This window comes from Amphiura filiformis, chromosome 2 (genome assembly GCF_039555335.1).
Source record: "Amphiura filiformis chromosome 2, Afil_fr2py, whole genome shotgun sequence".
NCBI lineage: Eukaryota > Metazoa > Echinodermata > Ophiuroidea > Amphilepidida > Amphiuridae > Amphiura > Amphiura filiformis.
This window is the reverse complement of record NC_092629.1, coordinates 47,162,306-47,234,394: the sequence shown is the minus strand read 5'-3', so window position 1 is coordinate 47,234,394 and position 72,089 is coordinate 47,162,306. Positions and strand designations below refer to the sequence as shown.

The 72,089-nt window shown below is 36.9% G+C and overlaps 2 protein-coding genes across 3 annotated transcripts; both read right to left on the bottom strand.

Annotated features, from left to right (window-relative positions):
* Positions 1-14,602: 14,602 nt before the first annotated feature.
* On the bottom strand, positions 14,603-34,766 carry LOC140146296 (uncharacterized). Of its 2 annotated transcripts, none has more exons than XM_072168091.1 (4): positions 34,510-34,766; positions 31,548-31,730; positions 28,246-28,493; positions 14,603-14,750 (listed from the first exon to the last, which is right to left on the bottom strand). In XM_072168091.1, exons 1-4 carry the CDS (start codon positions 34,676-34,678, stop codon positions 14,697-14,699), a joined length of 654 nt encoding a protein of 217 aa, XP_072024192.1. In that variant the 5' UTR covers positions 34,679-34,766; the 3' UTR covers positions 14,603-14,696. The 2 variants fall into 2 exon arrangements, with proteins under 2 accessions (XP_072024192.1, XP_072024193.1); XM_072168092.1 differs by lacking the exon at positions 14,603-14,750 and adding an exon at positions 26,899-27,369 and having other exon boundaries at positions 34,510-34,765.
* An 8,038-nt stretch (positions 34,767-42,804) lies between these two features.
* LOC140146297 (uncharacterized) lies at positions 42,805-49,206 on the bottom strand. Its single transcript, XM_072168094.1, has 4 exons — positions 49,062-49,206; positions 47,388-47,570; positions 46,252-46,499; positions 42,805-43,284 (listed from the first exon to the last, which is right to left on the bottom strand). Exons 2-4 carry the CDS (start codon positions 47,467-47,469, stop codon positions 43,261-43,263), a joined length of 354 nt encoding a protein of 117 aa, XP_072024195.1. The 5' UTR covers positions 47,470-47,570; positions 49,062-49,206; the 3' UTR covers positions 42,805-43,260.
* Between the last annotated feature and the right edge of the window lie 22,883 nt (positions 49,207-72,089).

Genomic DNA, 72,089 nt, shown 5'->3' with positions numbered 1-72,089 from the left:
TCGAGTTGAAATTTTCGAGTATCGAGTTGAAATTTTCGAGTATCGAGTTGAAATTTTCGAGTATCGAGTTGAAATTTTCGAGTATCGAGTTGCAATTTTCGAGTATCGAGTTGAAATTTTCGAGTATCGAGTTGAAATTTTCGAGTATCGAGTTGAAATTTTCGAGTATCGAGTTGAAATTTTCGAGTATCGAGTTGAAATTTTCGAGTATCGAGTTGAAATTTTCGAGTATCGAGTTGAAATTTTCGAGTATCGAGTTGCAATTTTCGAGTATCGAGTTGAAATTTTCGAGTATCGAGTTGAAATTTTCGAGTATCGAGTTGAAATTTTCGAGTATCGAGTTGAAATTTTCGAGTATCGAGTTGAAATTTTCGAGTATCGAGTTGCAATTTTCGAGTATCGAGTTGCAATTTTCGAGTATCGAGTTGAAATTTTCGAGTATCGAGTTGAAATTTTCGAGTATCGAGTTGAAATTTTCGAGTATCGAGTTGAAATTTTCGAGTATCGAGTTGAAATTTTCGAGTATCGAGTTGCAATTTTCGAGTATCGAGTTGAAATTTTCGAGTATCGAGTTGCAATTTTCGAGTATCGAGTTGAAATTTTCGAGTATCGAGTTGAAATTTTCGAGTATCGAGTTGAAATTTTCGAGTATCGAGTTGCAATTTTCGAGTATCGAGTTGAAATTTTCAGGTATCGAGTTGCAATTTTCGAGTATCGAGTTGAAATTTTCGAGTATCGAGTTGAAATTTTCGAGTATCGAGTTGAAATTTTCGAGTATCGAGTTGAAATTTTCGAGTATCGAGTTGAAATTTTCGAGTATCGAGTTGCAATCGTCGAGTATCGAGTTGAAATCTTCGAGTATCGAGTTGCAATTTTCGAGTATCGAGTTGAAATTTTCGAGTATCGAGTTGAAATTTTCGAGTATCGAGTTGCAATTTTAATTTTCAATCTGCTTTTGAAGTAGGCTATAGGATGTCCCTCTCCGACATGAAGAGAAAGCACAAATGTTTAACCCTTCTCTATCCAATTTGTTATTACGTTCTCCACGGAATTCGTAAAAGCCCCGGTAAAAGCACACTAGTTGTTCATAAAAAGGGTAGGCCTACTAGTGGATAGGTATTAACCTCGGGGGTATTACCCTCCCGAGTAGGCCTACATTGATACCAGAATGACTAAAATTAGACTAGGGTTAACTTATATATATACCGGGATATATACACGTTACCATTATATTAAGGGCTCGTGGATAACGAGAAAAAAGGAAAATCTGCATCAGAAAATTCAAACTAGAAAATCGTTCATTTTAGCATACTTCAAGTTTCAAACTCGAAAACCTGCAAAATGAGCCTACTTCGAGTTTTATACTCGAAAATCTGTAAAATGTTTAATTTTAGAGTTTCATTTATACCTATTATAATGAAAAGCAAACTACTTCACATCATATTAGATTAACCCTACTCTAACGCAGGGGGTGCATGGTACCGTGGTATCCAACTCCCCTTACGGATGACTTTAACGTAACCCTAAAACGCTTTTATTTAGTTTTAGCACCCTCTACTTTTTATATAGCTCGAAAATCGTTCATTTTGGCATACGTCGAGTTTCAAACTCGATAACCTTTAACATGAGCCTACTTCGAGTTTTAAATTCGAGAATCTGCAAAATTTTAAATGTTCGAGTTTCATTCATACCTCATAATGTAAGGTAAACTAAATTTACTTCAGATCATTAGATTAACCATATAGTCCAACGAAGGGGTGGTATCGTGGTATCCAGCCCGGGATCCAACACCCAACAGATAAGTTTACCGTAACCCAAAACGCTTTTATTTAAGCTTTAGCACACATTTCTTTTGTGCATGCGCATGTGCGAAAAATGTATCATTTGTAACAGGAAAGTTTAACTCGAACTTCGTTCATTTGAGCGCATTTCGAGTTTGTAACCTGCAAAATGAGCGTTCTTCGAGTTAAAAATTCGAAAACCTGCAAAATGATTAATATTCGAGTCTCGTCCATATTTACTATATATGAAAGGCAAAATACTTCAGATCAATCTAGATTAACATTTGGCCTAATAATGTGTGTTTACCACTTTGATTAAGGGCCGCATGTGCGACAAATGCATCATTTGCAACAGAAACGTTTAACTCGAACTTCGTTCATTTGAGCGCATTTCGAGTAACAAACTCGAAAACCTGCAAAATGAGCGTACTTCGAGTTCAAAACTCCAAAACCTACAAAATAACCAATATTCGAGTGAAATCCATATTTACTATATATGAAAGGCAAAATACTTCAGATCAATCTAGATCAACCTTTGGCCTAATAAAATGTGTTTACCACTTTGATTAAGGGTCGCATGTGCGACAAATGCATCATTTGCAACAGAAAAGTTTAACTCGAACTTCGTTCATTTGAGCGCATTTCGAGTAACAAACTCGAAAACCTGCAAAAGAGCGTACTTCGAGTTAGAAACTCGAAAACCTACAAAATGATCAATATTCGAGTGAAATCCATATTTACTATATATGAAAGGCAAAATACTTCAGATCAATCTAGATTAACCTTTGGCCTAATAATATGTGTTTACCACTTTGATTAAGGGCCGCATGTGCGACAAATGCATCATTTGCAACAGAAAAGTTTAACTCGAACTTCGTTCATTTGAGCGCATTTCGAGTAACAAACTCGAAAACCTGCATATGAAAATCCATATTTACTATATATGAAAGGCAAAATACTTCAGATCAATCTAGATCAACCTTTGGCCTAATAAAATGTGTTTACCACTTTGATTAAGGGTCGCATGTGCGACAAATGCATCATTTGCAACAGAAAAGTTTAACTCGAACTTCGTTCATTTGAGCGCATTTCGAGTAACAAACTCGAAAACCTGCAAAATGAGCGTACTTCGAGTTCAAAACTCCAAAACCTACAAAATAACCAATATTCGAGTGAAATCCATATTTACTATATATGAAAGGCAAAATACTTCAGATCAATCTAGATCAACCTTTGGCCTAATAAAATGTGTTTACCACTTTGATTAAGGGTCGCATGTGCGACAAATGCATCATTTGCAACAGAAAAGTTTAACTCGAACTTCGTTCATTTGAGCGCATTTCGAGTAACAAACTCGAAAACCTGCAAAAGAGCGTACTTCGAGTTAGAAACTCGAAAACCTACAATGATCAATATTCGAGTGAAATCCATATTTACTATATATGAAAGGCAAAATACTTCAGATCAATCTAGATTAACCTTTGGCCTAATAATATGTGTTTACCACTTTGATTAAGGGCCGCATGTGCGACAAATGCATCATTTGCAACAGAAAAGTTTAACTCGAACTTCGTTCATTTGAGCGCATTTCGAGTAACAAACTCGAAAACCTGCAAAATGATCAATATTCGAGTGAAATCCATATTTACTATATATGAAAGGCAAAATACTTCAGATCAATCTAGATCAACCTTTGGCCTAATAAAATGTGTTTACCACTTTGATTAAGGGTCGCATGTGCGACAAATGCATCATTTGCAACAGAAAAGTTTAACTCGAACTTCGTTCATTTGAGCGCATTTCGAGTAACAAACTCGAAAACCTGCAAAATGAGCGTACTTCGAGTTCAAAACTCCAAAACCTACAAAATAACCAATATTCGAGTGAAATCCATATTTACTGTATATGAAAGGCAAAATACTTCAGATCAATCTAGATTAACCTTTGGCCTAATAATATGTGTTTACCACTTTAATTAAGGGTCGCATGTGCGACTAATGTATCATTTGCAACAGGAAAGTTTAACTCGAACTTCGTTCATTTGAGCGCATTTCGAGTAACAAACTCGAAAACCTGCAAAAGAGCGTAGATCGAGTTAAAAACTCGAAAACCTACAAAATGATCAATATTCGAGTGAAATCCATATTTACTATATATGAAAGGCAAAATACTTCAGATCAATTTAGATTAACCTTTGGCCTAAATAATATGTGTTTACCACTTTGATTAAGGGCCGCATGTGCGACAAATGCATCATTTGCAACAGAAACGTTTAACTCGAACTTCGTTCATTTGAGCGCATTTCGAGTAACAAACTCGAAAACCTGCACAATGAGCGTATTGCGAAGTAAAACTAAAAAACCTGCAAAATATCCAATATTCGAGTGAAATCCATATTTACTGTATATGAAAGGCAAAATACTTCGCAAGTGTGGGGTGCTTTATAACGAATTCCCGAGGGGGATGGTAACCACCCCCCCTGTTAAGATACGTAGTAAAAAAGGCTTGGTAGGACGAGGGTTAATAAGGGCCGCATGCCTAAAAATGTATCATTTGCAACAGGAAAGTTTAACTCGAATTTCGTTCATTTGAGCGCATTTCGAGTAACAAACTCGAAAACCTACGAAATAAGCGCTGATATGAGCCTACTCGAGTTTCAAACTGAAACATGCAAAATGATTAATATTCGAGTCTCATCCATATTTACTATATATGAAAGGCAACATAGGCCTACTTCAGATCAATTTAGATTAATTTGCCTAAATATGCGCGACAAATGTACTATTCCGAAAACATATATAGGCCTACTTAGACACTAACAACACAACCATGATCATATCATCGTATTCTAAATTTAGTACTTGTATACAGTTCCTATATTTTGGAGTCATTTGTCGAATTTTTTTCTCGTCAAGCATTTTTATTTTGATATCGTCAAGCAGGCGGCTGCCGTAATCTTTTTACTTTTTTTCGACGACTGGGATTTAGACTACAGTACTTCGCGATCTGATCGTTGAAAACGTATAGTCTGGTGCGAAAATGGAAAAATCGTTCAGCTAGACGCAAATTCGCGTAAAGGCTGGCAACCACCTTTATTTTGTCCTTTTGGGTATAGAGTTTCCGAATCTATTGTCTGCCAAAATGTTTCTTTCCCACATGACCTTGATATAAGGGGGTAAAGTTTGTACACGGGTAAATAGGGTGAAAAATTAAAAGAGTCAAAATGTCAGTATGCAGCATATCAAATTACTTCGGGTACTCCAAGGTTTTCAGAAATGCATTTCTTTTCTCAATGCGACCTATGGTTCTCAAGATAGGGTCCTCAGAGGTCTTGTACAGGGGTCAGAAATTAAAGTTGCTCGGATTTTCTTCAAAATGGTCGCAAAATGTTCGTCTTGTCATTTGGTATAAGAAAAAGAATAGTTTGGGACACCTTGGATGCTTGACGAGAAAAAATTCGACAAATGACTCCAAAATATAGGAACTGTATACAAGTACAACCTTTAGAAAACAATGATATGGGCATAGCGGCGTTGAGAGAGAGAAAGTAGGCCTAGATAGGTGTCGGGACAAGTACATATGTCGCGCATATTTAGGCAAATTAATCTAAATTGATCTGAAGTAGGCCTATGTTGCCTTTCATATATAGTAAATATGGATGAGACTCGAATATTAATCATTTTGCATGTTTCAGTTTGAAACTCGAGAAGGCTCATATCAGCGCTTATTTCGTAGGTTTTCGAGTTTGTTACTCGAAATGCGCTCAAATGAACGAAATTCGAGTTAAACTTTCCTGTTGCAAATGATACATTTTTAGGCATGCGGCCCTTATTAACCCTCGTCCTACCAAGCCTTTTTACTACGTATCTTAACAAGGGGGTGGTTACCCCCCTCGGGAATTCGTTATAAAGCACCCCACACTTGCGAAGTATTTTGCCTTTCATATACAGTAAATATGGATTTCACTCGAATATTGGATATTTTGCAGGTTTTGAGTTTTTAACTCGAAGTACGCTCATTGTGCAGGTTTTCGAGTTTGTTACTCGAAATGCGCTCAAATGAACGAAGTTCGAGTTTAACTTTCCTGTTACAAATGATACACTTTTCGCACATGCGGCCCTTAATCAAAGTGGTAAACACATATTATTAGGCCAAATGTTAATCTAGATTGATCTGAAGTATTTTGCCTTTCATATACTGTATACAGTAAATATGGATTTCACTCGAATATTGATCATTTTGCAGGTTTTCGAGTTTTTAACTCGATGTACGCTCATTTTGCAGGTTTTCGAGTTTGTTACTCGAAATGCGTTCAAATGAACGAAGTTCGAGTTTAACTTTCCTGTTGCAAATGATACATTTTTTCGCACACGCGGCCCTTAATCAAAGTGGTAAACACATATTATTAGGCCAAAGGTTAATCTAGATTGATCTGAAGTATTTTGCCTTTCATATACTGTATATAGTAAATATGGATTTCACTCGAATATTGATCATTTTGCAGGTTTTCGAGTTTTTAATTCGAAGTACGCTCATTTTGCAAGTTTTCGAGTTTGTTACTCGAAATGCGCTCAAATGAACGAAGTTCGAGTTAAACGTTTCTGTTGCAAATGATGCATTTGTCGCACATGCGACCCTTAATCAAAGTGGTAAACATATTTTATTAGGCCAAAGGTTGATCTAGATTGATCTGAAGTATTTTGCCTTTCATATATAGTAAATATGGATTTCACTCGAATATTGGTTATTTTGTAGGTTTTGGACTCGAAGTACGCTCATTTTGCAGGTTTTCGAGTTTGTTACTCGAAATGCGCTCAAATGAACGAAGTTCGAGTTAAACGTTTCTGTTGCAAATGATGCATTTGTCGCACATGCGGCCCTTAATCAAAGTGGTAAACACACATTATTAGGCCAAATGTTAATCTAGATTGATCTGAAGTATTTTGCCTTTCATATATAGTAAATATGGACGAGACTCGAATATTAATCATTTTGCAGGTTTTCGAATTTTTAACTCGAAGAACGCTCATTTTGCAGGTTACAAACTCGAAATGCGCTCAAATGAACGAAGTTCGAGTTAAACTTTCCTGTTACAAATGATACATTTTTCGCACATGCGCATACACAAAAGAAATGTGTGCTAAAAAAGCTTAAATAAAAGCGTTTTGGGTTACGGTAAACTTATCTGTTGGGGTGTTGGATCCCGGGCTGGATACCACGATACCACCCCTTCGTTGGACTATATGGTTAATCTAATGATCTGAAGTAAATTTAGTTTACCTTACATTATGAGGTATGAATGAAACTCGAACATTTAAAATTTTGCAGATTCTCGAATTTAAAACACGAAGTAGGCTCATGTTAAAGGTTTTCGAGTTTGAAACTCGACGTATGCCAAAATGAACGATTTTCGAGCTATATAAAAAGTAGAGGGTGCTAAAACTAAATAAAAGCGTTTTAGGGTTACGTTAAAGTCATCCGTAAGGGGAGTTGGATACCACGGTACCATGCACCCCCTGCGTTAGAGTAGGGTTAATCTAATATGATGTGAAGTAGTTTGCTTTTCATTATAATAGGTATAAATGAAACTCTAAAATTAAACATTTTACAGATTTTCGAGTATAAAACTCGAAGTAGGCTCATTTTGCAGGTTTTCGAGTTTGAAACTTGAAGTATGCTAAAATGAACGATTTTCTAGTTTGAATTTTCTGATGCAGATTTTCCTTTTTCTCGTTATCCACGAGCCCTTAATATAATGGTAACGTGTATATATCCCGGTATATATATAAGTTAACCCTAGTCTAATTTTAGTCATTCTGGTATCAATGTAGGCCTACTCGGGAGGGTAATACCCCCGAGGTTAATACCTATCCACTAGTAGGCCTACCCCTTTTATGAACAACTAGTGTGCTTTTACCGGGGCTTTTACGAATTCCGTGGAGAACGTAATATTGGATAGAGAAGGGTTAAACATTTGTGCTTTCTCTTCATGTCGGAGAGGGGACATCCTATAGCCTACTTCAAAAGCAGATTGAAAATTAAAATTGCAACTCGATACTCGAAAATTGAACTCGATACTCGAAGATTTCAACTCGATACTCGAAAATTGCAACTCGATACTCGAAGATTTCAACTCGATACTCGACAATTGCAACTCGATACTCGAAAATTTCAACTCGATACTCGAAAATTTCAACTCGATACTCGAAAATTTCAACTCGATACTCGAAAATTTCAACTCGATACTCGAAAATTGCAACTCGATACTCGAAGATTTCAACTCGATACTCGACAATTGCAACTCGATACTCGAAAATTTCAACTCGATACTCGAAAATTTCAACTCGATACTCGAAAATTTCAACTCGATACTCGAAAATTTCAACTCGATACTCGAAAATTTCAACTCGATACTCGAAAATTTCAACTCGATACTCGAAAATTGCAACTCGATACTCGAAAATTGCAACTCGATACTCGACAATTGCAACTCGATACTCGAAGATTTCAACTCGATACTCGACAATTGCAACTCGATACTCGAAAATTTCAACTCGATACTCGAAAATTTCAACTCGATACTCGAAAATTTCAACTCGATACTCGAAAATTGCAACTCGATACTCGAAAATTTCAACTCGATACTCGAAAATTGCAACTCGATACTCGAAAATTGCAACTCGATACTCGAAGATTTCAACTCGATACTCGACAATTGCAACTCGATACTCGAAAATTTCAACTCGATACTCGAAAATTTCAACTCGATACTCGAAAATTTCAACTCGATACTCGAAAATTTCAACTCGATACTCGAAAATTTCAACTCGATACTCGAAAATTTCAACTCGATACTCGAAAATTTCAACTCGATACTCGAAAATTTCAACTCGATACTCGAAAATTTCAACTCGATACTCGAAAATTTCAACTCGATACTCGAAAATTTCAACTCGATACTCGAAAATTTCAACTCGATACTCGAAAATTTCAACTCGATACTCGAAAATTTCAACTCGATACTCGAAAATTTCAACTCGATACTCGAAAATTTCAACTCGATACTCGAAAATTTCAACTCGATACCTGAAAATTGCAACTCGATACTCGAAAATTGCAACTCGAAACTCGATACTCGAACTCGAAACTCGATACTCGAAGATTAGCAACACACTCATTTCAGGTGCTGGGTCAATAATAGCCTTGATCAAGTCTTTCTCCTTAATTTTCCTCCATGGTCGACGTATACTGGACTCCCTCAGATTTTTAGTCACGTCAGAATTTGTGTGTAGGACAACATGAGCTAGGGAGGAAGTATACCTTGTGCAGGCATGGTGTGCATTTTGCCCAAACACTACCCCTGCAGTGCACAGTATGCCTGGGGTAAAGTATGATAAGAAAGTCCAATATCTGGCAATTCAAATGTCAAATAGATTTTCACAAAGTGATGATGGTAAATAATTATTTTGAAAGAATAGATAACTAAAACTTTGGAAAGAAATATACATTTTGGAAGATGTTCTTCCATGAATTTTACATTCACTAACTATGGACGCCAAAGGACTTGAAACAAGTCTAGGTCAATAATCAATAGACTAAACACAATTACTACTTCACAAGGTCACATTCAGGCCTATGGTCAAACATGCCCTGAATGTGAATATGGGTTTAAGGGTATACGAGGTATTGTTGGTCGAAGCAGATTTTCATTTATCTGAATCAATATATTATTGAAAAATAACACTTTGGTGTTTTGCAGAAGTTCATTATACAAATCATATACTTTGGAAAACTTGCTTAATTTATTGTTTATGAGTTATGTACGTTTTACAAAAGTGTTGTTGTTTCAGCCCTCTCTACAACATAACTCAAGAACCACAGGACCTACAAAAGTATATCTGTGATATTTGAATTATTCTACACGCTCGCTATGAATAAGCCCAATCGCCATAACTTTCAGGTTTTTTGGGACACTTTGACGTCTGACATATCTGGAAAATTGCTGTAATCATTAATTTATTATTGTAATAATGTTATCATTATAAATAATAAAATAATTAATTTATACAATAATCAAATTTTTGGGTTTGTTTTTATTCCAGTAACACGTTTTAAATTATATTTTGTACGCTCAAAACCCCAATTTTTCTGAATTTTCCTGATAGGTCAAAGGACAAAGTGTCCCAAAGCTGCAAAATGTGTCCCACAATGCATTGCAAACTTCCAATGCCGATTGGGCTTATTGAGCAATGCAATTTTTGCTAAAGCTCACTACCATTTGCAAGGTGCTGTGAACTAATTTCTGCTTCGACCAACAATACATCGTATACCCTTAATTGTCCATCAGACAGACAAAGTCTGAACAGGGAAGTGCTGAGGGTAACATTAGGGAGCACTCGTTCGAATGAAGTCAGGAAAATTGGATGTGTGTGCAAAATGTTATTTTATTTGTTTTAAATAATTTCATTTACCATGAAAGTGTTGTAGCTTTTAAGTTTCAAGTTTTTATTTGGAAATTGCTTTTACATCAGTGGCACTCGATCTGATGGTGCATCCAAGACATTAAATATACAAACAAAACTGTATTAAACAAAACAAAATCAAAGGATACTCGACAAGCAAAAGGTACAAATAAATAATCTAAAGTGAGAAAGAAATAACAACCATGTACCCTTAAAAATGTTGTTTATCTATTAACAAGTCCCAGAGAAAAGCTTGCTAATTATCACCCAGCATGACTGTCTATGATTATGGTGTAAAACACTAGGATCCAAAACATTCTCATCTATTAATGCACAGTTCTTTAACTCCAATACATTTGTACATTCATTGAATAACCTTTGAAAATTGGGGTACAAAAACCTCATACTTTGCAACTTGAGGTCAAATTTTGCACTATGATTGTTTAGTTAATGTTATTGGACTATGGCATTGGGATACGGATATCAAATATCACAGGGCTCACTGTAAAAGCTGGTCAGAAAAGGTAGTCAGAAAAGGTAGTCAGAAAAGGTGGTCAGGTTATGGAAACACCCATCACACCTTTATATCCTAAACAAAGACAGATATGTCATAACTGGAACCAGCAGTCAATATCTGTATCTTTTAGCTTGGATTTAAGACCGCGTTCGTTGAAATCGTTTGAGAAATAAAGACGCGACGATCCAGAAACCCAAGGAAGATGCAAATTGAAAAGTTGCAGTTTGCTCCATTGCATGCCCAATTGATTTGTACACAAAGCGATCTCGAACAAGATACTAGTAACTACATGTATAGTGCCGTGCTTCCCATTGATAAGCACATTCAAACTAGCGTCGTGCTTTTATTGATTAGGACATACATGACATAAAAGTGCAACATTTGATTTCGTTGTCAACCAATTTCAACAAATGAGGTCTTAAACCAGAGCTAAAGAATACAGGTACTTGCTGCTTTGTTTTTTTTAATGTTGTCATTATGTCTTTGTTTAGAGGGCGAACATAACTGGTACATTATTCTTTTGCACACTGTAGATAGCTATGGACAAAACTGTGGACAGAATGGAAGCCGATCGCGAGAACAATTTCATTAAATATGAGGAACAAACAAGAAGGATGGCTGAAAAATGGATTAGTGCCACACTCGACCGGACCAATGGCACCAACTTGTTAAGAGCCCTTCGCCATCCGGGAAGGGGGGGGGGGCACTTGTTAGTATTGATATTATTTTAACCCCATTAGAAGCAAGCAAGTCAGTCATTTTCTCGACCTTAAACAGGGAAAACACAAACTCAAAGGTTCATAGCTTTTAATCTTTATTCAGTGCTACATTTGTGAAAGGACCCAAAACACTGATTTATTGTGCAATTATACCCGTTTTCCTAAAATGCCCTTTTTCATAAAGTTCCTTGATTTAGATACAATATCAAGTTCACGTACATTTCCTGATCATGAGAAAAAAAACCCTTTTATGTGAATCTTTGTTATTAATGCAGTGGCGGTGCCAGAATTTTTTTTTCGAGGGGGGGGCAGAGCCTCCGACTGGGGGGGGGCATTTTCACCTAATTTTACCTCAAAAGTGGCTTTTCACCCCTTTTTCAATTTTTCTCGGGGGAGGGACATTTGGGGCCAGAGCTTCTGTCAGGGGGCATTTGTCCCCCCCCCGCCGCCATTGTATGAATGATCATGATGATACCCCTTGGTAAATACAGTGGCGATGCCGACGACTGAGATGAGAGAGATAGACACGTGAGTATAGGATAATGATGAAAGTTATTTAAATATTGTTCAAAACGTTTCAGATGTTCACTGGTTTGTTATTTTGGCAGAGATATCACGGATTTATAGGGTATTTTTTATAGAGTAAATTTTCTTTTTTGCATTTCAGCATTTTCATGACCATATTTCAGTAGAACATGATAAATAAAAATTCCTTTAAAAGGAATAGGGCGAGCAAATTAATTGTCAAGATAAAGGTGTAGTTCCATATTGATATTGCAGTATTACTTCGATTTTCACTTGTCATCATTAGCAGAGGAGTGAAATTTTGATTGAAAGAATTAAACTAGGAAGGTTGGTGTTGAAAGTTATCTAAATGACGAAGAGACCAAGGAGAGCAATCAAATTTAGGACAACAAAATAAACACATCGGACTGTACGGTAAAACATGTACCAGCAGTCACCCCACCTTTGTAGGACTACACAACAAAAAGGCCCTCCACCATAGGACTTTACGGTAAAATATTTAGAGGACTATGCCAATTAAACATTGAATCCAAAACCATTATGTAAATAAGATAATGGCCATTAAAATGGGCTCACAGACATGGGTTCATTATTATGTAAATGAGATGTTCAATGTTTGCATGCGATCTCAATAAAAATTCACTTTAAAAGAGAAAGCCAGCTTCAATGCAGAAGAGGTCTTGTAATTAGTTTGGGTGGAAGGCATTTTCAGGATCACGCTTTTTTAGGATCCATCATGTTTCATGACAGTCCACCAAACCATCAATGATGAGAACATGCACACAGAAAAAGCAAACCAAACATTAACTCCTATAACTTCATGTCAACTCTTTAATTCATTACTCCAAATTGTTCTGTCTTTTGTGCTTTTCTGCCTTTTAGGCTACCCTTAGCACATTATTAATATTAAGAAATACACTGCAGTTTGTAGCTAATTGGCTAAAAACTGCCACTTGCCTTATACATGACATTAATTTTATATTAATTCGCAATGTATACTTACTATAGCACATTATAAAATTATAAAGACTGCTCACTCCAATCATGGAAGTAAGAATGTCTCTTATTTCCATGCTCCAAACTTCGGCGAAGCTATGAATTCTATAGTCTGCATTGTGTGTTTTCTCTTCAATCATTTTGTTGAATGCCATAATAATTATTTAATAATCAACATGATCAAATAAGAAAAGGTGGATTCACTTAAGTCATTTTATTTATAATTGATAGACTAATACAATAATTCATTTGTTTACCTACCTATTTTTAATACATGTCAAATGGGGGTATATTGTTCAATAGGCCTACATGTATAAATTATGCCCATATCATAGATAGGCCCTGAAATTGCATCGAATTTTTCCCGTTGAAAAAACAAAACTGAAGTTTAAGAAATCAATTATTTTATTAATGACATTTTGAGTCATTTTTATCCATAAAACGATACAGGATATAGTTACTTTGACTTTTACGTCCATAAAGGTTTTAATCATAGACCCTGGAAATAGGGTCTATGTTTTAATCATGTAATATCAATACACTCGCATCTCATGCTGTGCTGGTCTCCAGGAGGTCTGCAAATGTATGAACGCCTGATTATAACCATAGATTTTATTCGTTAATATGCTGTGGAAACAATTATAGGCCTGGCATATAACTTTTAATGTCATATTTTCTTCAAACCATAACTTTTGAAATTCTCACTCGTTTTCATTCGTTGAAACGGCCAAACATACTCTCGTTTTCTTACAAATCGAATATATTTTCACCGTAAAAAGTTCCGCAAAGTAATTCAAACCAATGCTAGTACCCAGTTATCTCTTTAGTAAACAAAGACGATCTCCGAATTAGATAGCCAGCTCTTATCTGGACATGTTGACATAAATTAATTGACTCAGTGAGGTTGACAAATAAATCCGGTGTGTGAATAGCTGATTCGGTGACCGACTATCAGTAGGCGCGGTAAATTAATCTGTTTACGCCCTAGTGGTACCTTGCGCCCAATGTTACGTAAAAACTGGCAATCATGCTTGACAAACAAAGAAATGAAAATAATCTGTTGCAACTTTCGGATTTGCATAAAAGTAATTCTAGTTCTACAACAACATGTTTTATTATTTCTTTTAATACAAACACATTGCTGCCTAAAATGACTTTATAGCACTGATTAGATATCAAAATGAAGTAATAATTACAAATTTTCATGAACACTCTCGTCTCTGTAATTTCCCGAGTATATAGACAGCACGAATATTTTCTGCAACGCTGTGACCAATATGTATGTCAAAACCCAGCGCAAAGGGCGAGAAATGCTCCGCATTTCTCGCCCAAAAACATCCACAGTCCAAATTTGGTTGGAATCGGATCATGAGGGCCCGAGATATGGCCGCATGAATACCTAATTAGCCCCATTGAAATCAGTGTAAATTGGCCTGGTAAACTGTTTGGAACCAGGCCAATTTACCGCTGCTTTCAATAGCTTTCAATGGGGCTAATTAGGTATTCATGCGGCCATATCTCGGGCCCTCATGATCCGATTCCCACCAAATTTTGACTGTAGATGTTTTTCATCATGCTCCACCGATACATGGTATTCATAACGCTAAAATGCAAAAAAAAGTCTTATGTGACGTCATCACTTCGGTACTCTATTTGGCAGTCATCTTTTCAAGGTAGAAGAGTACATATCTGCTACTTAGATTGGTTCCGGTACCGCCATCGGCGGCATTCCAGCATCATGCTGCCTTTTCTGTAAAAATAATTAAAAAAAAAGGTGCAACAACTTAGTAACAAGATGCGGAGTATGTTGATGAAGACTATTGGACTGTTCCGTGCCAGATGTGGGTAAGTGCAATAGCTTAAAACCCAATAAACCTTAACCCTGACCAAAACCTGGCCTATACTATTTAAATAAAGGCAAACATATGATTTTAGATGATTTTCTATATATAGTGTCATAAACGTGCAACCTGTAAAGTTAGTGTAAAATAATGAACAGTGCCATTTTTACACTTTTGGAGGCCCTGGGCCAGGCCAAAATTTTGAGGCTCTCTACCTCGCCTTGAGGTGATGTTAAAGCCTGAAGGCGAGATGTGAAGCATGCTGCGCGAATGGGGTACAGGGGCCCGCCGAAGTACCTCTGGTGGGGTCGAGGGGGCGAAGCCCCCGAAAGATGTTGGCATTTACAGAAGCTGAGATGCAGTTATGATGCCAAAATTTGATTCATACTGTGATGGAAATAACAATTTTTAAAATATACCAAAAATATCAACCAAAAATATCAAATTTGGGAATTCATGAGGACGGACAAAATTTCCACCAAAAGAGGTCAAGTTTGACAATTTTCTATATGGCCTTACGTATTGGATAAACATTCAGATGTTCCTATGAAACCATGCAGACTAAACGCAAAGATTTGAGTCCCTCGGACCTTAGACCACCAGCAAAGAGACAAGAATTGTGCATAATTCATGCACCCAATATCAAGGAAGGAGCTTTTACATTCTTTGGTGATATGCAGATCCCGATGGAAGGCTTAAATTCCTTTACAATGTGCGGAATCGCCGTTTGGAAGAACCTGACAGTGACACATCACGATATATGCAGAATGGCAGACATCTGCCATGGCATCCCTGATCAACTTGGCTGTTACCAACGGTTTACAAGTTATCTGAGTAGGTTAACCAAGCATGGTGATGATTATCATATTATGCGCCGTTTAGTACCAGTGATACCAGTCGCCCAAAGCGCAAACAAAGTATAGAACGGTAATCTTGAACACTGGAGAAGTTGCAAGAAGTGGCAAGATGCCGGACATCTTGAATATCTCGAGGACCCTAAAAGGCATCTAAAAAGTTAGGATGGTCAAGTACTTGGGGGGGTGCACGGACGGTAAATCTTACATGACCTTTCTTGTTTTATTTTCAACATGATAAACACATTCTCATTTTGAAGTAATAAGAGGATAAGGCTACGCATCTATCTTTTCATAACATGATCTATTTAGAAAATATAGTAAGTTAGTCAAGAATACGTACTTTGTATAGCTTTTTGAGGATTTATTAGAAATAATTAATTTTCTTAAACTATCATATAAACGTCAATTTTAAGATTGTACCTCATTTGAAATTCACACTCCCTGGGGTGTATGGACTCTAAACTGGAATAACCCATTGCAAAATGTACTTACCCTCAAGATAATTTTGTTTGGAAGCCTGCAATGAACTGAGACCACATGAAAAGGGGGAGTTTCGGTCTGCTTTCAAGATCATTGTCTTTTTCAACAGATCCGCTGGTCCCCTAAATACTTTCTTGATTCGGATCTCGTAATCGTCACCATTATTAGCATCCCCAAGCACCTTTACCCTGAGGACTGAAAGGAAAATAAAATATACATTGAGAAGTTAACGCAAGAAGGCTCTGTTGTAATTAACTGTTGCCCTTTACAAATGAACAATGCGACACTTAGCAGCTATTGCAGATTATCAGGACTTTGTTCGAGATAGGCCGAGCGACTAAGGCTAAGCATGTAACAGTGCAGAATGTTAATGGGGGATCCATACTTTTTGTAGGATATTCTTGTTTGGGAAATCCAGATAAACTGCCGAGTCATCCCGGACGATTTTTATTATCAAAAGAAATTTGTTTATGAATAGGGAGACGGCAATATAAGTCAGGTGCGGGAGAAATCAGTGTCCGGCAAGGCCCGCAGAGCTGGCATAGTATTTGCCCGTTCTAGCACTTCCTCGGCTGACTCAGCCTGGTGTGGCTCTGAAGAGATACCGTTTGGTTTTTTACCACGTCTGCAAAGAAATAAATTTGGATTCATCGTACGAGTATACACATACAGCGAGAGACATACAAAGTGGCATAAAGAAGATAGGAAATAACTAAGATGCAGTGAACCATACAACGTTTTGTGACTGAATGAAGATATACAGGTGCAATTTGACAAAGGAGTGAGTACTGGCGCAAATAACCACAGTAATTGAAAGCGCCATACGAATCTGCAAAAACAAAAACAAAATCTTTCTCTCACTCACGATATCACCGAACGAACACGACATGGGTTCGCTCTACATTGCTGTATGATTTTGATGTCTATGTATTTACAGTATGAAGAAATAAATAATACTACCAAACCAAGTTCCTGTTTGTCAGAACTTGTATTAAAACCAGTAGAATAACTACCAGTGGCCTACCGCATTCAACCCACCCTTGCAAAGGTGGTATTCGTCCACGCTATATCACTTGAATGATATGAGATACCGCAGCGTTTCTATTCATACACGATTTTAAGATCTGCGCATGCTCAGTACCCCATATGACGTTGCTATTACGAGAAAATTCAGTTTGTTGTTAGGTAAAACTCAGGTTTTTTTTCAATACACTAACTGCAGGTTCAATACACTCAGCTGCGATTGTCGTTTTCTTTCAACACAAATATTTTACTGCATTTTCACCGAAATGTTTTTCAATCGTACGATAATAATGTGATGTATTCAACTGTTTGAGAATTATAATCATATGAAAAGGTCAAGCATAGCACATTCAGCTCCGATCCACGTGATATAGAATATTAAATCACAAGTCTATAATACAACGCACCAGAGTAAGACACTATACAAATTTTTTTATCTGCGTCAATATTAAATATATAGAATATTGATGTAAATGGAATTGTTTGTTTGTGGAGACACGCTTGGGTCCTGATGGGACCAGGTTCAAACAAAATGCTTAAGCCAGGCTAAAAAGCCTATATAAGCATGCTGGCCTGTATGGAAAGAGAAGTGAGAAACAGATTTGAAGACAAAGAACAAGGAAAAGAAGGCCACTCCCAACAATCAAGTTAACAGTTTTACTGTCAGCCTTTGGGTCAAGAGAAAGAAAGTGCTTAATCCAATCTCAACTGCCATTGAATTGAATCACAGATATTGTGTTCCAATATCTGTGATTGAATACATCTCTACAATCTACGTACAGCACTGAGCGATCTAGCGATCGGTTTCTAGCCAATCAGATAGGACTTCTTTTCTTGCGTTCGGAAAAGTGAGCTACACCTTATTGGTGAAATACCAATCACCAACGGAGTATTAGAACGTGATTTTTTGCAGGGAAAAATATTTATTTACAGGCTGTGCCTCACTGGCTATTTTGGCCGCTTAACACGGAGTTCTATTATGATTTTATGTCAAAATTGCTCTGTTGAGCTACAAAAGCAACAAATTTGGCTGATTCCCTTTAGGTGTAAGTTAGGACATGTGCAACGTTACAAATAAGCCACAAAAAAAAATCAGGTTAAAAATGAACCAATTTTACATTATAAGATCGTACATTGTTACTTTCTCGATTGTTCTGATGTCTTTTTATACCGTAAAAGCTCGATAGTTAGCATTATGTGCTTACTATCGAACGCTTTTAAAACATGCAAATATGAAGAGCCCGTCCACAAAAGTGTAAAGGGTTTTGAGCAAATAATCGATACACATAGTTATATACGAACAAGTAAAAATGTGTGTCTCAACCCTAGCACAGTTGGTAAAGCGCCGGACTTTGGTACAATTTCATGTTTTCACAAGTGCTCGATGGTAAGTCGATGCTAATCAATCAACTAATGGCTCAATCCAGAGTTCATCGGAAAAGTTTATGGAACCCGACGTTCTACAAATTTGTACAAGAACATGGCAGGAAACATCCAAATTTGTAAAGAATTGAGTGTTTATCATCAAATTTGTCAAGTGGTACTTGAAAATTTGTTGGGTCTGACCATATTTATGTATTTAGCAACATTTAATTCATTATTTTTCACATTTTATTGCTACCTTGTCAAATACTGAATTAAACAATATCTAAGCTAATTGAACAGACAGTAGTGCATCTATAGTATAGGGCAGCACATTTTCCACCTTTTACTCTGACAGTTACATTTTAATTTCTCATTTTTAATGATATCCTTTGAACCAGGTCTGATTGATGGTCGATTTCAATGAAGTGTTACTAATTACTATACTTTGATCAGCTCGTAATCAAATGGACACGCAGTTGTTTTCAGGTGTTTATATTTATGATACTCACTTGCCATGCTTGCGTCACTGCTTCGGCATACAAAAGCTTCAAAAACACTTTGATCCCGGACTTTGATCCACAAACGTACCATCTGGAAGCAGTTCTCCATGTCGAAGAGGTGCTCCACACGAACACCCAAAAACTGCAGACGGTAAGACCACTACTGCTAATATAACGCACAGACTCAATGCTGAATTCATCTTCAATACCAAAATCTGTCTCCAGTTGCAACGAAAGGCTGAATCGAGCTCCGGTCGGTTTAATACGTGTCAAATTCTGAATATTGATGGTGTTCCTTTTATAGGTTTTCAGCCGAAAATGTTTTCAATATGATTTATTACTTTAAGTAATAGATACCTCACTATGTTATATTACAACAGATGCGCGATACAGGCTTCATGTTTTTATTAGGCTCGCTGGTAATTAGCCCGCGAACAAAATGATAGTCATTAATGAGCACTGAATGAGCTCATAATTGGATACATGAATACAAAACCCACCCAAGTCCATACTTGGGCCAAATTGAGTTAAGAATGGGACACATTAGCTTATACATATAGGACCTAGTCATATGTATAAAAGTTGAACCCAAATCCATCCATCCATGTGATTTATGTGAAATCCTGCATGTATGTATACCCAGCATGACGATGCACACTTGTTGTTTAGTTTTCTCAAAATTACTTTCCATGGAAATGAGTGAGTTTTGTATTCAGGTATTCAATTATTGGTTAAAGTAATAGTCCATATTATATGTCAGGAATTGGTATTAGAAATACGAAAGTACAAGATGTTTTTGGCCATTTGTCTTGCTAGATATATGCATCAAGTTCATTCACTAATTGCAAAGAAACAATAAGGTGAGTTATGTGACCAGTTCTGTTTTTATTTTGACACTTTATTTACAATAAAACTCAGCGTTACTTATAGTTGCAATATTTTTGGAATAAGAGGATGAGAAATTGCTCTCATTCTGCAACATACTAATTAATTTTAATAAGCCCATATACAGTTGCTCAACACGAAACGAATTGGAATTTAGCGCACTACCCTCTCTCCCTTCAAAGATATTCTTGTAAGATAGTAGCATAGTAGTTTGGGACACCCGCGTATAAAACAATCAGCGTGCACCTTATGCAAAGCGATTTCGCGATCTCCGAGTTTCAACCAATCAGAGCACGCTTCGTGGTCGCCAAATGACTTCACTGTGAGCGCCACTAGAAATCTGCCTTTTGGATTTTCCACGCAGATTGGTTGATTGATTGATTGATTGATTGATTGATTGATTGATTGATCAATGGTTCATTGATCGATTGATTAATTGACGGTGAGAGTGCATGAGGCCCGGGAGGAGGGGGGGGGGTATTGATGTTGTTATGTAGGCTGTAAGTTGTGTCAAACAAAGTACCCATTTGTGAAAACTTCATATGATTTGAAGCATCCATGGTATTCTTGCAAACGGCTGGTTTGTGTCAACATTAGGAAAAGAGGGGAGATAAAGCATGCACTTACTCTCAGGCGCTTAGCAAGGCGGATAAAACCGGTGCGCCCAAAAATAATAATAACTCAACCTAAATCTGGAATTTGTAGGTTTATAATTAAATAAAATGGTCATTTTTGACCCTTGTTTTCTCCACGGTTTCTGTGCCGAATGGAACATGTTTTGCGTAAAAAATATATAGCATGCATCTGGCGCTGTGTGGCCAATTGAGATCGATGATTTTACTGGGCGGAGACTTCTCGTCATGCAATTATCTCTGAATTTCTAGAAAACTTGTTTTAAATCTGAAATCTGGTGGGGCACAATTCAAGAAAAAGCAATTTTTGAGTTATGTTTTTGCCAATTTTTGTGCCGATTTGATGAAGTTTGTGTATATGGGCGGATGGGGGGGGGCCTCTGTTGAAACTTCCTGGATCCGCCCCTGGTGTACGAAACGTACCTGGTGTACGAAACGTGCAAACATCTAGGCCACTGTGTGGCCGATTGCGACGAGTTAAAGTTGTGGTTCAAACTTACGTTGTTGATAATCAAAATTTCAAGGAATTTTTATCATAATTTGATTGCTTTTTAATTTAATACAGTCCCCAAAATGTGTTGTTTACCGCACTGTCAGCGTCAGTGCTGTCAGTTACGCAATCCAATGAAAATGTGCTCAACGACAGGCCTTCGGAACCGGCAGACTGAATGGGCCTTCAATACGCCAATGTTTTTATGCCGCAGTTTAGGTTGCTTATGCTCCAGGTATTAGAGAATAAATTACATTCTTTTAAAATTTTATTTGAGTAGCTATACCGTAAATATTCGCCTAATGGCGCACTTGGGCTCCTTTGCTTTGGGTGTAAATCATGTGCAAATAGAGAGCTTTCTCCTCTGAAATACGAACAAGAGGTTCCGTGCCCTTATTTATTGGTGGGAATTTTACGGGAGGGCACGTTTGGGTTGTGCCTAAGTTACAAAAGTGTTAAGTAAGCCCATAGTACCATTAGTCGAACCTTCACGGTATATCTAAGGACCCGGTGCTTAATCTCGCCGATTACCTCTGCGTCGTCTCGCAGCATTTCGATGGCTCTACTGCGTCTTGCAGTTTCAAGCCGCAGCACGCCGATGAATTAATATAGTGTAGCCATATACCTGGTTGCGAATTCGCGAGCAGTTATGGGCATCGAGGTCGCAACATCTTGCCATCTTCTTGCTCTGCGGTTTGCCATTCATTACTCAAAACCTTTATATTAATGTTTATTGTAGTACGTACTTGAGTTTACTCACCGTGAGCAATTTGCGGATCAGTGATATAATCCGGCAAAGAATCAACGCACTCAAGGACACTAATTTGTAAGGGTATTGCTGTCAAGTGTTATAAGCCGGTTGCGAGAAATGTAGGAGTTGGGTCGATCAAGCCGATGAACGGGTGACTGAACATGGCTTTTCATCGAGCAGACACACATTTTGTTAGTGCATATCGCAACAATATTTTATTTCTCAGCATAGGCGCATCGGCTTGGGTCTGCGTCTTGGGTTGCGGGCACGCCGCAGACTTTATCGGCGAGATTAAGCACCCAGACCTAAAGTAGCAGTTGCCAACGATGCGCTAAGTTCCGACTATGCTGGCAATGTGTTGGCTTACATATTATGAACATGTTACGATATAGATTGTAAGCCCTATTGATTTTGAAACTCATTAACTGCACCACGTGCCCATTTGTCCATTTGATACACTGGGCCTGATCCCGGGGCCTGATGTCTATTTCGCAGATACGGTATATTAGATTGGGTAGCGTGACTGAAGTTACTGAACTCATCAGCTCATGAAGCTGTCATCCAGAAACTAATACCGAAATTCAATCATCGATGGTTCTATTATACCAAAGGACCCTACCTAGACCAACCATATGACATCGGGCAGATATAAAGGACCCAACAGACTTTTTAGTGGATGTAACATATTCGATGTAACATATCTACTTTATAACGTATTTTTTAGTAATATTTAAGGGAACAAACCAAAAGATCGATGACGTCCTATAAACGTAACTAATTTCGTTTCTCGACCGGTCCCCTCCCTCCCTGCTAGAAACCTAATAATGAAATGCGGAAAATTATGGGTCGTTTTTTTAAAGGTAACGGGATAACAAATGGGACATGATAGGGCTAGCCCTAGTATAACAATGTCGTGGATGGATAAATAAAGCCGATGTGTTCACAAAACTTGTGACACAAGCTTTAGGCTACACCTAATGATTTCTTAACACTTTCTCAAACGTGATAACCCCTAGAACATCACTGAACAGAAATAAAAAAAAATAAAAGACCATACTAGGCTAATGATGATGTCTTGAAAACTGGGACCTAAAATACATACAATACGGGCACGGTATTGCTATTAGGGGATTTGCGGCTCCCATTTCGGTCCTGTTTTGGATGTCCCCGTTTTGAATGCCCCCCTATAGGGCTTAAAAACGGGGACCCCAATTCATCCGCTATACATATAGAATGTTCTTTTAGGTCCTGGTTTTCAAGATTACCCTAGAAAACGGTAGCCCTCACACGGGAAAAAGGGACCCTATAAACTACCGCCTCGAACCCCTAATATACGTATAATTTCTTATTTATCCCTAACACATCGCTCATCGCACATCCAATCGTTGCCAAATTCTGACGGCAGTCTGTATGATAACTGACCTCATACCCAGCAAACACAAAAACGTTTTTAAAAACGTTTTAAATAAGTTATATTTTGGCTTTTGGTTTAGGTAAATACGTTTTAATAACATTAAAATGTCGGGTTATATAAAGGTCATGATAACGTTTTAAAACGTTTTGTATGAAAACACACTAGAACAATATTTTTAAATGTTTTCAAAAAATGTTATTGTAAGCTTTTTTTGCAAACATTTTTGCCAAATATTGTGTCAATACTTAAATAACATTATGTTAAAATATTTGAACCCAGCAAACACAGAAATGTTCTTAAAATAATTTGTTTTTCAAAACCATTTAATAACATTTAAAAGTCGGGTTATATAAAGGTCATGAAAACGTTTATAAAACGTTATTGAAAATATTTTGGGCAAACATTTTTCGCAAAATATTTTTTCAACCCCAAAATAATATTCTGTTTAGAATGTTTTGTATCAAGTTTTTAAGAATGTTTTTGGAATGTTATTAAATCGTTTTTATACCCTTTATATAACCCGACATTTAAACGTTTTCTGTAAAACATTTTTGTTTGCTGAGCAGTAGATTATCAAAAAAATGTTTTTTAAGGCTATGAAAACGTTTTTTACTCTTAATATACCCTTTATATAACCCGACATTTAAACGTTTTCTGACAACCTTTTATAACCTTTTGCAAATGATGTCGAAAACGTTTTGTGTTTGCTGGGATAGCACATGAATGCACAATTGTGCACATGGTGTTTCTTTCATAATCTGTAAAACATTTTTGTTTGCTGAGCAGTAGATTATCAAAAAATGTTTTTAAGGCTATGAAAACGTTTTTTACTCTTAATATACCCTTTATATAACCCGACATGTAAACGTTTTCTGACAACCTTTTATAACCTTTTGTGAATGATGTCGAAAACGTTTTGTGTTTGCTGGGTAGCAAGGGCTAGTCTATTTATCTGTTTATTTAAAATGACACAAAGAGGTACGGGCAACCTACTTCGTTTCAAACTCTTTGCAATTGCATCAGCAGATAGGCGAGGAGATTTGCTTGTTTCCCGGCTTGTTTTCTGTTGACAGGGGGCAGTATTCAGTGAACGGCTCTTTTCTCTTTTTAGAGCCACCAAACCGGTTACTTTAGCAGATAGGCGAGGTCTGCTTGTTCTATGTTGACACTGAGGGGCTGTCTTCAGTGAACGGCTCTTTACAGAGCCACCATACATTTTACTTAAGCAGATAGGCGAGGTCCGCTTGTTCTCTGTTGACAAGGGGCAGTCTTCAGTGAACGGCTCTTTTCAGAGCCATCAATCAGTAGGCATCTCATGTTTAGGAACTTTGTCCTGAAGATGTCAGAGAGCTACTCCTGACGGAAGCTTGACAGTTCCAAATTTGTCCGACGGCGAACCCGCTATCAAACTTACTAATTGAGATGATATGTTTCTTCCGCAAGAAAGTCATATCTGCGCAGATTCGGTTAACTTATGAAGAATGGTGCAAGAAAGTCGTATCACCGCAGGTATGATTTTTTGCATTTATTTATTACAATTAGTAGACATTTTAAACGGTTTTGCAATGTTTGTTTTTGATCCAAAACCATTTCGACGAAGCAAAGCTTAAAGATTTAGGACCTCATTCGTTGAAAATGTTCGAAAAAATAAGGACACGACGATCTAGAATCCCAAGGAAGATGCAAATTCAAAAGTTGCAGTTTGCTCCATTGCATGCCCTATTGATTTGTACACAACGCGATCTCGAACAGGAGAACAAGTGCCGTACTTTCCATTAATTAGCACATTAAAACTAGCGTCGTGCTTTTATTGATTAGGACATAAAAGTAGCTAAAATAGCAACATTTGATTTCGTTTCTTCAAGTCTCAACCAATTAAGTTCAAGAAGGTCTTAAATCAGAGCTAAAGGATACATGTACTGGCTGCTTATTATAATTTTACCATATGTGTCTTTGTTTAGGTTATACAGGGGTGAGCATAACTGGTACCTTAATTCTTTGCACACTGTAGATAGCTATGGACAAAGCTTTGAACAGAATGGAAGCCGACCGCGAGAACAATTTCATTAAACAAACAAGAAGGATGGCTGAACATGGATGGGTACCACACTCGACCGGACCAGATGGCACCAACTTGTTAAGAGCCCTTGGCCATCCGGGGAGCGAATTTTTTTTCCGTAGTTAACATTTGAATAGGAGAAACTTATAATACATAATGTATAGTATTACATGTATTATGAGGCTAGATTCCACATGCCATTATTACTAAGTATTTCTTCTTACTTCACAAAAAGAAACGAACTATATTATATTCAAAATTCTACCAAGGATTGACCGGGGTTCGAACCAACAACCTATCGATCCATAGTCAGACGCTATACCACTATGCTACGAGTAGTTCTGCCAGAAAGCCGTCTTTCTATCATACTTGTTGATTACGGAATAAAGCGTATATACACGATATACTATATTACTAGTTAATACGTATATAGGCCCCATCTCCGATCAATATTGAACCCTAACCCTAACCCTAAGACCCTAACCCTAACCCTAACCCTAAACCTAAACCTAACCCTAACCCTAAACCTAACCCTAAACCTAACCCTAACCCTAATAGGCGGGACACCACGTATACAGTTGCTTAAACGGGCTCCCTATTCAAATGTTAACTACGGTAAAATAGTTCGCATCCGGGGAAAAGGGGGGGGGGCAATTGTTAGTATTGACATTATTTTACCCCATTAGAAGCAAGTACATCAGTCATCAGTGCAGACAAAGGCGTTCTAGTACGTATACGTATTTGTACGTAATGACGTCATGATTTTCCCACAATTTATTGCAACATTATAAAAATACATAAGATTTTTGAATCATCCATCCAGGACAGTTTATCTTAACATGTGCGAGGCTTACATTTTAAGACAATGAAGCTGGAGTACGAAGGAACAAATTGTTTGTGTTGAAATTCTAAAATCATACCTCAAATTTGAAATTCAGACACATGATATAAAAAATCCACACATACTCGTACAATTTGATCTTTATCACTCCCACTCCAGCTTCACTGTCTGAAAACGTAAGCCTCGCATCTGATGAGATAAACTGTCCCGAACAATGATTCTAAAATCTTATGTATTTCTTTATAATGTATATGCGTACTATAGTTGAAGACAAAGATAAAAAGACTAGTTTGCGTCTGACGTCACTGTCAATCAAATTCTCTACGATCCTTGATTGGTTAATTAGCGCGTAAAAGGAAGGTCGATTTATCTGGTACTGATCGGAGAAAAGGAATAGCAGTAAATGGCGACAAATTACGTACTTTTACAAAGCAAAAAGCAACTTTTCTAGGCATTGTTAACACGGTGCCTTCGTGAAAAAAAGTTTCCTACTATTAAGACCAAACTTTTGAGATGGTTTGTATGTTTGAAGGTGCGAAATTAACAATAAGGCGCCCGGTTTTACCGCCGTGTTCAGCAACTGATAACATCACGACACTTGTAAACAAACCGTGCTCGAGTTTGATTGACAGATGGCGTCAAACGCAAACTAGTCTTTTTTTATCTCTGTCTTTCATTATAGTACGCCTTTGTCTGCACTGGTCATTTTATTCGACCTTAAAACCCTTCATAGCAACTGGGAAAACACAAACTCAAAAGGTTCAGAACTTTCAATCTTTATTTAATGCCACATTTGTCTCAAAAGACCCAAAACATTGATATATTGTGCAAGTTGTATACCCTTTTTCTTTAAGTTCCTTGTTTTAGATAGTTCATGTACATTGCCTGATCACGAAAAAAACCCACCCTTTTTATGTGAATCTTTGGTTATATGCATGATCATGATGATACCCCTTGGTCAATACAGTGGCGATGCCGACGACTGAGATGAGAGAGATAGACACGTGAGTATATGTAATAATGAAAAAGTTATTTTAATTATATTTAAAACGCTGCAGATGTACACAGGTTGGCTATTTTGACAAAGAAATCACGGCTTTATTTTGCAGATATCTTCCAAGGAAGAAGAGTAAATATCTGCTACTTCGAGTGTACCGTACCAAGTGTCCCGCCAACGACGCTAAGTATTAATTTATCTTGGTATTCACTAACCATCCAGTATACGTCTTTTCTGTAAAAATAATGGAAAAAGTGCAACGTACTAATTTGTAAGCGCTCTTTATCAAAGTTTAGCTAACTTTTTTTGCACAAGATTTACAATTTAAAGAGAATTGTTGGGCAATTGCCGTTTGGTCTAATACCATCCCGTCTAAACGGATATTATAACCGTTTCGTCTACACCCATTTCATCTAAACGCACTTGGCCCGCTATATCTACTACGTCCACTAATCATTGTGTCCTATAACCGTTTGGTCCGATAACCAGTTGGTCTGATACCCATTTAGTCTAATAACTGATCGTCTAAACCCATTTAGACTAACAATCATTTAGTCTGATAACCAATTGGTCTACCTCCAATTGTTCTAATAACCAATTAGTCTAATAATCATTTCGTCTAATACCCATTTAGTCCGACAACCATTTAATCTACTAACGAAGTTGGTTTACTAACCGATTCGTCTAATAGCACATGGCTATTATAGCATTGTCTGCGGAATAACACTTCAGTAGGCCCCGGGAGTAGGTCAACACCATACAGGTCATATTCCGGGATCACTCGCAGTGGTCCTAGGAAGGCGCCTGTCAGGGTTTCATGCCCCATATTACCACCCCAGTCCCTACATGTAGCATTTTAATTGGCATAAACAGGAAAACATATTTTTGTTGAAATGACAGGTAGACCTATTACTCCATGCCATGTAACCCTAACCCTATCCAAACCCTAATCTTAAACCTAAGCCTTAACCAAACCCCAATCCAAACCGTAAACCCTAACCCTAAGTCATTACCTGTGGCTGTGATTTGGGGGTAACTCGTTGCTTCCCCTCTCCAGTTACCTGTGCTTTAAGTTTCAACTATACTTTTATAATTATTTTGAATACTTACTTGTTGGAAGGCCTGTCGGAGGCACTTCTGGTACTCTCGGAATTGCGCGTTACCACGATTTCCCCCAGACACATCTTTCTCCACGGACTCTCCTGGAGTCCCTACGTCGCCATTGGTCTCGGTACACCAAGTTGAAACTACAGCAGCTTCAGCATCTTCATCTGTAACCATGTCGTCTGGGTTATTAACTGCGTTATTGTAGTTACAAAGACCCGCGGACAAAGTATTGGCAGACTCGTCGTAGTAGGCTGCATGAAAGGAATAATCAGTTTAGACTTTCATGCACCAATCAATTTGAATCCCGGCTCTGGGGGATTCGGAACATGCCGGAATGTACACAAAGATGTTGCCCTGTTGGCCGGGCGGTTAGCCGGGACTTAAGCGGGAGTGTGTATGTAATATCGATTGCCCCCGCACTGCCGGGATGACAATGAAGAGCGGAGACTTAGCCAGGGAATTAAAATGTTTGCCAGGCCCTACATGGCCTTTTAGCGGAGACCTACCAAGGATGTCACGCCGATATCATGCCTGAAAACTAATACACTCACGGCTGTCAATCGGAGGATTTTTAATTTGCTACTGTACATGTACATCAAATTCATGATGACGGACAAAATTTCCACCAAAAGAGGTCAAGTTTGACAATTTTCTATATTGCCGTACGTATTGGATAAACATTCAGATAGAATGATCAGATAATGTTTGTCACTTCATTTGTGAGATTCCTAGCTTGCTAGTGTACATCAAACTCAAGATGGAAGCCAAAATGGCCGTCAAAAGTGGTTGCTAGAAGTGGAAAAATTTCGAGAAGGTCATAGATCATTTCGATAAACATATTAATTAAGTAAGAGAATATTGGTTTTAATACCCTCAAGAATTTCTTCCCAGTTAGAATTCATTTTCACTTTTATCCTTCAACATGGGATCCAATGTGTCCACCTGGTGCTAAATAACTGCAACATAATGCCTATTACTCCCTAAGTCTATGTTTTAACATGTGAGATATGGATTTTTATCTATTTCAGGTCCAGTTCTACTCAGAATGACAATCCTATGAAACCATGCAGACTAAATGCAAAGATTTGAGTCTCTCGGACCCTAAACCAGCAGCAAAAAGAGACAAGAACTGTACGTAATTCATGCACATTCTTCGGTAATTTAACAGACCCCGATGGAAGGCTCAAAATCCATCACAATGTGCGGGATCGCCGTTTGGAAGAACCTGACACATCACGATACATGCAAAATGGCAGACATCTGCCATAGCATCCCTGATCAACTTACTGACAAGCACACGCAATGGTACCACCGTGGCTGTTACCAAGTAATCCGAGTAGGATAACCACCCAGCAAACACAAAAACGTTTTAAAAACGTTTTAAATAAGTTATATTTTGGCTTTTGGTTTAGGTAAAACGTTTTAATAACATTAAAATGTCGGGTTATATAAAGGCCATGATAACGTTTTAAAACGTTTTGTATGAAAACACACTGCAACAATATTTTTTAAATGTTTTCAAAAAATGTTATTTTAAACTATTTTTGCAAACATTTTTGCCAAATATTTTGTCAATACTTAAATAACATTATGTTAAAATATTTGAACCCAGCAAACACAGAAATGTTCTTAAAATGTTTTTACAAAACCTTTTAATAACATTTAAATGTCGGGTTATATAAAGGTCATGAAAACGTTTTTAAAATGTTATTGCAAATATTTTTAGCAAACATTTTTCGCAAAATATTTTTTCAACCCCAAAATAACATTCTGTTAAGAATGTTTTGTATCAAGTTGTCAAGAATGTTTTTGAAATGTTATTAAAACGTTTTTATACCCTTTATATAACCCGACATTTAAACGTTTTCGGTAAAACATTTTTGTTTGCTGAGCAGTAGATTATCAAAAAATGTTTTTTAAGGTTATGAAAACGTTTTATACTCTTAATGTACCCTTTATATAACCCGACATTTAAACGTTTTCTGACAACCTTTTCTAACCTTTTGCGAATGATGTCGAAAACGTTTTGTGTTTGCTGGGCAAGCAGGGTGATGATGATGCGCCGTCTACAAGTGGTACCAGTTGCTCAAAGCGCAAACAAAGTACAGAACGGATTGTATTCGAGCCCGATCGGTTTGTTTTTTTTGCAACAAGATAGACAGAATTCATGTTAAGGAAGGTGCGGCTGACACAACAGAAAGTACCACATCATTTGAAAAAGATGGTTGGCAACATCTTTTGCAGGTAGCTGAACAGAACATTCATGATGGCAGTCAGGTTTGGCTATTACGGAGAATCAGGGGATACGACTTGTTTGCACGTGAAGCATAAGTAGTCACAGACAGTACATAGCTAAATAATCCTGAACACTGGAGAGATGGCAAAAAGTGGCAAGATGCCGGCCATCTTGAATATCTCGAGGACCCTACATCTAAAAAGTTGGTGTGGTTAAGTACTGGGGAGGGGTGCACGGCCGGTAAATCTTAAATGACCTTTCTTGTCTTATTTTCAACATGATAAACACATTCTCATTTTGAACTTGGCAATAAGAGGATAAGGGCAGGCATTTATCTTTTCATAACATGATCTATTTAGGTAATCACGGTTGTTTGATGGAATGTAAAACTGAGTCATTTTAAAGAAAAGCAATGATGGCGCTTTATCTAAAATCTTGTCATCTTTACAAAGTAGACACTTGTAAAATGTTATTAGAACATCAGCATGCAAACAGACTAACAAATTACAAGGGGATTTTCCAAAAACCTTTTATCATGAAATGTAATGTATAACTCATATTATTTGGCAATTCATATTTAAAATATATGTAAATAGCTCCTTCAATTTGCACACAAATATACAATTAAAAATAAATAAAATATATAATTAAAATTACCACAAAAAAGCAGAAAAAGATTGATTAATAATTTGATATAGAAACGAAATTTGATATAGAAACGAAAATATATGTTAGAAATTGCTACAAAATATATGTTTATACACAGTTTATCAGTTTATTTAGTGTGATAGGTGTTGGTATTATTCAGGTCTAGAATTGAACATTAAAATAATGTTTTCTTAGACAAAATTAATAAATGGTCACATCAAACAACCGTGTAATATAGTAAGTTAGTCAAGAATACGTACTTCGTATAGCTATTCGAGGATTTATTAGAAATAATTAATTTTCTTAAACTATCATATAAACGTCAATTTTAAGATTCTACCTCATTTGAAATTCACACTCCCTTGGGGTGCAGGGGTGCATGGACTCTAAACTGGAATAGCCCATTGCACACTATACTTACCCTCAAGATAATATTGTTTGGAAGTCTGCAATGAACTGAGACCACACGATACGGGGGAGTTTCGGTCTGCTTTCAAGATCATTGTCTTTTTCAACAGATCCTCTGGTCCCCTGAATACTTTCTTGACTCGGATCTCGTAATCGTCACCATTATTAGCATCCCCAAGCACCTTGACCCTGAGGACTGAAAGGAAAATAAAATATGCATAGAGAAGTTTATGCAAGCAGGCCCTGTAATTGAATATATGAATACAAAAGCCACCCAAGTCCATACTTTGGCCAAATTGAGTTAAGCATGGGAAAGTGTTGCTATACATAGGCCTGTCATATGTTTGAAAGAACAACTCAAATTCATCCTCTGTGTCTATTGAGCATGTGAAAAATAGCATGTATGAAAGAATCAACCCAAGTCCATGATTTGAGTCTTGTAACACATTGATTGAAATCCAGTATGCATAAAAGTCCACTTGTAACATCTTCATTGCTGGAGAGTGACGTTTGAAAAAAAATGGGTTTAATCAAGGAAAGTGTGTGGTTTATATTACATGGCAGAATGCTTATCAACATTATACATAACTGTGTGCTTTATTTTGCATTATCGTACTAGTGGTAATATCATTCCAACATTATTGTCTTTGTATATGATTCAAAAAACCACCCAAGTCCAGAATTTAAAATGAACCCCACGAAGTCCCTGAAATGCTAATCGTCATACCTATTACAGTTTAACCCACCCATTTGCACGTACAACTTACCATATTGACCAGGTAAATCTAACTAATTAAAATGATACACAGGTTTTTTTCTCAAAATCACTTCCCATGGACTTGGGAGGGTTTTGGATTCATGTATTCAATTAATTGCTGCCCTTTACAAATTTGACAATGTCTGTATTCTTTATTGCACCCATCTAAACAATGCGACACTTGGCAGCTATTGCAGATTCTCAGATTATTGGCAAATAGGAAATGAAGAAGTACAAGTGGTACATGTAGAGAGAGAAAAAAGAATGACGCTGGGATTTTGTGCAGATAAGCGTTAGCGGATTCTAAAAAGTTCATTTTGATGCCTTATATAGTCAATATCTAAAAAAAGGCCAATATAAAAAAAAAGTTCTTTGAAAAGAGCCAACAAAATTGCCAAAAATTTATCTTTTTTGCGATTTTCTTCATAATTGCTATTTTTACACCAAATCGGTATTTATATTGAGATTCCATATCTTGCCTTTAAAAATGTGTACTTTTATGTCTTGCGTGATTAATTACAAAGTTATGGCACTGCTATTACATGCATGTCTGAGAGTACACAGCTGCATTAAACCGGACGAAAGAACTTGAACCCTCTCCAAAAAACAAAAACAAAACAAAAAATACAAAACAAAACATTAAAAAAATAAAAAAATAATAATAATAAAAAAACACACACACACACCCCACCCCACACACCCCATACTTCTAGGCCAGTAAATCTGGCATTTTCTAAGGAACTAATTGCAACAGAATTATTTCTAAATGGCCTATTACAATGGCTTAACTTTCTAAGAAGGACACAACAAGTATCATGGGATAGGTTAAAAATTGATTACATAAACAGATCATCATTATATTTACACCGAAATGGTCACCAAAATTATGTATCTTTTTACACACGTAACACATCATTTTCAATTATAGAATAGCAATATTCTACTTGGAACAAATTGAAACATTTTTTTTTCACCACAACACATTAATTTGAGGTCTCTTTTAGACACCATACTAAAAGTCCCAAAGTATCCAAGTATAGAAAAGATTCCTAATTTGCATAAATCCAAGATGGCTGCCTGTCAAAATTCAGAAAATGTCAACTTTGACATATATCTTCACTTCTAAACATGTCTAAATGACCTAATACAATGATTCAGGTCTTATGGGATAGATTGGAAAATGGTTATTAAGTTCTTTGTATCTGATCCAGAATGTTCACTTACTTGTGTACGTTTCAACAACACCTGTTGTCTTTATCAATACTAGATGGGCAGTGACTGCTATTGGCAACCGACGCTAGAAGTAGTTCCAGCGTTGATCTTGGAGTTGCCAGTCTGTTTTCCTTCAAGGGATTTTCTTGATCTCTGAGTCAGGAACTCATCAAATATGTGAGATAGTTGGTACTGCCCTTCACCTCTATTCATGGTGGTGCCCCTCCTCATTCTTATTTTTATAGCCTCCTTTATCCAACTGAGTGTACATATGCTGGAACTACTTCTAGCGATCATCTGAAAATCGCTTTCTGACCTGACATATCTCCCAAGACATTCCTTTAATCCATAACTACATTATTTAAGTTCAGCTATTGTAATGAAACTATCAAGGGTGAGAGTGTTGAATTTTGGAAATACCTACCAACCTACCAGTCAGCATCGTGCATTTCAGCACCTTCTGCCTTACATCAGGGTAAACTAAGTGACTTTTAATACTTTGTATTTTAAGAGAAATGTCAACAACCTCAATATTTGGCGCTGCCGATCATGTTGATCCATGTCGTGCAAAAAAAAGTAAAACAATTTTGAAAATGTGTTTTTAAAACTCGACGTGCGTTTTTTAAACTCGATGTGCGTTTTTTAAACTCGATGCGGTATTTTAAAACTCGATGCGGTATTTTAAAACTCGATGCGTTTTTAAAAACCTCGATGCAATTTGGAGGGTGGGGCGTGCCATAAAATGATGCACAATTCACACACATGGGCTTGGGTTTTGCATATACAAGCAACACCGCGCCGTCCGTTTTGTTTTTCACTACGCTCGTTTGTTGTAATGTGTAACAGTCGATGTTTTTTATACCCAGTGGCGTTTTACATTAGTTTTGCGATTTTCCCGGTTTTTGTTGTTGTTTTTTCTTTCAAAGACTGGAAAAAAATCTAATGCGCGAAATAAGCCATCAAAAACGAAATGCGAGAAATGAGGTGTTTTATTTATGATACTCACTTGCGTCACTGCTTCGGCATACAAAAGCTTCCAATTCACTTTGATCCACTATCGTTCCATCTGGATTTATTCTCGAATGTCGACGAGGAGCTCCACACGAACACCCAAAAACTGCAGACGGTAAGACCACTACTGCTAATACAACGCAGAGATTCAACGCTGAATTCATCGTCAATGCCAAAATCTGTCTCCAGTTGTAACGAAAGGCTGAATCGTGCTCCAGTCGGTTATTGCGCGTCAAATTCTGAAGGTTGATGATGTTCCTTTTATAGGATTTCAGCCGAAAATGTTTTCAATATGATTTATTACTTTAAGTCATAGATACCTCACTATGTTATATTACAACAGATGCGCGATACAGGCTTCATGTTTTTTATTAGTCGCTGGTAATTAGACCGCGAACAAAATGATAGTCATTAATGAGCTCATAATTGGATACATGAATACAAAACCCACCCAGGTCCATACTTGGGCCAAATTGAGTTAAGAATGGGACACATTAGCTTATTAATATAGGACCTAGTCATATGTATAAAAGTTGAGAACCCAAATCCATCCATTCATATGAAATCCAGCATGTATGTATACCCAGCATGTATGATACACATTTTTTTTGTTTTTTAGTTTTTTCAAAATCACTTTCAATGGACATGAATGAGTTTTGTATTCAGGTATTCAATTATTGGGTAAAATAATGGTCCACATTACATGTCAGGAATTGGCATTAGAAGTACGAAAGTATAAGGTGTTTTTTGGCCATTTGTCTTGCTAGATAATATGCATCAAGTTCATTCACTAATTGCAAAGAAACAATGAGGTGCCCAGTTCTGTTTTTTATTTTGACACTTTATTCACAATTAAACTCAGCATTACTTATAGTTGCAATATTTTTGGAATAAGAGGATGAGAAATTGCTCTCATTCTGCAACATACTAAACGGTTTTTAATAAGCCCATATACAGTTGCTCAACATGAAACGAATTGGAATTCAGCGCACTACCCGGGCGCACTACCCTCTCCCTTTCAAAGGCTATTCTTTTAAGATAGTAGTATAGTAGTTTTGGGACACCCGCGTGTAAAACAATCAGCGTGCACCTTATGCAAAGCAATTTCGTGATCTCCGAGTTTCAATCAATCAGAGCACGCTTCGTGGTCGCCAAATGACTTCACTGTGAGCGCCCCTAGAAATCTGCCTTTTGGATTTCCCACGCAGATTGGTTGATTGATTGATTGATTCATCAATGGTTCATTGATCGATTGATTAATTGACGGTGCATGAGGCCGGGGGAGGGGTATTTGTGGGTATGGGTGCTCCGCCCGATTTTGCTATCAAATTGAAGGTAACAAGAGGTACTTTTTGGAAATTATATGGGGTAAAAAGGCCTGCTCGCGGGGGAAAATGGGGAGGGCAAAAATATAGGCCTACATGTATACAAGATATTAGAAGACAATGAAATTGGAGATACAATTGACGTAATATTTTCATATTTCGGTGATAAAATGCCAAACTTCGGATTCTGAATTGCAAATCTCCCTCCAGTTTATAACTGAACTGGGCAAAAAGATCGGCCATTTTCACCGACCACGCTAATACTGATTACTGAATAGGGGTGGGCTATAAAATTGTGATATTTCAGATTCCTTAGGGCTCCAACTTTATTTGATGCAGGATGATCTCCTGGGTACTGAGCATTTTGAACCTTTTTTAAAAATATGGAAATCGGTCAAAATATGAGTATAGATGCCGCCTAAAAATTTAATAAATATTTGGACGGACGGGGGTGTCTGAAAATTGTCATTTGAAATTATTTTATTGATGTTGTTATGTAGGCTGTAACCCAGCAAACACAAAAACGTTTTAAAAACGATTTAAATAAGTTATATTTTGGCTTTTGGTTTAGGTAAAAACGTTTTAATAACATTAAAATGTCGGGTTATATAAAGGTCATGATAACGTTTTGTATGAAAACACACTACAACAATATTTTTAAATGTTTTCAAAAATGTTATTGTAAACTATTTTTGCAAACATTTTTGCCAAATATTGTGTCAATACTTAAATAACATTATGTTAAAATATTTGAACCCAGGAAACACAGAAATGTTCTTAAAATGTTTTTTTCTAAATCTTTAAATAACATTTAAATTTCGGAATATATAAAGGTCATGAAAACGTTTTTACAACGTTATTGAAAATATTTAGGGCAAACATTTTTCGCAAAATATTTTTTCAACCCCAAAATAACATTCTACTTAGAATGTTTCGTATCAAGTGTTCAAAAATGTTTTTGGAATGTTATTAAAACGTATTTATACCCTTTACATAACCCGACATTTAAACGTTTTCTGTAAAACATTTTTGTTTGCTGAGCAGTAGATTATCAAGAAATGTTTTTTAAGGTTATGAAAACGTTTTATACTCTTAATATACCCTTTATATAACCCGACATTTAAACGTTTTCTGACAACCTTTTATAACTTTTTGCGAAAGATGTCGAAAACGTTTTGTGTTTGCTGGGAAGTTGTGTCAAACAAAGTACCCATTTGGGAAAACTTCAAATGATTTGAAGCATTCACTATTCTTGCAAAAGGCAGTTTTGTGTCAACATTAGGAAACGAGGGGCGCTAAAGCATGCACGTGCTCTCAGGCGCGTAGCAAGGCGGATAAAACTGGGGCGCCCAATAATTGTGGATGATAGATCCAGCGTCCATTGCGCGACGCAGGGGGTGTCTGAAATAAGAAACTTTTACAAAATGAAGACCTAAGTGAAGCGATTTGGTTGACCATTTTGGCACTTTTAGTGTGTAAAATTTAGTTTAAAAAAGCTGAAAATTTGTGAAATGAGCGGTCCACGAAGCTTTTTGTGGACAAGTTCAAATTATTGTGCTAAACATAAATTTGTTTATCCACTACGGAGGGGGTGTCTGAGGGTGAGTGCCCCCTGAGAAATAAGAAACTTTTGCAAAATGAAGACCTAATTGAAGCTAATGTGCCGAGATCGTTTCAGTTTTTGTAACTAACATTTTGCAATGTACGTGCAAGAAAGACTTATCAGTTATTGAGGAACCTACTAAGGTGATATTGGTATGAAATCATCCAAAAAAGTGTAGTAGACTTCAACTTTTAAGCAAGTTTAAAAAGCTATAACTGCACAAAAACGCGAGCTGCAGGCATACATTATCTGCTCGACTGGCTACCACCAACTCACAAATACGTGTCGTCCTGCAATTTTCTGTGAATGTTTAGAAAACATATCTCAACCTAAATCTGACATTTGTAGGTTTATAATTAAATAAAAAGGTCATTTTTAACCCTTGTTTTCTCCACGGTTTCTGTGCCGAATGGAACATGTTTTGCGTAAAAAATATATAGCATGCATCTGGCGCTGAGCTGTGTGGCCAATTAAGATCGATGATTTTACTGGGCGGAGACTTCTCGTCATGCAATTATCTCTGAATTTCTAGAAAACTTGTTTTAAATCTGAAATCTGGTGGGGCACAATTCAAGAAAAAGCAATTTTTGAGTTCTGTTTTCATCAATTTTTCTGTGCCGATTTGTTGAAGTTTGTGTACAGGAGCGGATTTTTTTTTGGGGGGGGGGACGCCCCCTCTATTGAAACTTCCTGAATCCGCCCCTGGTGTACGAAACGTATTCGCAAACATCTGGGCCACTGTGTGGCTGATTGTGACGAGTTAAAGTCGTGGTTCAAGCTTACGTTGTTGATAATCAAAATTTCAAGAATTTTTTATCATCATTTGATTGCTTTTTAATTTAATTCAGTCCCCAAAATGTGTTGTTTACCGCACTGTCAGCGTCAGTGCTGTCAGTTACGCAATCCAATGAAAATGTGCTTTACGACAGGGGATTAAAGCCTTCGGAACCGGCAGACTGAATGGACCCTCAATACGCCAATGTTTTATACCACAGTTGAGGTTGCTTATGCTCCAGGTATTGGAGAATATACTACATTCTTTTAAAATTTTATTTGAGTAGCTATACCGTAAAGATTCGCCTAATGGCACACTTGGGCTCCTTTGCTTTGGGTGTAAATATCATGTGCAAATAGAGAGCTTTCTCCTCTAAAATACCAACAAGAGGTTCCGTGCCCTTATTTGCTGGTGGGAATTTTACGGGAGGGCACTTTTGGGTTGCGCCTTAAGTTACAAAAGTGTTAAGTAAGCCCATAGTACCATTAGGTGAACCTTCACGGTATATCTAAAGTAGCAGTTGCCAACGATGCGCTAAGGTCCGACTGTGCTGGCAATGTGTTGGCTTACATATTATGAACCTGCCTTCCCTCTATGACATGTTAGTTGTTACGATATGGATTGTAAGCCCTACTGATTTTGAAACTCATTAACTGCACCACGTGCCCATTTGTCCATTTGATACACTGGGCCTGGGTAGCGTGACTGAAGTTACTGAACTCATGAAGCTGTCACCCAGAAACTAATACCGAAATTCAATCATCGACAGTTCAATTATACCAAAGAACTCAATCTAGACCAACCATATGACATCTTGCAGATAAAGGACCCAAAAGACTTTTTAGTGGATGTAGAATATTCGATGTAACATATCTACTTATAACGTATTTTTAGTAATATTTAAGGAACAAACCAAAAGATCGATGACGTCCTATAAACGTCGTTTCTCGACCGACCCCTCCCTCCCTGCTAGAAACGTAATAATGAAATGTGGAAAATTATGGGTCGTTTTTTAAAGGTATACGGATAATAAATGGGACATGATAGGGTTTGCCCTAGTATAACAATGTCGTGGATGGATAAATAAAGCCGGCGTGTTCACAAAACCTAATGATTTCTTAACACTTTCTCAAACTTGATAACCCCAAGAACATCACTGAACAGAAATATTAAAACATAAAATACCATACTAGGCTAATGATGATGTCTTGAAAACTGGGACCTAAAATACATACAATGCGGGCACGGTATTGCTATTAGGGGATTTGGGGCTCCCATTTCGGTCCTGTTTTGGATCCCGGTTTTTTTATGTCCCCGTTTTGGATGTTCCCCTATAGGGCTTAAAACGGGGACCCCAATTCATCCGCTATACATATAGAATGTTTCAAGATTACCCTAGAAAACGGTAGTCCTCACACGGGAAAAAGGGACCCTATAAACTACCACTTTGAACCCCTAATATACGTATAATTTGTTATTTTGGGGTTCCAGTTTTGGGGTCTCAGCTAACAACCAATTAAAACGCCACTAATCTCTACCACATCGCTCATCGCACATCCAATCGTTGCCAAATTCTGACGGCAGTCTGTATGATAACTGACCTCATAGCAAGGGCTAGCCTATTTACCTATTTATAACATGACACAAAGAGGTACGGGCAACCTACTTCGTTTCAAACTCTCTGCAATTGAATAGGTGAAGAGGTCTGCTTGTTTCCCGGCTTGTTTTCTGTTGACAAGGGGCAGTATTCAGTGAACGGCTCTTTTCTCTTTGTAGAGCCACCAAAGCGGTTACTTTAGCAGATATGCAAGGTCTGCTTGTTCTATGTTCACACTGAGGGGCTGTCTTCAGTGAACGGCTCTTTTCAGAGTCACCATACATCTCTCTATTTAAAAGAGACAGTCTTCAGCGAACGGCTCTTTTCATTTCAGAGCCACCAAACATTTTACTTTAGTAGATAGGCGATGAACGGCTCTTTTCAGAGCCATCAATCAGTAGGCAAGGAGCGCATATCTCATGTTTAGGAACTTGTGTCCTGAAGATGTCAGAGAGCTACTCCTGACGAAAGCTTGACAGTTCCAAATTTGTCCGACGGAGAACTCGCTATCAAACTTACTAATTGAGATGAAAATGTTTCTTCCGCAAAAAAGTCATATCTGCGCAGATTCAGTTAACTTATGAAGAATGGTGCAAGAAAGTCGTATCACCGCAGATAAGATTTTTTGTATTTTATTTATTACTATTAGTAGACATTTTATAACGATTTTGCAATGTTTGTTTTTGATCCAAAACCATTTCGACGAAGCAAAGCTTAAAGATTTAAGACCTCATTCGTTGAAAATGTTCAAGAAATAAAGACACGGCGATCCAGAAACCCAAGGAAGATGCAAATTCAAAAGTTGCCGTTTGCTCCATTGCATGCCCTATTGTACACAAAGCGATCTCGAACAAGATAACTAGTGCCGTGCTTTCCATTGATTAGCACATTAAAACTAGCGTCGTGCTTTTGATTATGACATAAAAAGGCAACATTTCATTCGTTCCTTTACACTCAGAACGGTGGTCACCAGCTTCTTTTGTTATGCATAGTCGCGCTAAAGTATGCCTGCCTCAACCAATTTCAACAAATGAGGCCTTAAATCAGAGCTAAAGGATACGCCCGGCAAACACAAAACGTTTTCGACATCATTCACAAAAGGTTATAAAAGGTTGTCAGAAAACGTTATATAAACGTTATATAAAGGGTATATTAAGAGTATAAAACGGTTTCATAACCTTAAAACATTTTTTGATAATCTACAGCTCAGCAAACAAAAATGTTTTACAGAAAATGTTTAAATGTCGGGTTACATAAAGGGTATAAAAACGTTTTAATAACATTCCAAAAACATTCTTGAAAACTTGATACAAAACATTCTAAACAGAAAGTTATTTTGGGGTTGAAAAAATATTTTGCGAAAATGTTTGCCTAAAATATTTGCAATAACGTTTTAAAAACGTTTTCATGACCTTTTTGTAACCCGACATTTAAATGTTATTAAAATGTTTTGAAAAAAAAACACATTATAAGAATATTTCTGTGTTTGCTGGGTTCAAATATTTTAACATAATGTTGTTTAAGTATTGACAAAATATTTGGCAAAAATGTTTGAAAAAATAGTTTACAAGAACATTTTTTGAAAACATTTAAAAATATTGTTGTAGTATGTTTTCATACAAAACGTTTTAGGACGTTATCATGACCTTTATATAACCCGACATTTTAATGTTATTAAAACGTTTTTACTATACCTAAACCAAAAGCCAAAATATAACTTATTTAAAACGTTTTAAAAACATTTTGTGTTTGCTGAGCAGGTACTGGCTGCTTATTTTAATTGTGTCATATTTGTCTTATATAACATATATGTTACAGGGGTGAGCATAACTGGTACCGTAATTCTGTAGATGTCTATTATAATAGATGGACCATAGACAAAGCTTTGCACAAAATGGAAGCCGATCGCGAGAACAATTTCATTAAATATGAGGAACAAACAAGAAGGATGGCTGAACATGGATGAGTGCCGCACTCGACCGGACCAGATGGCACCAACGTGTTAAGAGCCCTTTGCCATCCGGGAATGGGAATGGGGGGGGGGGGGGGCACTGGTAAGTATTGACATTATTTTACCCCATTAGAAGCAAGTAAATCAGTCATCAGTGCAGACAAAGGCGTCATGGTTTTCCCACAATTTATTGCAACATTATAAAGAAATACAAAAGATTTTTGAATCATCGTCCGGGACAGTTTATCTTAACAGGTTCGAGGCTTACATTTTAAGACAATGAAGCTGGAGTACGAAGGTACAAATTGTATGTGTTGAAATTCTAAAATCATACGTCAAATTTGAAATTCAGACACAACCACACATACTCGTACAATTTGATCTTTAGCACTCCCACTCCAGCTTCACTGTTTGAAAACGTAAGCCTCGCACCTGATGAGATAAACTGTCCCGGACAATGATTCTAAAATCTTATGTATTTCTTTATAATGTTGCAATGAATTATGATGGGAAAATCATGACGTCAGTACGTATAATACGTACTATAGTTGAAGAAAAGATAAAAAGACTAGTTTGCGTCTGACGTCACTGTCAATCAAATTCTCTACGATCCTTGATTGTTTAATTAGCGCGTAAAAGGAAGGTCGATTTATCTGGTGCTGCTCGGAGAAAAGGAATAGCAGTAAATGGTGAAAAATTACGTACTTTTACAAGGCAAAAAGCAACTTTTCTAGGCATTGTTGACATGGTGCCTTTGCGAAAAAAAATTTCCTACTATTAACACCTAACTTTTGAGATGGTTTGTACGTTTGAAGGTGCAAAATTAACAATAAGGCGCCCGGTTTTACCGCCGTGTTCAGCAACTCATATCATCACGACACTTGTAAACAAACAGTGCTCGAGTTTGATTGACAGATGACGTCAAACGCAACTAGTCTTTTTATCTCTGTCTTTCATTATAGTACGCCTTTGTCTGCACTGGTCATTTATTCGACCTTAAAACCCTTCATAGCAACTGGTAAAACACAAACTCAAAAGGTTCAGAACTTTCAATCTTTATTCCATGCCACATTTGTCTCAAAAGACCCAAAAACACTGATATATTGTGTAAGTTGTATACCCTTTTTCTTAAAGTTCCTTGTTTTAGATATCCTATCAAGTTCACGTACATCGCCTGATCACGAGAAAAAGCCCTTTTTATGTGAATCTTTGGTCATGCATGATCATGATGATACCCCTTGGTCAATACAGTGGCGATGCCGACAACTGAGATGAGAGAGATAGACACGTGAGTATATGTATATAATAATGAAAAGTTATTTTAATTATGTTTAAAACGCTGCAGATGTACACAGGCTGGCTATGTTAACAAAGAAATCACGGCTTTATTTTGCAGTTATCTTTCCAAGGAAGAAGAGTAAATATCTGCTACTTCGAGTGTACCGTACCAAGTGTCCCGCCAACGGTGCCAAGTATTAATTTATCTTGGTATTCACTAACCATCCAGTATACGCCTTTTCTGTAAAAACAATGAAACAGGTGCAACGTATCAATTCACCTTTTCGGTAAATCCCATAAGCCTTTGCGAATACACCTGAGAATTCGTCATTTGACGTCACGCCGACTTGCAATGCGCAGTAACGATGTTCGATAAACGATCTGCGCAAGTCGGCGTGACGTCAAATGACGAGGTCTCAGGTGTACTCGCAAAGGCTTATGGGATTTACCGAAAAGGTGAATTTGTAAGCGCTCTTTATCAAAGTTTATCAAACCTTTTGCACAAGATTTACAATTTAAAGAGAATTGTTGGGCAATTGCCGTTTGGTCTAATACCATTCCGTCTAAACGGATATTATAACCGTTTCGTCTACACCCATTTCATCTAAACCCACTTGGCCCGCTATATCTACTACGTCCACTAATCATTGTGTCATATGTGACCGTACAGCACGAATGAGCCGTAAATGTCCTCAATTGTATTCTGAGTTACAGTGTAAAATGGGCATGAAGGTCATATTCATAGGTATTTCAATTTGGTGCTACGTGTATCTCATTAAATGAGGTACACGTAGCACCAAATTGAGGTACCTATGAATACGACCTTCATGCCCATTTTACACTGTAACTCAGAATACAATTGAGGACATTTACGGCTCATTCGTGCTGTACGGTCACATATAACCGTTTGGTCCGATAACCAGTTGGTCTGATACCCATTTAGTCTAATAACTGATCGTCTAAACCCATTTAGACTAACAATCATTTAGTCTAATAACCAATTGGTCTACCTCCATTTGGTCTAATAACCAATTAGTCTAATAACCATTTCGTCTAATCAATCAATCAATCAATCAATCTTTATTTCATTCAAAATACAACAATACAATAACAGCAAAACAACACATTTGAGTGAGGAGATGCTCAGAAGGCCAAAAAGGCCTGAACAAGCACCCCCTTAACCTTAACCTAAGTTTCTTAATTTGTCTAATAAAATACAATTACATACATACAAACACCCCCCCCACCCTCTTTCATACATTCATGTAGAACGAACTAAGCAGGAAAAAAAATGATGAATAAAGAACATGCAGAATATAAATTAGGATTTCATAACATTTGCTCACGTACGTATATCGCACAAGAAAGCTGACATTTTGTGAATATAGTATAAATGCTAAGAGATCAGTTAATTTTAATCGATTTTTTGTTTTAAAAGGGAAAAAATAAAAATAAGTAAATCCAAACTAAGAGGTATTAAGTGTACATTTCTATAAGGTTTGTTTTAATTTGGGATCTAAAGAGTTTTACTGATGTAGCCGTTTTGGCGCATCTGTCAATCGAATGCCATTTTCTTGGCCCGGCGGTTCTTATTGTTTTGTTAGCAAACTCTGTTTTTGTAAGACAGATCTTGTAATCTTCAGCGTTTCTTGTGTGATACCTGAGGTGATTCCTCTGCTCAACAAAATAACTATTGAAGGCCTTTGGTAACTGATTGGTATTATACTTGTACATAAAAGTGCTTAGTTCGAGATCATAACTATCATAAACATTAAGCAAATTGTAATTCTTGAAAATAGGGGCTGAGTGACTTAAAAAGTGACTATTCGATATCATTCTAAGGGCTTTTTTTTTGAAGTTTGAAAATCTTTTCCAAATATTTTTGACAAGTATTTCCCCATGCTAAGATACCATAGTTTATGTAAGGAAGTATTAAAGTACAATATAGTGAATACATTATTCGCTCGGGGACAAAATGTTTCAGTTGGTTTATTACACCAACACCTCTAGATATATTCTTTGTGTGGTAATATGAAATTTCCAAGTTAAATTCTCATCAATTGTCACTCCAAGAAATTTGGTCTTATTCAACCTTTCCAGGATTACATTATCTAATATAATATTTTTAGTAACATTGTACAATACGTGTGATGTTTTGTGATTTGTACGAAGCACCATATAATTAGTCTTGCTTACATTCACTGATAGCTTATTAGCCTTAAACCAATTATTTACTTCTTTTAATTCATTGTTGATAAGATCGTATTTGGACACAATGTCCTTATGTGAATAAGTTATAGTAGTATCATCGGCAAACAAGACAAATTTTAGAATGGTGGAAGTATTTATGATATCATTAACATACAAAATGAACAATAATGGGCCTAGGATGGAGCCTTGAGGTACTCCACATATTATATCTTTATGTTCAGATTTACAAGAATTGTAATACACATACTGTTTTCTATTATGTAAGTAATCTTTAAACCATTTTAAAACGTTTCCTCTAAAACCATAATGTTCCAGTTTATGTAATAAAATACTATGGTCGATAGTGTCAAAGGCTTTTGACAAATCTAAGAAAATCCCAACAGTTGTCTCATTGTTTTCGACAGCATTACTAATTTTGTCAATAAATTCCAAGATAGCCATATAGGTAGAATGTTTAATACCCATTTAGTCCGACAATCATTTAAGCTACTAACGAAGTTGGTATACTAACCGATTCGTCTAATAGCACATGGCTATTATATTATTGTCTGCGGAATAACACTTCAGTAGACCCCGGGAGTAGGCCAACACCATACAGGTCATATTCCGGGATCACTCGCAGTGGTCCTAGGAAGGCGCCTGTCAGGGTTTCATGCCCCATATTACCACCCCAGTCCCTACATGTAGCATTTTAATTGCATAAACAGGAAAACATATTTTTGTTGAAATGACAGGTAGGCCTATTACTCGTAGTGTACTGGCCCATGCCATGTAACCCTAACCCTATCCAAACGCTAACCTTAAACCTTAACCCTAAACCCTAACCCTAACCAAACCCTACTCTTAAACCTAAGCCTTAAGCAAACCCCAATCCAAACCGTAAACCTTAACCCTAAGTCATTACATGTGGCTGTGATTTGGGGGTAACTCGTTGCTTCCCCTCTCCAGTTACCTGTGCTTTAAGTTTCAACTATACTTTTATAATTTGAATACTTACTTGTTGGAAGGCCTGTCGGAGGCACTTCTGGTACTCTCGGAATTGCGCGATACCACGATTTCCCCCAGACACGTCTTTCTCCACGGACTCTTCTGGAGTCCCTACGTCGCCATTGGTCTCGGTACACCATGTTGAAACTACAGCAGCTTCAACATCTTCATCTGTAACCATGTCGTATGGATTATTAACTGCGTTATTGTAGTTACAAGAACCCGCGGACAAAGTATTGGCAGACTCGTCATAGTAGGCTGCATGAAAGGAATAATCAGTTGTGGCCGGATTAGACTTTCACGCACCAATCAATTTGAATTCTCTGGGGGATCCGGAACATGCCGTGATCGAGCCGGGGATGTACACAAAAATGTTGCCCCGCTGGCCGGGCGGTTAGCCGGGTATTAAGCGGGAGTGTAATATCGATTACCCCCGCACTGCCGGGATGATACAATGGATAGTGTTAGCCGGGGATTTAAAAATGTTTGCCCCGCCCTACCGGGCCTTTTTGTTTGTTTACCCAGGTTGGTCCGTGAGGAACACATGCTAATCCATGGAAAACCATGGACCGTTCCAAGCTCATACAAATGCACAAGCCTGGATAGCCAGTGTATGCTAATATATGCATGCTGGCCTAGATAGCTTTGATAAACAACGCAAGAAATGGAAGAAAATAGCTAGGAAAAGGAGAAAAGAGAGAAGGCCACTCCCAAACACAATTGTACAATTTTACTCTTAGCCCTTACTTCGTGAGAAAGGAAACTGGAATTCCAATCTCAGGCCCCGATGCAAAGGCTTGTTTTAGCGGAGACTTACCAAGGATGTCACGTCGATATCGTGCCTGAAAACTAATACACTCATGGCTGTCAATCGGAGGATTTTTAATTTACTGCTGTACATCAAATTCAAGATGACGGACAAAATTTCCACCAAAAGAGGTAAAGTTTGATAATTTTCTATATTGCCTTAAGTATTGGATAAAAATTCAGTAAACATGATCAAGAGTACGTACTTTGTATTGCTTTTCGAGGATTTATATCCTTTGAGCCAGGTCCTGAATTTTAAGATTTTACCTCATTTGAAATTCACACTCCATGGGGTGTGTGGACTCTAAACTGGAATAGCCCATTGCACACTGTACTTACCCTCAAGATAATATTGTTTGGAAGTCTGCAATGAACTGAGACCACACGAAAAGGGGGAGTTTCGGTCTGCTTTCAAGATCATAGTCTTTTTCAACAGATCCTCTGGTCCCCTGAATACTTTCTTGATTCGAATATCGTAATCGTCACCATTATTAGCATCCCCAAGCACCTTGACCCTGAGGACTGACAGGAAAATAAAATATGCATTGAGAAGTTAACGCAAGAAGGCTCTGTAATTAATTTGCTGCCCTTTACAGATTTGACAATTTCTGCATTCTTTGTTGCATAGAATACGACAGTTGGCAGCTATTGCAGATTATCAGATTATGGGCAAATAGGAAATGAGGAAGTACAAGTAGTAGAGGAAAAAAGAAAGGGGAAAGAGAATTAAGAGGGAAGAAAAACGATGAAAAGAAAAGAAAATGAAGGTGAACAAAAGAGAAACAATTAGATCAAGGGAAAGAACCCTGAACAATGACGCTGGGATTTTGCGCAGATAAGCGTTTGCGGATTCTAAAAAGTTCATTTTGATGCCTTAGTCAATATTTAAAAAAGAAGGCCAATATAAAAAAAAAAAAAAAAAAAGAAAAGAAAAGAGCCTCAAAATGTTGTTATGATGTACACAAAATTGCCAAATTTTTTTTTTTTTTTCAATTTTCTTATATTGAGATTTCTTGCATTTAAAAATGTGTACTTTTATGTCTTGCGTGAATAATTACAAAGTTATGGCACTTCTACTACATGCATGTCTGAGAGTACACAGCTGTATTAAACCGGACGAAAGAACTTGAACCCCCCCCCCAAAACACACACAAAAAAAAATACCACACACATACCCCTCCACATACACCCCCACTAGGCTCTGTTTCTACTTATACAAGAATATTTATGATCCCCTTTCAACCGGCCGATTAAAAAAGTATTTTAAAAATATCACAATAGATATTTTATAAGGAAAACATAGAAACAATAATGTTCTTTTCTACTCTTAGTATTTATTTGTTCACTGAAAACAAGATGTTTTGCTTTAGTGTTGAAGCAAGTCTTGGAAGTTTAACATATTATATAAGAACTACAATTCTTCATTGCCTCACAAATAAAAATAGAAATCTCTTAATTTGAGACTTTTTGTGTGTTTTTATCTTTATGTGTGACTTCAGGGTAAACTAAGTGACTTTTATTACTTTGTATTTTAAGAGAAATGTCAACAACCTCAATATTTTGCGCTGCCGATCATGGGATTTTGGGTCGCAATCTACAGTTGATCCATGTCGTGCAAAAATGTAAAACAATTTTGAAAATGTGTTTTAAAACTCGACGTGAGTTTTTTAAACTCGATGCGGTTTTTAAAAACTCGATGCGTTTTTAAAAACTCGATGCAATTTGGAGGGTGGGGCGTGCCATAAAATGATGCACAATTCACACACATGGGCTTGGGTTTGCATAAGCAACAAGCAACACCGCGCCGTCCGTTTTGTTTCTCACTACGCTCGTTTGTTGTAATGTGTAACATTCAATGGTTTTAATACCCAGTGGTGTTTTACATTATTTTTGCGATTTTTCCGGTTTATTCGTGGTTTTTTCTTTGAAAGACTGGGAAAAAATCTAAAGCGCAAAATAAGCCATCAAAAACGAAATGCGCGAAATGAGGTGTTTTATATTTACGATACTGACTTGCGTCACTGCTTCGGCATACATAAGCTTCCAATTCACTTTGATCCACTACCGTTCCATCTGGATTTATTCTTCCCTGTCGACGAAGTGCACACGAACACCCAAGAACTGCAGAGGGTAAGACCACTACTGCTAATATTACGCACAGACTTTGAAAAAGTGGACTTTTTTCCAAGGGGGAGTGGCAATTTTGTGAAAAGTGGACTTTCTTCCCAAAATTTGGACATTTTTTTGTCCAAAAAAGCGTAAAAAACATGATTTTTGATCGCTACGCTCGCAAATTATGAAAATTTAGACTTTTTGTATACTTTTCCAAATTCCCCCCCTGCGTACGGCCTGCCTCCATCCCTCTTCTTTTTGCATTCGTTCTTTGCTCAAAATCTTTTTCAATTTCCCACTAAATTATTCCCCTGATCTTCTTCTTCTTCCTTATAAGCGCCTCATATGTATGAGTATTATCGCACTGCGTACAGACAAGATGTACTTATTTTTACTCTGGAACCTAGAGTAGGTGAGTGTATTTTTGAAGTACAGTCAAAGTACCCGGATGATCCCCTGCTCTTTTCGAATAGCCTGTGACGTTCTTTAACGTGCACACTACATTAATGTGAGAAAATATGCATGTACACGGGACCGACAGCTTAAAGTGCCCTCCGAAGCACTAAGCAAGTAGAGTGAAGTGCCTTGCTCAAGGACACAAAGAGCCAGCCGAGCTCAGCCGGACCTGGGATTCGAACCCTTGATCCCCGGATTCACAGTCCAACACCTTAACCGCTAGGCCACGCTCCCCTAGCGATCATACTGATCCACGATCATACTGATACAAAAAAGTAGTTTGATCTATCTGCGATCTATGGTTCTCGATTTACTTTAATATTAAAGGAAGTCTCCGGCAATCACACCATTATGCCATATATGTGAGAAAATATTTATCAAGCACGAATCACGTGGTTTCATTTAAAACAAATTCATAGTAACCATAAAAACGTCCATTTTTTAAAAACGCGATTTTCAAAAAAGGCTGACGGCAATTGAGCACAAATAACCATTACGTCATTGCACTTAAATAATTTCGGCGCGGGAATTTTGAATATCGCGTGTTGAGAGTCGACTGTTTTATTCGTTTTTATGGTCAATATGAGTTTGTTTTAAATAAAACCATGTGATTCGTGCTTGATAATGATTTTTCTAACATATAAGGCATAATGTTATGATTGCCGGAGACTCTTTACGCAAACATTGGCAACAGGTCAAATTTAAAATGTGTCCTTGTATAAACCTTTATGACATGTGACCAGATTGTTTTTGGTTGTGTGTACCACATGGGTATGACATTAAGCCCCACTTACTACACACAATCGTTTTATAACACAGTTGAGGTAAATTTGCTTGGCCACTAGGCATTAGAGGATAAAAGACATGTTTTTTTTTTAAATTTCATTTGGGTATAGCTATATAATTATATCTTAAGTAACAGTTACAACGAGACGCTTAAGTTCTGACCGTGCTAGCAATGTGTTGGCTTACATATCGAGGGCTTAAAGCCATGACATGTTACGGTGTAGATTGTAGGCCCTACAGATTTTGAAACTCATTAACTGCGCCGCATATCCATTCGTCGACCATTTTTGATATCCTAATTGGCAGATACGGTATTTGATTGGGTAGCGTGACAAGTTACTGAACTCATATGGCTCTTCATCCAGAAACTAATACCGAAATTTAATCGCTTTAATTATATCAAAGCACTCTATAGACCAACCATATGACATCGGGTAGATATAAAGGACCCTACACACTTTTTGGTGGATGTAGAATACCGTATTCGAATTTTGATAATGAAAATCGATTTTTTTTTGTTGGCTGCTTCAACCAACAATACATCGTATAGCCTTAATCTATTCCCATTCTATTTCCAGTGATGTTTAAGTTCTAACGAATGTTTGATGACGATAAAATCGATAATATATTTCTACCATATATTCTACGAAATATATTATCGATTTTACGTCATCAAACATTCGTTGACTAAAAATCATAACTGGAAATAGAACGGAATATGTTAAATAACGTAGATATGTTACATCAAATATATTTTACGTCAAATACTCGGAGTCTGTAGCGGCCTTTATAGAGGTAACCCACCCTCAACGAACCCAGCTAATATAAAGAACCTGGTAAAATGTAAATTGACTCTTCAATCTTTCATGAATTGCCAATAGTAATACTGTAGTTCATAAGCCCTATACACTTTTTATTCAACGCCGCACAGCGACATCGGCTGGTAAGTAATTATATTGTACAGGCAGGGAAACTAAATCAATACCCGGGATCAGTACACGTGTAGGCCTATCTGCTATGCACGATTTGTTATTCAGACGATAGATCTTTGAATACCGGGGTGAAAATGATGAATATATCCCGTGATTTTTGGTTTCTAAAGAACCCAATTGTAAGGCTTGCACTTAAATATATGTGTTGAAAGAACATGATAATCTTAAGTGAGCGTATTGAACTTGAACCGTGCGTTCTGAAATCAAAAACTGACAAATATTTAGATTTTATATGTGCAGATCAACAAAAAAATGACAGCTGCCCTCATTCGTTAACACATGGAACATAACACGGTACTATAGCGCAGCGTAGACCACTGGTGGAAGCAGTCTAAAGCAGATGACGTACCAAGCTCACTGACATCTACAGAGGTCAGTGACCAGGATATTGTCAATAGCCTAGTCGGAGGTCCCTCGGCCCATTATGCGTCTCAAAACTATTAAACAGGTCGTAACAAAATGGCCATGCGTGGCTGTTGAAGAACTAGAGGATTCGGCCTAACATCATGGCGATTTCTGCTATGACGATATCGGTGCGTCGAATATTCAATGAGACTATTATTCGTTATTCAATCTATTTCCTTTCCGTTTCCAGTCATGTTTATTGCAGTAAAGTCCAGTGGCGTAGATTTCTTTTCGGCTTTAAGGGGGTGGGGGTGCGGGTTGATAAAACCTTCTTATAGTATAGTGAGTGAATCCAGCACCTTTTAGTCGACAGTTATGGTACAAATGGTCGCCAAGCGCGCATATGTTACAATAGTAATCCTGCTCAAACGTGTATATCGTTCAAACCCTTCAATGCTAGAATCTTTTTTTGTAGATGGGAAAGGGCGAAAGGACAACAGCTGGGATTCAACATTGATTGAGGGCGAGGGGGAACATTTGAACCATGGCCTATGGCGTTCCAACACTTTGGCCACGATTGTATATACATGTAGAAGCAAACGCACACACCACATTCATATAGGTTATGTAAAAAAAGCTTTTGTATGTTCCTCTCACACAGACAGATTGACTCTTGAGATTGAGAGCAAACATTGAAACACAGGTTTCATTTCAATCTCAGCAATAATAATGATATTTATTTGAATTCTTCTCAAAATACTAACAATATAATACAACATACAAGCAAGTAAATGGTAATTCAGAAAAGAAAAAAAAAACGCAAGACAAAACACAGAGTTCTTTTCTTTCCTGTAACATAAGATAATTCATATACAGAGTGCCCCCCTAAAAAAAACCAGAACCCTCTTTTTCTCCTATTCTGAAAGGTTAATCAAAATAATATTTTGGTATGTAGATCTTTATTCGTTAGCTTGAATAAACCGAAAGAAATAATATTTCAATCGGCTCACAACTTTTGAAGATATCCTCTTTCAAAGAAATGTACAAGTTTTTCACTCTGTTCACGGATGAGGTTTGGCTACTTCAAAAGATTGAAAAGGAGTGCACGTACCATGCATGAATATCAATTCCTCAATGATAACTTTATAAAATAACGAACTTTATATAGGGAAAGGGCTTCACCGGTGGGCCTATATGGGCTACGGATTGTGTTAAGTGTCATTAACTTGTGGGCAAAATAGATGTGGGATGGGACTTCTCTTGCTATACTTGCAATTAAACTTATTATATCTTGGTTATTTATGCCTTTTTGTTTTATTATGTTTTCTCTTTTTGGGATAAAATGTAGCCTGAAAAGGGCTGATTGGTATGTCCTTGGTTCTTCTGAAGTGAGTTTACTGTGCCCTCTACCTGGTTGCCTCCTTGACGAATACAGGTTTCAGCCCACCTCATTGCATCAATTGCATTGCGTACCCTCCTTGTGCGCCGTATACTTGCGAATGTTGCGAAGATGTTGGAGGCTAGCTGGTGATAGTGAACATGGTGAATGCGTTCCAAAGCCTAATGATATCATCTATCCATGTAATCAACCATGTGTTTCGTTCTAATCTTTGATGTAGCCAAACCTCATCCGTGGACACGGTGAAAAATGGGTACAATTCTTTAAGAGGGTATATCTTCAAAAATTGTGAGCCGATTGAAATAATTGTTTTGGTTTATCAAAGCTAACGAATTAAGATTTGTTTTCATACCAAAATACATTTGACCAACTTTTCAGACAAAAAGTGGGCGCAAATGAGGGTTCTGTTTTAAAGAAAACACATAAAATGAATACTTTTTAATATTTGATTGACTATAAAGGACTTTTTTCGTGGATATCTTCTGAAAAATGTCGTAAAACGAGGATGCTAGGCTACTAAACAGAGTAAACATGCTATGTTGAATATGAAATAAGGTTTGCAATGTCAAATCTTATGTATACATTAACCCCAACTCTCAACCCTAGCACTACCCCAAATTCTTCACTTAGCCCCAACCATAACTATATTTAACTCTATTTCATATTCAACATAGTGAACCTTATTTCATATTCAACATACCGTAAACGTTCGTCATTGCGCTATAGTGCTCCCTAAAGTCCCTAGACATAAGTGGCACAACCTAAAATTGTTCTCCCGTAAAATTCCCACCAGCAAGGGCACAGAACTTCTTGTTGGATTTCAAAGGATGGAGCTCTCTATTTGTACTTGAAATTTACCCCAAAGCAAAGGAGCCCAAGTGCGCCATTAGGCGAACATTTACGGTAGTGAACCTCATTTCATATTCAACGTAGTGAACCTTATTTCATATTGAGCATAGTGAACTTTATTTCATATTCGACATAGTGAACCTTATTTCATATTCAACATAGTGCACCTTATTCATATTCAACATGGAATAAATTATTTATAATCAATGGAGTAAAATTGAGTACTTTCTGGTTGTGCGATCCAAATAGGATGATTCATTTAAATGCAATTGAATATAAGTTATAGGTAAAGCAGCTCATAAAATGTCAAATTCAGGTTGAAAACTCAAAATTTCAGTTGTCAATTGTAGCTCAAAATCATATTGCACCTTCATCTGAAATACCTCAATTTACGCACCGTATTCGAGTACATGTTTGTCCTGGACATGTATTGTATGATAAGACTTTAAAACACTACAAAATATGTCATACTCCTACTGGGAAAGACTTGACTATATAACCTGAGTTTACAAACTTCAATAAGGCACAAAGTTATTTACAGAAAATTCAGCTGCAGCCGTACAAAATATACACATACATACACATGTACCATGTACACATAATAGAAAGCAACTTGTATAATAGATATTTAAAAAACATAATTGACACTAATAATTATTATTGCATTGGAAAGTCATGTTTAATCTACGAAGAGAGGGAAACATAGACAGAGTCAGGCAGTGAGAATGTTCTGTTCCAGTTGATATGCATACACCCCCTATGGAAAATACAACCTTAATCTTCAACACAGGGTGTATAGAGTTCAAATGGAGTCACTCTTTCAGGTAACCCCATTTAAAATTCACAATTCCCATGTGGAAAATTAAGGCCATGTCTTCCATAGAGGGTGGATGGATCCCAACTGGAACAGCCCAATGAGTGAGGGAAGGAAAGACATAGGAGGAGAGAGTGAAGAAGAGAGGAAATGGGAGGGAGGAAGGAAGGAAAATGAGAGGGTAGGGGTAGACAGGTGAGTGGGAGATATGCATGTGCTATATCCATAATTTCAACTAAAACTTATAATACCACTTCATATAAATGCTTATTAAGGTTAACTCAATTCAGAATTAGGCTATGAACAACACACTTAAATAGCAAAGATACAGGTCTTTCACCTTGCCGACTCATTCATATTGCAAAATCAGCGAAGGAAATACAATTTGCCAATATTAACACTAATGCTTACACTCCCCCTGCATCTTAACCAAAAACAATAATAACCAAAATCTAAACCCTGAATCTAACCTTTGACCCAAAGCACTGGGTGTGAAGGGAATCATAAAACTATGACCAAAAATAATCCAAATAGACCCAAAAACTTCACAATGCACCACTTTTATAATAAAATCACTTTGGTATTGTTCAATATTTCTTCCTTTCCGTCTTCTTGTGAGTAGCCATATGTTGGGCCAAATGGTGTCGTATCTTAAAACCATCCCCGCATATCTCACACTTATGAGGGCGCTCATCACTATGTACCTTTAGATGTTGTTTCAAATGTTGCGGTAGATTGAACTTCTTATGGCAAATATCACATTGATGCTTCTTCTCGTTCCTATGCATTTTTTGATGTGCAGCTCGTCCAACAGGAGATGCAAAGCATGCATCACAATAAGAACATTTATATGCTTTCACACCCGTATGTGTTGCTTCATGATATCTTAACAATTCTCGTTTCTTGAACCGTTTGTCACAGTAACCACATTTAAAAGCAGCCCCTTCTAAATGTACCAATATATGCGACTTCAAATGCTGCTTATATTTGGTACGAAAACCGCAGTGTTGGCACAAAAAGGACTTTGTCGTGGAATGAACTCGTCGGTGTTTATTCAAGTCTCCCCTGTGCTGGAAAGCTTTCCCACAAGTCTCACACACATGGATTTTTTCACCCTTCTCTGCATGCCTCTTTTCATGATTTCTCAAAGTAGATCCAGTTGGAAAAGCCTGTCCACAGAATGAACACAGGTGTGTTTTGGCCTTGTGGTGTGCATTCTTATGATACCAGAGTGATTCCTGCGAGTTGCATGACACATTACATATGTCACACACAACTGGACCAAAATGACGCTTTTCATGCCTATGACACAGTGTTCTATTTTTAAACCCCTGTCCACAATACCGACATTTGTGGATGTATAAATGCTTTTCGTGAATTCGCTCATGACGAAAGCCATCCCTTGCACTGCTAAACGTGGCATCACAAAATTGGCATGAAAATTTATCCGTACATGCTAGCTGATGACTGGTCCATTTTTCTCTTGTTTGGATACTTGTCCCACATCTTTGGCATCTGTACATCCTTTCACTATGCATTCTCAAATGCCGCAATAGACCACTTCGTTTCGAGAAAATGAACCCACAAAGTCTACATATATTTGATGTTTTATCATCTGCTTCCTCATCATCATCATTTCTTCCAAAATTTTTAACTCCATCCTCTATATTAGCTACACTGTTGCTATCACCAGCACCCTGACTACCTGAAGACATTGAACTTTCTTCATCCCTTTCTAACTTACTGTAGTTACTGATACCATGGAAACTATTTCTATAGTTACCAACATCTTTAATACCAATAGCTCCTCCATCATCCACATGTAAGGCCACAATACACTCCTCTTCATGCGTATCACATTTTTCCGTTGACTCCATTTTCTTCATACAGTACCTGCAGGTTTGTTTGCACTTTGCTTCATGGCGTTTAAACAGATCTATTCTATGGAAGGCGGAATTGCATTTACTGCATTGGTATTTCTTCAGATCGGAATGAATCAGCATGTGCCGATTCAAGCTATAACGTCGATTGAAAGATTTGCCACATGTCGTACACACATATTTACCAACCTTTCCTTTAATCTTCTCATCAGTATTACCATCACCAGAATCCCCTACCATTTCACAACCATCCTCATGCTTATCACATTCCTCCTTTGAGTCTAGCTTCTCGCTACAGTTCTTACAAACTCGCTCACATTTTTCCTGGTGTCTTTCCAAATAATCGTTCCTCTTGAATGAGCTACTGCACTTTTTACACTTAAATGCATTCTGATCTGAGTGGAGCAGCATATGACGCTTTAAATTAAAAGGACGCTGGAACGATTTCCCACATGTTGTGCACACATTTTTGCATTTCTTGGGTGATGCCAGCTTGACAGGTTTTTTTAAATTTGTTGATTCTGATTGAAAATCATCAGCACTGGAATCAGAATTGGCTTCAGATAACCAAGCACTAGAGACAGGTTTCTTGTTTATCTTTTCTGGTAGGAAATCTTCATCACTGGAGTTTGGTTCTGGTATCAATTTGTCATTAATAGACACATTTTCTTCTTTCCGCTTGTCATCATCATCTCTTCTATGTTTTTCAGTAAGGTCAACTCCTGGTCCTTTTGCTTCCTCATCAGAACTCTCCTCACTTTCATCATTACTTGATTCGGGTTCCTTGTATTTGGCATTTCTTCCCATTCTTGTTCTCAGTCTCTTTCTCATATCTCCTTCCTTGATATCACTACCACTGGCATCTTGTTCTATCACTCTACAATTCACAGTGTTTTTACCATCTACTACACCAATCGTCTCATCAATATAATTTCCACCAACATCCGTTACCTCCGTACTTTCTTCCCTAATGTCTGTCGAGTGGACAGCCTTGTGCATCTTTTTATCATCAAATCCTTTTTCAGATTCAGCCTTCAATGACCAATTGAAAGCTGCTTCAATGCCATTCACATTTTCTTCATTCTCTACGTCTTTCTTTCCATGTAATTGGACTTCTTGCGGAGGATGAGAATCTGAAGCTATAATATCATCATTTCCCATCAACAAAGAGCTTTCATTTGTAATATGCTCTTCCGTTTTAATGTCAGTCTCATTTTCATTGCACATGTTATCACAATTGTACGAAGAAGGTGGCTGAGAACTTGTATTATTTCCATGACACTTCTCTACACCCAAAGGTGTACCAATTGCGTGTGTAAGTTCTCCACTTGCTATAGGTATTGTACTTGCTTCAGTTCTATCAAACTTAGCACTATCAAACAACAGTGGAAATGATGGTTCATCATTGTTGGTCCCTATTGCACATGGCTGATTGCTTATTTCAGCTTCAACTACATTCTCAAAGTGCTTGATATCATCCGGACTCTTTATTCTTACGGGAAATGACCTATAATCCTGAGCACTGTTTGACTCTTGCTCTGGAATTTGCTCTTGTTTTATGGCAGGCATTGTCACTTCATTTCTATCTACATGCAACATCAGCTCATGTGCGATTGACTTCTCATCTTTTTCTTGCTTTACCAATGATGTATGGTCACTTGACTCACTTCCTTCTGCATGTAATTCACTATGTTCCTGGGCACTAATAGCACTCACAGTTTGCCTATCATCAGATCCTTCATGTGCCAACAAATCGGATCTATGCACTTGAACTTGTTCTTCAATGAACGACAATGAACTTCTCCCCATCATATATGATTCTACTGCCATGATATCCTTTGTGATCTGATCTTGAATAGGATCTTGCACCAAAGTTTGATCTTGTATCTGGTCCCGAGTTTCATTTTCCTGACCAGCATGCATGCTTTGATGTGTCCTTCTGACCTGATCCCGTGCTGAGGCTGCTTGATGATGATTCTGTATTTGATTCACTTTTAACTGATCCATGGCTTGAATCTCTTTCATCAGATTCACAGATTGATCCATCTGATTCAAAGTTTGCTTTTTTCTCAACTCATCTGAAGTTGGATTATTCCTCAACTGAATCAAAGTCCTTGTAAACAACTGCCGTACTTCATCTTGAACTACCTCCCCATTCATGCCATTATCAAAATTCCTCTCAGATCTTTTATTCACATAATTTGAGGAATCACCTTTTCTATTTACATCTGCATTATTTTCTGGATTTGTATTATTGACATTTAGATTAATTTGTTGATTTGGAAAATGCACATTAGATTTAATTTGATTTATACCAGTTGAGTGAATTTCTTGATTTATGCAGCTTACAATGGTATTACTTGGAGAGGATGTGGGACTCTGAACCTTGTGTTTAATATCTGCCATCTGAGCCTGTTCATCACATGGTTGAGCTGACATCTGAGCCTGTTCATCACATGGTTGAGCTGACATCTGAGCCTGTTCATTACATGGTAGTGCTGACATCTGAGCCCGTTCATTACATGGTAGTGCATGATAACCTCTTGGAGACTTTCTTGGACTAATTGGTTCCTGCTTCAGATCAGTAAAGGGTGAAAATATTGATGGGTAATTTGATCCAGGACCTTCCAATTCCATTTTTGGAGAGGTAGGGGATTGCTTACAGCTAATCTCAAACATATTGGAAGTCATTGCTTTAACAGACTATTATAGATCAAATGCATGCATCGCCTTTGTTAAGCTACAATAATACTCCCAATTGAAGGTTTTACCAACCTATGTCTTGTTCAACTATGCATTAGTATCCTTAGTATGCATTCCTTGTGAATAGAGTTACAAGTTGCTTGTTTATTTGAGGTACATAGATCGATGTATACAGCTCACTGTGATTCCTGGGATAAAAGAAACAAAGGAATATAGAAAATACATTGTTTTATCAAATGTTGCTATGGGCTATACCAGTTGATAGCAGCAATACACACCCCTATCATGCCTATGGAAGTCATGACCTTAATCTTCTATACAGTGAATGTGAATTGATGTTACCTATATGGGTGACTTCATGGGAAATTAAGTCTACTATACACCCTCTGTGTGTGAGATTAAGGTCATGTCTTCCATAGGGTGTGTATCATTAGCGTGAGATTGCTGTCCTGATCTTCTTATGATATTGCACAATACATCTCATGCAGGAAATATCCAGGCATCTATTTTAATCAGCTAAAGGGGCAATCAACTTGACGGGAAGAAGGGCCCATTGTGCACCTTTGAAAATCAACTTCTAATCACTGTCTCTAGATCATGCATAGAAAAAGCTATGTTAACAGATTGAAAATATCTCCCAAGGGGTCAAAAGTGGTCGAATTTCATACAACAGCGTTGTATGAAGTGCTCAGATTTCAATGAAAATGGTGTCAAATTGTTTGTCATGTACAATTAAGTCTAATAATGAATAATTTGCACTGTCTAAAATGCTTTGTTATTGCCAAAATCTGACAATAAATGGCAACCCCCATTGCAACCTATTGACCATGACCTATTTTGTGATGTTTCCTAGGTAACAAAACATACTAGATGGTGATAACTATTCCTTAATTGAGTTCATTTTACATGACGAACAAGTTGAGATAATTTTCAGTGAAATATAAGTTTTTGACCACTGTGTTTGCCAAAACAACTAACCACCCCCAATTTTGACCATTCTGCTTATAACTCAAGAATGGTAGAGACGTTTATTAGATTCCAAGGTCTAATATTCTTATGAACGAAACTTGTTTACAACTTTACGGAAACTTGTTTACAACTTTACATATTCAGTTGTACTGCAAGCATATGGGAGTAGTACACACTGGATCTAATGCATGCAACATGCTACATTTGATTTCTAAAGGTCCAATATACATATGAACTTGTTTACAAATTTACATTTTCAGTTGCACATACTGCAAGCATGTGCGAGTATTACACACTAGCGCATGCAACACGCTACATACGTGCACCTCTACAAGCGTGTTACGCATTAATACGTGATGTTGTAAGTTCGTCTAACACCTAACATCATGTAATTGTCCAATCAGATAAAGTGCCTATGAATAAGAATGATTGATAAAGTATAGACTGGATATTTCAATTAAAATTGTGACATACATTATGACAAAAAATGCAATTGTTTGAAAACCCATGATTTTCAAAATGGACCTGTTTTACATATTTTTTGACAGATAAAGATATTACAAACTTTAACCTTGTGTAAACTACCTGCCGATTGGCCAATATGCATACTGTGTCCAATTTCACCCAATCGCAGAGTGTATTAATAAGATCATCTGCTAATGCAAGTTTGAACATAAATGGTAAAGCCTAGTCATAATTATTGGCAATTGATATGAGCATTTCATGTTATCAACCAATCAGAAATGCTGTTAGATGACCACATGACCAGTAGTGTCCAGATGAGAATGAAAATGAGAATGAAAAATGAATAATATGATGGAGGTGATGTACTGATTTTTAAGTATGATAAACATATACTCTATTTGTTCCATTAAGATTGGTCTTAACCCTGGAATTATGTAAACTTTCAGGCCTGAATGCTGCTAAATTGTTGGTCTAAAGTATATAAAAGTATACATATTTAGAATGGCAAAGACTTGATAAATTCATCTGCCCCAAATCCTAAAAAACAGGTTTTTTGGCCCACTTCTTTTTCCTTCAACATAACAAAAAAAATTATTGGGCTAATTTTTTTTTACATTAATTTTTAAAAACTAGATAAAAATATCTAGGAACTGGTTTTTTTTTTATTTTGACCAACTTCACCAAAAATATTTGAAATTTGGGTGAAAATCAGGCTTTTTTTTGTGATTCTTTTGAAAATATAGCATTTTTTGTGCAAATTTTTCAAAGTTGGTCAAAATTAAAAAAATATATGAAAAAACGGTTCCTGGATATTTTTATCTAGTTTAAAAAAAATAATTACAGGGTTAAGACCAAACTTAATGAATGGAACAAATAGAGTAAATATTGGACTAAATATCGTATACTTTTACATACTTTAGACAAACAATTTAGCAATTATGAGGCCCAAAAGTATCCATAATTCCAGGGTTAAGACCAACCTTAACCACCATGTAAGTGCCAATGCAAGTGACTTTACAAGCAAACTGAAATATTAAATCTGAAACATATGACACACTGATGATGATGGATGAATATTTTGGGCCTTTTTGGAACAAATAGAGTATGTTTATTAACAATGTAAAATATAAGCGCCCACCGAAAATATCACTTTAGAAACAGAAGAAAATCTACATTTAACACAAGTATACAATTTACCCATTTTTATAAGCCAGTTCGCAAATTCAGAATCATGATGCATTGTGGGTAATATTTGCCGATTTTTTGGAGATAAACACGAGGAGGCTGCAGTGCATTTCCAATGGCGGCGAACTTTGCACTTCCTTCAAAAACATATTTTTGTAAAACATTTTTTATTCATTCCTACATATGTTAATATTTCCTGTGAAATACAAATATAAATTTCCTGCGAAGACCAAACTGTCAGCGAAATTCCAGTACAAAACGTTTTTACGGAAACGCCAAAGTTCACCCATTGAAAATGTACAGTAGCCTCGTTGTGTTTATCGCTATATTTATTTGGCGACTTTGTTTCTGCACATGCGCAGTTGTAATTGCGAAAGGGCTTATTATCACACACTTTATAAACAGAAGAAAGTCCACATACAAATATACAATTTATATATACAATTTGCTTTATAACATTAAGTTACGAATACTGATACAGTAAATTAATCAGCTGCAAAGTCATCAAGGCTTTTTATCAACATTCATGTACTACTCCCTATTCCAGAAAAATAAAGTTCTAATTTTCAATGATATAGAAAATATTATCCTGTTTTGCCAAATGAAACATAGCTAAATCGTAATCATTTAGTTAGTTCTAATTGGTAATGAAAGTCAAAGTTTAATATTTTGTCACTCTTTGGAAATAAGGGCCAAAAGGTGTTTTTTGTATGCATTTCCCCTCAAATTGCAAAAATATTCAAATTTGACTGTTATTGTCAGAACTAACTGAAGGATTAGGATTTGGCAAAACAAGATAATATTTTTTGAATCCCCAAAAAAAAGTGCTGTATTTTTATGGAATCAGGAGTAGGCTTGTATCAATCTTTTCAACATTGCAAGATTGTTGCATCAATTACCCTCCATAGGGCACGCATTTTATCACACACTTTATAAACAGAAGAAAGCCCACATTGGAAACAACTAATCAATTGACCAATATTTACTATCACACACATAAGTGAATTATGAAAACTTAATAAAGTAAATTTATCAGCTGCAAACTCGCATTTAAAACAAATATAGAATCTACCGATAAATTTACTATCACACACTATATAACATTAGTGAATTAAGAATAAACTAAGTATAGTAAATTAATGTTTTTCAACTCTCATATCACCACAAACTTTGAAAATCTGGCAAAAATGTAATTATTTTTTGCAAACAGAAACTGATTTTACATCATTTTAGCAACACTAACAAAAATAAATCTCGTAAAATGCAAAATCTGGGTCGGTCAGGCCCATAAGTTTTTTGTTGCCTAATAAACATTTTGGTAGAAAGGCCGCCCATTCAGTGATTTGCTCATCCGGACGATCCTTAAAATCGGGATGTTAGCATATAGATGTACTAAAATAGCCTGCTAGTGGTTCAGCCGAAAGTCATGTATTTAAGATAAAATAAGGGATTTACATAAATCTGTAATTTATATACCGACAGCATATAAATTAGCTACATGTATTTGAATGGGGCTTCAACTTTGTCAATATTGCTGCTTTCTTTGTTTTTTGCAAAATGTGTCATTTCAAAAATACCAAATGACAATTTGAATGATTTATCCTTCACTTTTATGCAATTTATAAACAATTTTAATTTCTTGACACTTCCACTGGGATCACTGAATGGGACTTTAAAGGAGTATTTCGTGATCCTAGCATCCTCTTTTTATGACATTTTTCAGTACATATCCACGAAAAAAGCATATTCCAAAAATTTCAGTTGATTCCGATATTGCGTTTGCGAGTTTTGCATGATTATGTGTATTACACTGCTCCATAGACAATACGTTGTAATTTCGTTCTGGTGCACCAGAACGAAATTCAAATTTCACGATATCTTTGCTGAACAATTAATCTGCAAGAAATATTTTGTACATAAACATTATGTAGCCAGAGGTTTCCAGTGATATAAAAATCTCAACTTTTTTTTTTAGAAAAGTGGGGGATCAGGCTGTGGATCACGAAATGCCCTTTTAACACTTTAAATTAGTGGAAATATTTCAATATGTGTAAGAAAATTTTGAGCATCTCAAACATTGAAAAAAAGGGGAGAGCACATGTTAAATTGAATTTCAAAATCTTCACAAGCATTGAAAAACTATTTTTGACCGTTATCTGTATTTCAAAGAAGTGTCACATTTTGTATCAACCATTATGACAGAATTCCTGGATGAAAAGCTGAAGCTGTTAATGCTCTCAAGTTGACAATCATGATTGATATTGATGCACTTTAAAATATTCTCAACTCTATATGTGACTGTCCTGGTCGAAACGCTCGTAAAGTCGGCCCCTGGTCAAATTTGTTTTCTTCCGTGTTTAGAAAATATATATCATAAGCTTTACAATGATATATCATTTGACTTCAAACGATATCCAGAAGCGGAGTTATAACTTATTAAACTTTGCCCCTTCAGTAAAAGGGTGCATTAGTTTGGCACTACAATATTTCTCTTTTTCCACATTGCTGGTATACAAATATTAACTGTTTATGAGTGTAATGGTTTAAATATAATCACGAGGTGAAAGATGGATTGTTCCATTCCACGAGCGGAACGGCAGTGGAATGGAACAATACATCTTTCACCGAGTGATTATATTTCACCATTACACCTAATTTAAGACAGTTAATATTTGTTTTATATCACTTGTGCATAAATTCTATTACTAAAATACTATTTAAGGTAGGAAATACATTTATTCATCAACATAACACCATGTTTTGCGGTGATATACTTCACATACTCCACCCATAACTAAATCGGCGAGTCCAAGAGTCAGCGTGCGGCTTGGCGCAGGCGCACTACTGACAAAGCACATGATGGTAAAGACTATCACACGGAGTGGGTGATGGTAAAATGGCAAATGGTAGCAAATGGTAATCAACCAATGAACTGTCTAGAATTTATGTATGAGTGATATAATATGAAATATCAAATTGTCATAATTGGTGGTCACTTCAAATCATCCCCAACTGAATGAGGTTCAGGAATGTCCTCTCATTGTTAATTGTTGGTTAACCCACCACTTGAGAGGATTTAGCCAAAGCAAACAAAGACTTAAGCCTTTTACTAATGCTATACATAAGTATAAGCTTATTATCCTCTTCAACAATAGGATTAAAGATTGGTGTTTGACTGGACTAAAATGAGAAACATGTCGGACAAATATTAGGGACATATGAATACAACCTCTATGCATATTTTGCACTGTAACTCGAAATACAATTTGCCAACTTTACAAGCGGTTTGAGATGGATGGTCACTTATTTCCACATGATACAAATTACACATTTTACCTGTTGGAAACAATTACCAGTAATTTATTAATTAGTTACAGAAATCATAAATACAGGCACACATAATAATACATTGTATACAGTACTTTTTCATCAGTTGCTGCTCATAGGGAAGATGAAAAAAGTTTGATGGCACCCTATAAACACAAGTGCTTTTGTTACAAGGCTGACCCCTTCCTTCACTCCCTGAATTGTAAGTGTGAAATGTTGGAAGTTCAAATGGTATTTTATCTAGGTTTTGTTATAAATGCAACAAAAAGACTTTCTGCTTATAGGTTGTCATCAAATATTTGGTTTGTCCCCTTACTTTCATGTTTCTCTCAAAATAAAATACTCATATTCCTAGTCATTGTTCACACACACATTTGTACAATTTTCAGTTTTTCAAAGAAGTGAAACTTTTGGAATCAACCCTTTTGATGAAAATCCCAATTTAGATGAATATCGCGTGTTGAGAGACTGCTGTTTTTATTAATTTTTTATGGTCAATATGAGTTTTAAATAAAACATGTGATTTGTGCTTGATAATTATTTTGCTAACTTATAAGGCATAATGATATGCTTGGCAGAGACTCCCTTTAAGGGCTGTAAGCACATTTGGACAGTATTTTGTGGGGCATGAGAGCACATCAGACATATCAAATTGCATTCTGAATACAAAGAATGTCTTTCTGATATTAAATAATTTTTGATTTTTTGAAATTCAGGATGTAATACACATTTTATGGCAATTGATATTTTTGATATTTAAATCTAATGATATGTACTTAGAGTGTAAGTAGCTGGGATGATAAGTTGATGATCAATTGAAAATTTGGACCTTTTGTACTGAAGATATGGATTTTTTCCCCAAAACACCAAAAATAATTAGGTCTTTTTGAGAAGAAATTTTCAATATGAACGGTCAAAATTTTCAATTAATCATTGGCTTTTGATCCCAGCTACATACACTTCAAGTACATAACTAGATTTATAAAGTTTACTTCCAGACCTATTATAATATCCAAAATTTAAAATTTGTATTATATCATGAATTTAAAGAAAAATCTAAATTTTGATATCAGAACGGCATTCTTTGTATTCAGAATGCAATTTGATGTCTGATGTGCTCTGATGTCCAACAAAAAATACTGTCCAAACGCTCATACCAGAGCCCTTAACAACCATGATTTATATACATGTTTACATTAATATTTCCAACTAGTACATGATGTAAATTACAGCGTATAGGCCTAATATTAACACCCATGTTGTTGGAAAAAATATCGATGTCCAGAAGCCTTGGCCGCAAGCAAAAATGCTCGTTACTTGACTCTATAGCACTGGCTACTTTTTCAGGGAAAAATTTGTACCGAAAAAAAAAAGCAAACACACACATGATAGCAAACAAATTGTATTTGAAAACACACACACCATGAAAGCAATTTAGCCTGCTATTATTGCAGTTGTAAACTAGCAATTTGGAAACCAAAAGGACATCTATGCAATGAATTTACACTTCACGTTATATAAATCATAAATCACGGCACAAATATTATTTACATCAGCTGCAGCTCACATATATTTCAGGTTTCTCTAAAATCAAAGGACCCTTATTCAAAGTTATATGCTACAAGGAGTTTTGGGTCCAGATTTGTTTAGGCCTAGCTAAGTGAGTTCAATGCCAGGCCATTCTAGCCTCAACAAACAGTTACTCAAAGAATATGAGACCGAGAATTAGTAGGCTATATTCCAGTTGAAATCCATACACCCCTATGGAAGACATGACCTTAATCTCCAACACAGGGAGTGTGAATTTCAAATGGGCTTACCTGAATAGATGACTCCATTTTAAATCCATACTCCCATGTTTGGAAGATTCAGGCCCATATCTTCCATAGGGTGTATGGATTATAATTATAATACTCACAGGTAAATTTTTCCAGTCAAATATCATTTCCAAGAGTAAAGTTGATGTGTGACCAATATTATGAATAAAAATCTGAGAGTAAAATCATGCACTCTTCAAATGAGTCAAATGGCAGAAACATGAACCTTCAGGTGTATGACAATATATTATCTGTTTTTTCATGTTACATCTTCACATGTGAGGTACTCAGTCTTTCTTTCTTTTTATCTTTTTGTTGTGTGTAGACATATGCTGGGTCAAATGGTGTCCAAATTTAAACCATCCCCGCATATCTTACACTTATGAGGGCGCTCATCACCATGCGTCCTCAGATGTTGCATTAAATGAGCTCGTAGATTGAATTTCTTATTGCAGATTTCACACACATGCTTCTTTTCGTTCCTGTGCATTTTTTCATGTGCAGATCTTCCACCAGGCCTGGCAAATCGTTTCTCACAGTAGGAACACTTAAACTCTTTTACTCCAGTATGTGTAGCTATATGGTATTTCATCCAGTGTTGTTGTTTGAATCGCTTACCACAATAATGACACTTGTAAGCACCTTTCTTCAAATGTTTCAATTGATGGTGTTCCAATAACCGCTGTGTTTTGGTTGAAAAACCACAGCGCTGACACAGAAACGGTTTCACAGTCAAGTGCGTTTCTAAATGTTTATCCAAGTATTTTTTCTGATTAAAGGCCTTACCACAGGTTTTGCAAACATGATCTTTTTTCCCATGAACCTTTTCATGATGCTCTAAAGAAGATAAACTATGAAAGCCTTGTCCACAAATTGTGCACTTGTGTTTTGGGCTTTTAACATTTGTGTTGATACACTTGTCTTCATGTGCTTTAAGCGCCTTCTCCGATCCAATTTCCTTACTGCAATACCTGCACACTTTCCCGCAGGTTCTGCTGTGCTTCTTGAAGTTAAATTTACGCTTAAAAATGTACTTGCATTTGCTGCACTTGTACCCTAGATTAAAGTGAGAGAACATGTGAGTTCTCAAAAATCTAGGATTTTTGAATGATTTACTGCATACTGTACACACAAATTCACCATTTATTACTGCAAATTTAGTTTTTCCGTAGTTTTGCACAGACGTTGGGAATGACTCATCATGATCATGATAATCGTCATCATTGGAGTCCGAGTTTGACACTGGTATCCACTCGACATCATCATCACTGGCATCTGTGATTTCACTGTCCTTTGCATTTCCTTCACCAACTGACTTGCCTTCCTGTCTCTTAACCTCATCAACATCCTTTTCACTATCATCAGCACCTGCTTCTACTCCTCTGACCGCACCATGACCAACCTTTGCACTCTCATCACTACCACCATTGTCACCACCATTTCCTGGATCCTTTGGCCCATTCACTTTCAATCCTACAGGGCAAACTACTTCATGTTTATTACAATCCTGTTTTGACCCAAACTCCTTCCAACAGTAGATACAAACTCGCACACATTTTGCCATGTGTCTCTCCATGTGGATTTTTTTTTTTTTTTTTTTTTTTTTGCACTTTCTACATTTGTGGTTCCCCTGAACTAAGTGAACCAGCATGTGTTCTGTCAATCTTGAGGCTGTAGCTAAAGACTTGCCACAAACTTCACAAACATAGCTGTGCACAGTCTTTGACTTTGTTGGTAGGGAATCATCATCACTGGATTCAGAGTCTGTTTCTGACAGCCATGCACTCGAGCTTACATCTGGTACCCAATCATCTTCCTCATCAGATTCCGTTTCTGCAACCTTGCCATCAATGATTTTTCTGCTTCTTCTATCAACCAAGTCAACTCCTTCATCTTTCCTGTTCTTATTACCCTCCTCCTCAGATTCATCATCTTCCATCTCATACCTTATTCTTTTTGATCTTTTCCGCAACCTTCTTGTCACATCTGCATCACCTTCATCGCTTTCATAAATATCTTGGTCTCTTGTAACTTTACTTATGTTTGTCTCTGTGCTTCCATTTCTGGTTGAATTCATTATCCTGTCAATAATGTCTTGAACCTTTTTATCAATTCCCGTTTTGCTTCCACTTGTTCGCATCTTCTCATGACCATCCTTCCCACTCTCTTTATCATCTGCAACTCTCGTCTTTCCACCAACAGCCTTCCTTACACTTACTTTCTCCACAACACTACTAAGATAGACCTTACATGGCTTAATGCATTTTGCACTTCTTCTATCAATCACTTCATTTATATTTGCTCTACCAGTAGAGTCTCCTCCAATCATTATAACATCATCTCTCTCATTGCTGTCCCCATCTTTTCTACCAACTGAATCAGTCTCTTCTTCTTTGGGGTTCTCATCACCAGCTGTTTTACCCTCATCATTAGAAACTCCCCTGCGCACCTGTATCTTATGTCTGGTCAAGTCATTATTGGGTATATTAGACATGTACTTGCATTTACTACACTTGCAATACCTCTGATCATTACTACATGTAGAATTTGCTTCCTTCATTTTACCAACAGAACCATGTTTTACACTTCCTCTTGTAATGTTTCTTGGTACAAAATCATCATCATCGCTGGAATCAAAGTTTGGTTCTGATAGCCATGCACTTGAGCTTACATTTCCGGGTGACCACTCATCATCATCAGACTCAGATTCTGCAATCTTGCCATTTCTACTTTTTCTGCTTCCTTCATCAATCAAGTCAACTCCTTCATCTTTACTGTTGTCATTACCCTCCTCATCAGATTCATCATCTTCCATCTCATACCTTACTCTTTTTGTTCTTTTCTTCAACCTTCTTGTCACATCTTCATCACCTTCATCACTTTCATGAATATCTTGGTTTCTTGTAACTTTGCTTATGTTAGTTTCCTTGCCTACTTTTCTGGTTGAGTTCATTATCCTGTCAATGATCACTTTTACCTGCTTATTAATTCTCATTTCAATTTCATAGGCTGTTTCCATCCTCTTATGACCATACTTCTTACTTTCATTATATTCTAATCCTCTCTTCTTTCCACCAACAGCCTCCCTTCCACTTACTTTCTCCATAATACCAGTAGAGTCTCCTCCAATCATTATAATATCATCAATTACATCTCCTCTCTCATTGTTGTCCCCATCTTTTCTACCAACAGAGTCAGTTTCTTCTTCTTTCGGGTTCTCATCACCAACTTTTTTACCCTCATCATTAGAAACTCCCCTGCAGACCTGCATCTTGTGTCTGTTCATGTCACTCTTGCTCTTGTGTATATTAGATAGGTAGTTGCACTTACTACACTTGTAATACTGCTGATCATCACTACATGTAGAATCTGCTTCCTTCATTTTACCACCAGAACCATGCTTTATTATACTTCCTCTATTAATGTTCCCTGATACAAAATCGTCATCGCTGTAATCAAAATTTGGTTCTGATAGCCATGCACTTGAGCTTACCTTTCCAGGTGTCCAATCATCATCATTAGATTCCACTTCTGCAATCTTGCCATCAATGCCTTTTCTGGTTCCTTCATCAATCAAGTCAACTCCTTCATCTTTACTGTTCTTATTGACCTCCTCCTCAGATTCATCATCTTCCATCTCATACCTTATTCTTTTTGATCTTTTCCTCAACCTTCTTGTTACATCTTCATCATCCTGGTCACTTCCATGAACATCTTGATCTCCTGCGCCTCTACTGCTGTTAGTTTCGTTGCTTCCAGGTCTGGTTGAGTTCATTCCTATCCTTCTATCATCAACAGTCTCATGTACCTGCTCGGCAATTGTAATTTCAAAATCACCAGTTTCGGTCATTCCTGTTTTAACACCCTCTCCTCCATCTCTGTTTCTAAGATGCACAAGTCGATGCCTTTGCAGTGCATGACGTCTTGTAAATGTTTGTTCACATTTTTTACAGCTAAAAGACAACTCTTCATCGTCCCCTACCTGAGTACATTTCATCTTTTCAGTACCTTTCCCTTTCGACACAAACTTACATTTCATCTGATGACTCATGTAAATATCCAATCTGAAAAATCTCTTGTGACATCCAGAACAGGTGAACATTTTTTGAGGGCAGCAACTTTGAGGATAACATCTGCCTTTTGATGTTGCATTTTTTGTTGCCGCATCCATACTTGACATCTTTGCACCAACTTCCACAGCATGACCAGTCCCGCTCTTACTCTTGGGAGGTACTACTTTACTTTTCATCTTAGCATGATGCAGGACTTTATGATGCAGGCAATCTTCATACTTCGTAAAGCTCTTCCCACATTTACCACAACAATATGCCTTGGGCATCGCCTCCGCCAGTTTCTGTGTAAAAGCTTTTCTCACTGCATTTGACAAAGATTCATGTGTAAGCTCATGTTTTAACCGGTAAAGAACTTTACGGAATTCCTTATGACAACAGCTACATGTACGCAACTTCTTGCAACTACGCTGTTGGTGTCTGGCAAAGTCTAATTTGCAAGTGAATGCCTGATTGCATTCTGCACAGTAAGATAATTTTTCACAGACTACCTGGAATGATCCAATCATTTTTCTTGCCCCAAGATTACCCACATCGTTACCTGTAGGGCTTTCTAAATCTTCAATGACATCTTCATATTCTTTTCTGTCAGTTTCTACCAAATGAGATAAAAGCTCACACACACTAGCATGCTTCAAACAAAGATCTGCATGAGGGAAGCTCTCACCACAACCACAACACACATATGATTTGCATTGATATTGTTTTTCCAAACGGATCTCTTCTTGGTGTCTGAGAAAATCCAATTTTGAAGTGAAAGCCTGGTTACAATCTGCGCAGTAATTCAACTTCTTACAAACTACTTTCAAATATTCATATCTCACTTTGTCACCATATTTGCTTCTACTACCAATGTCATCTTGTGACCTTTG

Bases quoted from the DNA above. Each gene is read 5' to 3' on its own strand.
- LOC140146297 (XM_072168094.1), bottom strand. From the start codon at position 47,469: ATGATCTTGAAAGCAGACCGAAACTCCCCCTTTTCGTGTGGTCTCAGT. The intron at 46,500-47,387 runs GTAAGTACAGTG...CCTTTCATGCAG, and splicing joins CAAACAATATTATCTTGAGG to CCTACTATGACGAGTCTGCC. The intron at 43,285-46,251 runs GTAAGTATTCAA...TTGTTTTTACAG, and splicing joins TCCGACAGGCCTTCCAACAA to AAAAGGCGTATACTGGATGG.
- LOC140146296 (XM_072168091.1), bottom strand. From the start codon at position 34,678: ATGAATTCAGCGTTGAATCTCTGCGTTGTATTAGCAGTAGTGGTCTTA. The intron at 31,731-34,509 runs GTGAGTATCATA...TTTTCCTTTCAG, and splicing joins ATGCCGAAGCAGTGACGCAA to TCCTCAGGGTCAAGGTGCTT. The intron at 28,494-31,547 runs GTAAGTATAGTG...CCTTTCATGCAG, and splicing joins CAAACAATATTATCTTGAGG to CCTACTACGACGAGTCTGCC.